Source organism: Nelumbo lutea, chromosome 6 (assembly GCF_056320005.1).
Source record: "Nelumbo lutea isolate HS-2025 chromosome 6, American lotus-T2T, whole genome shotgun sequence".
Classification (NCBI taxonomy): domain Eukaryota; kingdom Viridiplantae; phylum Streptophyta; class Magnoliopsida; order Proteales; family Nelumbonaceae; genus Nelumbo; species Nelumbo lutea.
In genome coordinates this window covers 58,087,045-58,147,803 of record NC_142689.1, presented here as the reverse complement: position 1 = coordinate 58,147,803, position 60,759 = coordinate 58,087,045, and the positions used below count along the sequence as shown (strand labels likewise).

The following is a 60,759-nucleotide window of genomic DNA, read 5'->3' as shown; positions in this document are numbered from 1 at the left end:
TGATTTTGTAGGATGTAATAGCAAAAGGTGGGGTATTGGAGCAATGACGGACTACTGAAGAAAGAAGAGAAGAGAAATTGGGATTGCGATTCAGGTGTAGTCGTCCCAATTTAATCCTGTTTTTTTTTTCAAATTCTTTTTGGTAAAGTAATGTTTTTGAATTCTTAGTTAATTATTTTTTTTCTTGATAATCTGATTTATTTATTTTTGGATTATTTTTTGTTTTGCTCTTAGATCTATTTTTTTTAGGATTGTTAAGTTCTATTTTTTCTTTATTTTCATATTGGAAACTCACTCCATTTTTTTGATTTATATTGCCGCATATTCTTATTTTTTTTCCATTTAATCCTTAGAGTAGCAATCTCCATTGTTAGTATCTATTTTTGTAGTTGTTAATTCTTTTTTTATCATAATTAATCCTTTTATTTTATGTTTGTTGTAATTATTTGTTGCTTTACTTAATTGCCCCTTTAATTAATTAGTTATTTAATTGAGTAATTAATTGTTAATTAGGAAATTATTCAAATTTTCAAATTTGAGTTTAAATTTCAAAATTTGAATCCGAAGTTGAATTTGAATTTGAATTTAAATTCCAAATTTTGAATTTTAAAAAAATTAATATTTTAAATTTTTTTGCATTTGCATTCCAACATTTAGGGTTTGATATGTTCTATAACATGCATCATATTGGCTTATTTAATTGCTGAAATCATCTTGTTAGTTGTTAATGTGTTAGGGTTTTTCATTTTTTTAATTGCTCTCTTTGCTGAATTAATTTATTTTATTATTTTATTGCTGAATTACTTATTAGAGATAACTATTCATGCATTGTAATTAGTTGCACTTATTTTGTTTATTGTGTTTTTCTGTTAATCCATTTAAGGGAAATCCAATTTAAATAAGATAAGGTGGGGATTTCATCACCCGTCCTTGGCCCAAAAACCACCACCCTTTCACGTGCGGTTCACCCTAAACCTTAATTTAAAATTTGAATAGCAAGATCCTTTAGGAGGCCCCACACGTTTGATTCACAAGTATGCTAAATTTTAGGGAAGCTTGTAATTAATTTTCATATCTGGCGGTTGGTGTCTAAGGAAAGATGTTAACCAGCTAAGCCTAAGTGGGTTTTGTGGTTACTTAATTAGGTTTTTGCGAGAGCAAAGGGAGCCTCCCATATCTCCACCTCTTACCTGGCTAACCAAAGGAAGTGGTGTAATTCCAAGTGAACCTAAGAGGATTCATATTGGTTGAACCACTAGTTTAGGAAACCTTAGTTCAGCCCGTAGGTTGTGTGTTTGAATTGCTTGCATTTGAAAAAAAAATTAAAACAAAATAAAATAAAATGAATTCAATAGCTGGAGTTTGGGGAATGAGAAACTACTTTCAACCTAAGCCACAAATAGATTAGAACCATGTGTCTCAACAACTGGATAAGATTAATGGGATGGTCCAAAGACTTGACCAATTCCTTGCATTTTGTCAACAATTTAGCCCATTCCCAACCTTGTCATCCTGCCCAACATGTTCCATCAGTGCATGCCAGCCCATCATGTTAGCCAGTGCCATGTGGCAAGCCCATGTCAATCAGTCATTCTAGAGCAAGTACATGTAGTTAACAGATTTTTCCAACACAATGCTAACCCATCCTTTAGTCCATATAACCCTATGTGGAAAAACCCGCCCAATTTTTCTTATTGGGTGCAAGCCCAAGAAACCACATTGCTAGATGAACACCCTCAATGGCCAGAAGCCCAGATTCATTGTAAGCTCCCCTCAGCCTTATCAAATCGATTCACTTGAAGATATGTTTCTGTAGCTCCAACAACTGATTTTAGCTCAGCAACAGTCAATCCTAAGATTAAAGAGTCAAGTAATTTAGCTCATGGAAGCTAACCTGTAGTGGGAGAATGATTCAATGCTTAGTCAGCCAGTTGTCGACCCCAGTAATGAATCCCTAGGTCTTCCCCAATACCAAGATCTTACAACCTCTAATGTCCCCATACTTAGAAAATGCTGAAGAAATCTTAGCTCTTCAAAGGGAAGGAAAGTTTGAAGAGCTGTGTGAGTCCTGGAGTCTTTCTACACACTCAGAACATAATAGGAATTGTTGTATGATAAATGTAAAGAGAAACCCCAGAGAAAACAATCTTGTCACAATAGATGACCTGACAGAAGAAGGTAATGCCTTCAAAAAGTCTCCTCACCCATTTCAATCTTGGCCTACTATTGAACCTCTACCAGAACTAATGTGTAAACCACCTGTGCCATCTGTTGAATCTCTCCCGCAACTGGAACTAAAGACCTTACTGGACTCCCTTAAGTATGTGTTTTTAGGACATGATCAAACACTGCCAAAGATCATAGATGTGGACTTAACCCCTAGATAGGAAGAGAAACTGATCGAGGTATTAAAGGAGTATAGGGGTGTCATTTGTTGGTCAGTAGTTGATCTGAAGGGGATTAGTCTATCCATTTGTATGCACCATATTTACATAGAGGAGGGTGCCAAACCAAGTAGGGAGATGCAAAGAAGGTTGAACCCAAATATGAGAGAGGTGGTCAAGCAAGAAGTAGTTAAGTGGTTGGATGCAGGTATTATCTACCCAATTTCAGATAGCAGTTGGGTAAGTTATACACAAGTGGTGCCTAAGAAAGCTGGACTCACCGTGGTCACTAATGATCAAGGTGAAGTAATCCTTACCCGACTTACCAAGGGATGGAGAGTGTGCATCGACTTTATGAAACTCAATGCAGTCACGAAAAAAGACCACTTCCCTTTGCCCGTCATTGATCAAATTCTGGAAAAACTTGCCAGGCAAAAATATTTATGCTTCTTAGATGGGTATTCTAGATAAAACCAATAAGCCATTTACCCCGAAGACCAAGAGAAAACTAATTACATGCCCTTATGAAACATTCACCTTCTGACGTATGTCGTTTGGATTATGTAATGCATTGGCAACCTTTTAGAGCTGTATGACGACAATCTTTTCGGAAATGGAGGGTGATTTCCTAGAAATATTTGTGGATGATTTTTCTGTTTTGGGGGATTCTTTCGAAACATGTCTCGAACACTTATGAAAAGTTCTTCAATGATGTATCGAGACAAACTTGGTCCTCAATTGGGAGAAGAGTCATTTTATAGTCAAAGAAGGCATTGTTTTAGGTCACATAGTTTTCGAATAGGGTATTGAGGTTGATAAAGCAAAAATTGACCTAATCTCTAAACTTCCACCCCTCACTTCTATCAAGCAAATCCATTCTTTTCTTGGACATGTCAGTTTCTACCGACGATTTATTAAGGACTACTCCCAGATCTCTAGGCCATTGTGCAACCTTCTAGCAAAAGATGTCACATTCAATTTTGATGAAGCATGTTTTAAGGATTTCGACTACCTGAAAGAGGCATTGACCAAGGCTCCAATTCTGCAACCTCCCGACTGGTCTTTGCCCTTTGAAATCATGTGTGATTACTCCGACTATTCCATCGGATCTGTTTTGGGACAAAGGGTGAATAAACATCCTATGGTAATCTATTATGCAAGCCATACCCTCTCGGAAGCCCAATTGAATTATACCATCACAGTAAAAGAACTGTTAGCTATTGTATTTGCTTTGGAAGAATTCTGCCCTTACCTATTAGGCACTAAGGTTGTTGTATACTCCGATCATAGGGCCCTAAGACATTTGCTGTCAAAGAAAGAGACCAAACCAAAGCTCAACATATGGATCCTTCTATTGCAAGAATTTGACCTTGAGATTTAAGACAAAAAGGGGTTTGAAAATGTGGTAGCTGACCATTTGTCCCGAATTCAAATTGAGAAAAGCGAGCCCGTCCATGACTATTCCTTCCCAAATGAACACCTCTTAACTATCTCTCATAATGCTCCCCCGTGGTACACTCATATTGTCGATTACTTTGTAGTAGGTAAAATTCCCGAGGGGTGGTCTTTGAATGAGAAAAACATATTCTTTTCTCAACACAAATACTACTTCTAGGAAGATCTTGAGCTAATTTGTATCTGTTCGGATCAAGTAATCCGGTGTTGTGTCCCCGAGTTTGAACACCAAAGCATCTTCAACTTTTGTCACACTCTCGCTTGTGGGGGCACTTTTCAGGAAAGAAAGCTACGGCCAAGGTTCTGTAGAGTGGTTTTTACTGGTTGAGTTTATTTAAGGATGCCCATGTCTTTGGCCAAAATTGCCTAAGATGCCAATCTGTCGGGAATATGTCCTGTAGAGACATGATGCCACTTAACCCTATTCTAACTGTAGAAATCTTTGATGTGTGGGGTATTCATTTCATGGGACCATTCCCGCCATCATCTGGTCACAAATACATCTTGGTGGCCATTGACTATGTATCAAAATGGATTGAGGTGGTGGCAACTTGAACCAATGATCACAAAGTCGTCATGAAATTTGTTCAAAATAATATTTTCCCTAGGTTTGGGTGTCCACGGGAAATCATCAGTGATGGGGGATCGCACATTACTAATGCGCAATTCCGTGCTTTGCTCTGCAAATATGGAATCACCCATAAGATAGGAACCCCCTACCATCTCCAAACAAATGGTCAAGTGGAAGTGTCAAATAGGGAAATTAAAAGTATTATGCAAAAGTCCATTAGGCCCGATTGAAAAGATTGGTCCGACAAATTGGACGACGCACTTTGGGCTTATCGGACTACCTACAAAACTCCCATTGGAATGTCTCCTTATAGGCTGGTTTTTGGTAAAGCATGTCACATTTCCGTCGAATTAGAACATCAGGCTTATTGGGCCATCAGAAAGTTCAATCTAGATTTAGGCCAAGTTGGATCCCACCGAGCCCTGCAATTAAGTGAACTAGAGGAATTGCGCAATGAGGTCTACGAAAGCTCGCGCATTTATAAAGCCAAAACAAAAGCCTTCCATGATAAAAACATTTCAAGAAAAAACTTTTGAACCGAATCAAAAGCTTTGGCTTTTTAATTCTACACTGTGTTTGTTCCTTGGTAAATTAAGGTCTAGGTGGGACATACCGTTTATTGTGGAAAAAGTGTTTCCATATGGTATAGTTAAAATTGTTGATCCAAAGAATGGAAGCACATTCAAAGTCCTTTGTCAAAGACTTAAACCAAATGTGGAAGGTGATGAAGGATGATTTGGCCCGACCTAGCAAAAAGGGGACACATGGACATGACCTGACTAAGAGAAGACAGCCCAGCCTGCCAAGCCTAGTTCGCAACAATTGAGCTCGAGTATTCAATCAACTCGGCACAGGGGTCACCTCGGTGTAGAGTTACCTTGGCATCGAGGCACCTCGGCATTCAATCCAGTTCAGAACTAAAAGACTGAAGTATCAGCTCGGGGCTACCAACCAGGACTACCACATAACGATTCCAGAAGTCTCTCCAGCATGCTTCGAACCTCATGGGATTACGCTGCATAACGGCAGGCCAAATATTCTCCCCGCCCGGATCGGGCAGAATTGATAATCTTTATTAATTGATGCATTAACCCCAATTAAAGCGAAAATGATCCCCTCAGGACGAAGATCCCAGAACCGATCCGCAAAACCCGCGAGGGCTCAACTATATAAAGGCACCAACCCCAATGGCACAAGGTATGCATGATTTTTCTACTCTCTAGCTCTCAAAGCTTTCAGCTCGCATCACAGTATACTAACTTAAGCATCGGAGCGATCTTGCTGAGTTAGCCACCCCGGGTTCTCTGATCCGCTGTCTTGCAAATTCGCCTAGCTCGTTGCTCGACTGGAAGCCAGATCATCCTCCGGCAGGGAGTAGTCAGATCGCGCTACATCAATTGGTGTTGTCTGTGGGAAATCGATTGAAAAGTCATCTTCTTCTTTACAGTCATCAACCTTATTCTTACATCAATGGCATCTTCCATTCACGCCAGACAAAGCAGCGAGATGAACGTCTCTGGGGGACAACCCCAACTCCCTTCAGTGTGCATCGGCCAGATCACCATCATGCTTACTACGGCTGGGGTTCCAACGCTGACCATGCTACCAAACACCACATAGGTGAATGCCCCACTTCCCCCAGTGGTAGGCACAACCTTTTCTGAGCCTTCTGTGATTCCTCGGGAGTTGGACAGTCCCAGTTTGACGACTTGGTGCAGTGTGTCCAGGCCATCCAGGTCCAAATGCAGCAAGTTCAACAATTCCAACAGTGCCACCAGTACCTCTTCTACTAGCAGTACCAGCAGTAGTTCCCTCCACTGCGCAAAACCAACAGTCGGTTCCACCTCGTCACCCAGGGGCCCAGCAGAATCAAAATCGACCTCGTGTGAACCAAGATATTATTCGATCTCCCCACTAAGGTGAAGAGACTTCCCAAGTCCCAATTCCTCCCATGAGTCAGGTCTCACCTCGTGGGAGGAGAGACGGTCAGATTACTCCACCTGCCTCGCAAGGGAACCTCGAAAACAGGTCCGGGGATACTCAGCCTAACAGGGTCAATCTTTCTCGACATTTGCAGCAAGAAGACGGGCCACTTGTAGGTAACTAGTTCGGGGTTCGGGGTCCGAACTCAAGACAGGGCCTCTCCGTCCATGATAGCCATCCCCAAAACCCCTTGAGGAACTAGGAGCTACCTCGCGGCAAAATGGTACTGCAGCATACCAAGATCAGCAGCACCAATGCCGAACTGGTAAAGAGGCAACAACAGAGGTGTCGCAAGGCACGTCGTACTTCAGCTCAGAATAGCCAGCCAACGAGACCGAACCATTAAGAAGGATAGGCTAAAGGTAAGGAAGAGGCGAGCTCGGTAGCTACAAAGGCCACTCCTCCCCTACTTTCCAAGTCGTCTCCCCTGTCTCCCGAGCTCTTGGCGACCCTGATGCCCAAAGATTTCAAGATGCCTCCCTTGGACAAGTATGACGGGTCTTTTGATCCTTATGATCATGTGGACTCCTTCTAGTCCCAGATGCACTTAGCTGGGGTTGACGAGTCTTGTATGTCTGTGGCTTTCTCAACCACTTTTAAGGGGGTAGTTCGGACCTGGTACTAGAACCTCACACCGAGATCGATCAAGAGCTGGGTGCAGTTTGCAGATTTGTTTACCTCGCACTTCATCACCAGCAAGAAGTGCCTGAGGTCGCAGGAGAGCCTCTTTAACGTGGTTTAGAGAGAAGGAGAGTCGATTAGAAACTACATCAAGCGCTTCAACGACACCTGCCTGCAGATCCCTGACTTAGACCCGATGGTAAGACTCACGACAGCTAAGAAAGGAATAACTCATAGAGAGTTTAAATGGCATGTGATGCCCAATAAACCAAAACACATCACTAAATTCCACAAGCTAGCTGACCAGTTCATCGGAACCGAAGAGGAAATAAACCAGAAGACTGACAACCCGACAGAAAAAAGAAAAAGAGACAGTGATAACACAAGTAGTGACAGGCACAAAAGAAGAAAGAGCAAGTCCTCGAGCAGGGGAAGAAACAAATCTGGAAATCGATCTCCTTCACTATCTCGCAAGTCAGGTTGGCACTCCAGGACCCCATCTATTGAAAGGACGAACTACACACCTCTCAACGCTAAGCGAGGAGAAATCCTAATGGCCATCAAAGACTCCTCCTTTGTCAAGTGGCCTCCCAGGTTGAGGGGAGATCCTGCAACAAGAAATAGGAACGTCTATTGTGATTTCCATAGAGACCATGGGCACAGCACAAAGAACTGCAAGAACCTTCGCGACGATATTGAGGAGCTCATCCATCGTGGGTACTTCAAAAATTTTGTACAGCGAGAAGAGAGAAGCCAGGCAGATCGGCAAGCAGACTGGCAGGGGTACCAGAGAAGGAATGCCCCCGAGACCAGCAATATTCAAAATGAGCAGCCGCCACGGTAGTTGCCCGAGGAGAGACCGATCCACCGGGTAATCAATATGATTACCAGCGGGTCCATCATCGCGGGGTGTACTTCAACAGTCGAATGAACCTCAGCCCACGAACTAAAAAATGAAGAAGAGAACCCGCCAAAGCGACCTCGACTTGAAGAACCAATTTACTTCACGGAGGACGATGCACACAGGATCTAGTATCCTCATGATGACGCTCTAGTGATAAAATTGAGGTTCAACGACTTCGAAGTCAAGCGCATCCTGGTGGACTCGGGTAACTCGGCCGACATACTGTTCAAGGACACGTTCGACAAGTTGCAGCTCCAGAAAAGCGATTTAAAGCCGACAGACACTCCCTGGTAGGATTTAGTGGTGAGGAGGTCAGAACTCTCGGGTGAGTCTCAGTACCCGTAGAGGCCAGCATGTGGCCGAACATCACAAAGTTCGAGCACACGTTGTTGGTGGTCGCGACTCCCTCTCCATATAATGCCATAGTAGGTCAACCCATTATGCACGTCCTACGTGCGGTAGTATCCACCTACTATTTGGCAATGAAGTTCTCAACAGACTATGGAGTGAGAGTTGTGCAATGTGACCAACTCAAATCTCACAAGTGCTACGTAGCCGCCCTCAAGGGGAAAGCAAAGCTAGCGGTTGACATCGAGCTCGAGCGACCAGCAGAATATGCCGACGAGCGAGCTGCCTCAAAAGAGGAAATGGTCCACATCCCGATCTCAACCGATGACCTAGCCAAGACTCTCCAGATCGGTGCTTCGATCGATGAGCCACTTCTCTCTTAGCTAGTAAGCTTATTACTAAAAGATTTAGATATATTTGCTTGGTCCACGGTAGAAATGCTCGGAATAGATCCCAAGATTCTAATTCATAAATTAAATATCGATCCCTTAGTCAGGCTAGTTAGATAGAAAAAGTGCAACCTTTCCCCAGAATGTTGGAGGGTAGTTGATGAAGAGGACAGTAAGCTCCTAGTGGCAAACTTCATCAGGGAAGTCCATTACCCGAGCTGGGTAGTTAACCCAGTTCTGGTAAAAAAGGCCAACAGCAAGTAGCGCATGTGCATCGATTACACCGAATTGAATAGAGTCTGCCTGAAAGCTGCTTTCCACTGCCCAAGATTGACCGCCTAGTGGACGCAACCTCAGGGCATGAATTGTTGAGCTTCCTCGATGCCTATTCCGGTTACAACCAGATTAGGATGGACCCCGCCGACGAAGAAAAAATTGCCTTTATAACTGAGCTCGGGTTGTATTGCTACAAGGTCATTCCCTTCGGACTAAAAAATGTCAGGGCAACCTTTAAACGCCTTGTAAATAAAATTTTTGAGCTGTTAATCGTTAATAAGATTGAATGCTATATTGATGACATGGTCGTGAAGACCCAGTATTCAAATTTTTTGCTAGATGATTTGCAAAGAGTTTTTCAAATTTTACGAAAATATAATATGAAATTAAATCCCAACAAGTATGTCTTCGAGGTCACATCGGGTAAATTTTTGAGTTATATAGTCAATCGACATGGCATTGAAGCTGATAGCTAAAATTATAAGACTAGCAAGTGCACTAGTTATCAAGTAGTATAAAGATATCGTTCCCACGGGGATTTAACAAAATAAGTATTAGAACTACAGCCTTCCTTAATTATTTGGACAATCGAAATTCAGATCCAATAGTAAGAACTACTGAATAAACAAAGAAAATAGAAGCAAGGGCAATCAATAACTAAATATGCAATGATTAAGTGAAATCTCTAGGACCGTTGGCCTACTTAACCATTCCAATGAATATTAATGGATGCGATTAACCAAGACAATTTGTCATTCCCATAAGCTGTAGTTTTTCCAATTTTATTTAATATTCATTCCCAAGATATATTAAACCTACTTCTATCAAGTAACCCCTCGATCCATCGACTAGAGTTCTCAAGATAAAAATGCATTAAGTGCAAGAAAAACTCATACATTCAGATGAATCATGTGTATATATCCCTATATACCATTCAATTCACACCATGAATTATGTGGTCTAATATATGAATTTCTCTCCCAATTCATTAACATAAACCTAATCAATTAAGAGATGGCCACTCCTAATCGCATTAAGCAAATAACTCATAGACTATATGGAAATCACAATCTTGGATGAATCATAATAAAAATATATTCATTATCATGGTTAGGCTTTCCACAGCCCTAACTATAAATAAATCAGTTCATGATAAAGGAAATAAAGCAAACAAGAGGAAAGAAAGAACTCATGATTTCACCCTTGGAGCGGAGACATTCTCTTCTTGTCGCCACCTCCTTCTTGAAGTTTTCTTGATGATCTTCTTGATTACTTCAGAGGGAACTCCAGTAATTGATTGATTGAGTCATTGATTGATGCTAGGAGATGGTGCACCCAACCCTTGATATAGTTTAGGGGAGGGACTGTGACAATTACTTGGAGTTATCTCTAGAATGGATAATCCAGGTTAGTTCTAAACCGATCCTATCCTATCTTATTTTATCTCTTATCTAATGATCTCAATCTTCTTTAACTTTCTACAATTACATTTAAAATCCAAATGTAAGAAAACTATGGATTCTTGAATTCGAGTGGGCTTCTTTAATAACTTGGGCTGCAACAAGGCGTTTTTGTGAATTGGGCTTCAGTTGTGAGCTGGGCTTTATTACGGATCCACTTCGAATTTGGGCCTGATTTTGACTTCGGTGCAAGCTGAATCTGTCAAAACCCAAAACATGAAAGTTGTAGATCTCGCTCTTATCTTTGCAATGCATCTTGAATCAGCCCAATCGGATCTCGAATATGAGAGTTAGTCCCGGATTACTGAACGGTGCCAAAACTGTAAAAAAACATCCGATTAGCCTTGTTTTCCTTCTTGCGACTTCTTTCCTTGCCCTGAATCAAAATACCAGAGTAATGAGTCCAATTAAATGTAAATTAAGTGTAGAAAGACAGAATATTCATAGATAAGATTATGATAATTTTTATTCGCATCAGAAGCCAACCCGGAAAAAATAAAGGCCATCTTAGATATGAGGCCACCTCACAAACTAAAAGAGGTTCAGAGGCTGAATGGCCGGATAGCCGCCCTGAGCCGTTTTATGTCCAAATCGGTAGATCACTGCCTACCATTTTTTAAAGCCGTAAAAAAGAGTAAAGACTTCGAGTGGACCCCAGTTCTGACCTGACCCGAGCAAGGGGATGTATTAAAGTTGTACTTCTCTGCGAGTGATGAGATGGTCAGCTCGGTACTAATCAAAGAGGTAGATCGGGTCCAACGACCCATCCACTATGTTAGCAAAGTTTTGCAGGACACAGAAACCAGGTACCTGGAGATCGAGAAACTAGCGTATGCGCTAATTATAGCAGCTTGCAAGATTCGTCCATACTTCCAAGCCCACACCATCGCCATCCTCACCAACAAGCCTCTGAGACAGATTCTGCTCAAGCCCGAGGTGTCTAGCAGATTGACGAAGTGGGCTATCGAACTAAGTGAGTATGACATCCGATATGAACCTCAGACGACAATCAAAGCCCAAGCCTTCGCCAATTTTGTGGCAGAAAGTACATTTAATACCGCAACTCCCGAGTTGACCGAGCTCGAACACACGATGGAAGCTTAAACCAGTGCGGCACCGATCCCGGTCAGAGTAGGTCCAACCTAGGACGAGGAGCCCTGAATTCTCCACATTGACGGCTTGTCCAACCAACAAGGAAGCGGTGTAGGAATAATTCTGTACGGCCCAAGCTAGGTGAAGCCCATGACCCCACCATGCAGAGTACGAAGCATTGGTCATCGGGCTCACCCTAGCAAGGGAAATGAAGGCAAAACACCTCATCATATGCAGTGCCTCTCAGCTCATAGTTAACCAAGTCATCGATGAGTATGAAGCCCATGACCCCACCATGGCTGCTTACCTGGCCAAAGTTAGAGAGATCCTGAGCGGCTTCATTTCCTACTTCATCAGACAGATCCTGAGGTTCGAGAATGCTAAGGCCGATGTCTTATCCCGATTAGTCAACACAAGCAGTAACACCATGCGGATCATGTATATAGAAGACTTACCTTGACCTAGCATTCTCGGGGGGGGGGGGGGGGGGGGGGGGCAGGGGAGGTTGCTCCTATAGCACAAGCAGAACAGAGCTATATTGACCCCCTCGTGAGTTACTTGCTTCATGGGACCCTCCCTACAGACGGACGGACAACTATATAGAAGGTCCTTCACGCTCCCCTACTTGCGCTACTTGTGACACTCAGAGGCCGAGTACGTACTCCACGACACCCATGAAGGCTTGTGTGACAGACACTTGGGGGGCAGGGCTCTCGCACAAAAGGTGTTACAGCAAGGCTACTATTGGCCCACGATGAAGGCAGATGCACTCGAACTCGTCAAGAAGTGTGACAAGTGTCAGAGGCACGCCAACATCCACCACCAACCTGCTGCCGATCTGAAATACCTTACTAGTCCATGGCCCTTCACATAGTGGGGAATCGACATCCTTGGTGCATTCCCGCTAGCGACAGGACAGAGGAAGTTTCTGATCACTTCAGACTATGCCAGGTACTCATCTCCGATAACGAGAAGCAATTCGAGGATATTAAGTTTCATAATTGGTGTGCCGAAATGGGAATTCAGCAAAATTTCACCTCAGTGGCACACTCCCAGGCGAACGGGCAAGCGGAAGTCACTAACAAAGCCATACTTAGTGGATTGAAAGCTTGCTTAGCTTGAACCAAGGGGTTGTGGGTAGATGAACTGTGTAGTGTAATCTGGGCCTACCGGACTACCATCAAGACTGCCACAGGTGAGACTCCTTTCAAATGATGACGAGCTCCGTACCGATCTTGACCTAGTAGAAGAGGTACAAGACCTGGCATACATCCGGACTACAGCCTACCAACAAAGAGTAGCTCGGTACTATAACGCCCGAGTCAGAAAGTGACACTTCCGCGTCGGTGACCTATTTCTTTGGAATGTTATGGTACATGAGCCCAGCGTTGGTAAGCTCAGACCAAATTGGGAAGGTCCGTACCGAGTAAGATGACTATTCGGGGAAGGTACGTACGAGCTCGAGACTCTAGAAGGGAAGTAAGTACCTCGAGCATGGAACATTGGCAATCTAAGAAGGTATTACTTGTGATCACCAAACTTGAGAGAGGACTGCGAGTCACTCTTAGAAACCTAAGGGCTATGATGCCGAGCTGACATAGGACCTCAGTACTACGATAAGTCCTAGTCACCTCCTCGGCATAGGCAGGTAAGACCCAATCGCTTCATCGGCATAGGCGGACAAGTCCTAGTTGCCTCTTCGGCATAGGCAGATAAGTCCTAGTCGCCTATTCGGCATAGAAAAACTAGTTCACATGCCAAAGGCATAGCCAGTTCAGGTATAAACCCTACTTTGTCTAACCCACCTTGGCATATAACAACAGGTTGATCCCACTTGAAGTCAGGCCTGATAGCTCGGCACTAACCAACACCTAAGCGAGTAGCCCATGTGCAGACAGGTCGGGTATATATCCTACAGTGTTTGCCCACCTCGGCTTATAATGATTCAAAGTTATCCCTACTCGTAGTCTAGCTCGTTAGCTTGACAGTTTGGGGGAACCAATAAAAAAAAATCTACTCCCTATCAGTAGTCCAGCTCGTTAACTCGATAGCTCGGGATAACTAACACTTAGAAAAAATCTACTCCTACTTTCGGTTTAGTTCGCCAGCTTAGGAGTAATTTACACACAAAAAAGAGAAACTTTCACTATGAACCGAGCTCGGAGACTTGGGGTATACATCATAAAGGACCAAGAAAAGAGGCATCCAGTCACTTCGCGGCTCCTTTCTCTTGTTGGAGGCTTTGGCAAGAGGATCCGTCTCCATTCGACTCTCGCCAGCACCGGTCTCCTCATCATCGGACAGGTTGCCATCACTTTCTGCTTCAGAGTCCGGATCTTGGGCAGATTCGATGACCATCTCCTCTATGATCCTCAAAGTGGTTATGACACTGAGGTCAAGTTGGGGGAAGTCACATCGGGTCAGCCACCTGCTAAGTTTAAAACCTTTGTGGTAGCTCGCTGTCCCCACCTCCACCATCTTTTTCTGGTACTCCGCCGAAGAATTGTACTCCTTGATGGTCTTGACCTTGGCCTCCTCCATTGCCTGAAAAGTATCTCAGTTCGCTCCTTCACGTGAGCCTTGAGGTTCTCCACCTCCCTCTTCAGTGTTGCCTCCCGCTCCGTGAGCTCCCTCTTCAAGGCTGCCTCACACTCTTCGAGCTCCTTCTTCTCTGACATTAGCAACGTGAGCAGCTTCTTCTTAGCCCGTGTGTCCTTCTTCAGCTGGTTATTTTCATTGCGGGCTAAGTTCAGCTTGTATTTCATTGATGTGAAGCTTTGAGTACAAAAAAAAAGAAGAAAAAGAGAAACTTTCATTATGAACCGAGCATGGAGACTCGGGGTATACATCATAAAGGACCAAGAAAAGAGGCATCTAGCCACTTCGTGGCTCCTCACCCTTGTTGGAGGCTTCGGTAGGAGGATCCGTTTCCATGTGGCTCTCGCCAGCACTGGTCTCCTCATCATCATCGAACAGGTCATCATCGCTTTCTACTTCGGAGTCTGGATCTTGGGCAGATTCGATGCCCATCTCCTCTATGATCCTCGAAGTGGTTATGACACTGAGGTCGAGCTGGGAGAACTCACATCGGGTCAGCCACCTGATAAGTTTAAAACCTTTGCGGTATCTCGCCGTCCCCACCTCCACCATCTTTTTCCGGTACTCCGCCGAAGACTTGTACTCCTCGATGGCCTTGAACTTGTCCTCCTCCATTGCCTGAAGAAGTATCTCAGTTCGCTCCTTCACGTGAGCCTCGAGGTTCTCAACCTCCCTCTTCAGTGTTTCCTCCCGCTCCGTGAGCTCCCTCTTCAAGGCCGCCTCACGCTCTTCGATCTCCTTCTTCTCTGACATTAGCAACGTGAGCAGCTCCTTCTTAGTCCATGCGTCCTTCTTCAGTGGGAAGACTCCTCGGCTGCGAGGGCCCGCTTCAAGTTCACCTTAGATTGATTAGCCGAGGCATGGATGGTGGAATTCACCTACCAAGAGAAGAAAACAAGCATCAGCATATAAAAAGTTGAGTACAAGACAGATCGAAGAAGAAAATTCCAAAAACTTACCACCATGTAGTGAGTAGCCGCTAGGGCTCCGAGCTAAGAAATCGGCAGTTTGGCCCAACTAGCAACCTCCTCGACAAACACTGCACCTTTGCTCTTGAGGAGGCCAAATTTCAGAGTCAAAACGCTCTGAGATGCGTCATCGCTGCCTGAAGAAGTAGTAGTTACAGGTGCGGGCTCCGAATACGTGGCCTCCTGGGCATGCGAGGTAGGGAGAGCTTGCCCAATTCCTCCTCATCAGGTCTATCACTGGAGGTTGCTCTACGGTTGATGGTTGCTCGAGCTCTAGAATGACAGCTTGCGGGGACTCAACGTGAGCTCTTTTTGAAGCACTCTTCTTTTTTCCCTTCTTCAAACTCCCGAAGAGTTTGTTGGCGGGGATGTCCATGATAGCTGCAACAAAAATGAACTGTCAGAAATAATATTGAAATAAAACAAAGGAAATACAACAAACAATGACCTACAATGACTCAGACCGGCCTGCACGAGCAGATGTCGAGGTTGAGAGGAAAGTTATAGTCATGGAAAAGAGAAATGGTTCCTACAATGTTGTTGATGGAGTTCGGATGCAACTAGTCTATGGTGATGTTGAATAATTTTATGATTTTGACTATCAAAGGGTGAAGTGGAAGATGAATACCAGCTACGAGCTATTCCTCGAAGATCACAATCTCGTCGTGACCATGTTCCCAAGGGAAATTACCTAAGGGGATACTGTGGACAAGGTTGTTGGGAAGTCTATACCGGGCTACTTGGGATAGGAGCCTGCCCGTCGTCATTGTCGACGGGCCAAAGTTATCTGGCAACAGACCTCGGTGTGTGGTGGAAGCCAGGCTACCAAAGGCCTCTCGCTCCTCCCGAAGTGAGTCCACCTCGGGAGGACTGTGGACCACATCCTGACCCGAAGTAACCTTCTCGATAGGACGAAGATCTACGGCCTGAGCTGAGGTACCCACATTGGCACCAGCGGATTCACCGCTCTCGTCTAAGAGGCTATTGAAACTAAAGCTAGGCATAATGGAAAGACACGGAATCGAAAAAGAGAGATAGGGGAGACTCACCAAAAGAAAGACTGGAGAAAGGAATATGACCTCGAAAAGACACCAAACTGAAGGACTCGAACGCGACCTCAGATTGTGAATTAGCGGACTTGTGGCGAAGAAAGTGAGCCCCTTACCTCCTATTTATAGTCGGTGTGTCCGGGGATCAATGGTCGAGATCATCATGATCTGATGGCTCCTAAGAAAACAGATTGCATGACCCCCGATGTTCAAATCGATTTAGCATGTGTTTTGATGTCCGCGGAGTTTATAAAATGGCGTAACATTCACGCGTACATTAGACGTGACCAGGGTTATTCCTGGCTGAGGCAGGCGGCCGAACAGGTCCGACCAATGATTCGCCCGTCAAGCCGCCTAGACCTCGTGCCAAATCCACCTGGACTTGTCATGAATTCCCCGCACCGGGTTGAGACCCCTGGCTCGGGGAGTGGGGGAAATTAATGAAGGATGATTTGGCCTGACCTAGCGAAAAGGGGACATGTGGACACGACCTAACTAAGAGATGGCATCTCAGCCTGGCAAGCCTAGTTCGCAACAATTAGGCTTGGGTATTCAATCACCTCAGCACAGGGGTCACCTCGGCATTCAATCTAGTTCAGAACTAAAAGACTAAACTATCAGCTCAGGGTACTAACCCGGACTGCCACGTAACGATCCCGGAAGTCTCTCCAACAGACTCCGAACCTCACGGGATCATGTCGCATAACGACAGGCCTAATCTTCTCCTCGCCTGGATCGGGCAGAATTGATAATCTTTATTAATTGATACGTTACCCCCAATTAAAGCGGAAAAGGATCCCCTCAAGACAAAGATCCCGGAACCGATCCGCAAAACCCGCAAGGGCTCAACTATATAAAGGCACCAACCCCAATGGCACAAGGTACGCGTGATTTTTCTACTCTCTAGCTCTTGAAGCTTTCAACTTGCATCACAGTATACTAACTTAAGCATCGGAACGACCTCGCCGGGTTAACCACCCCAGGTTCTCTGATCCACTATCTTGCAGATTCGCCTAGCTAGCTGCTTGAATAGAAGCCAGATCATCCTCCAATAGGGAGCAATCAGATCGTGCTACATCAGAAGGATTCTCCGAGAGCGGAAAGATTGAGAAGATAGGCTTAAGTGATCTAGAGAGAATGGCGTCTAACTGAAGACACTAAACTTAGCACTGGTTGGGAGGCAACCCAACAAAGTTTTCAATTGTTTTTGTTTTTAGGATTAGAGTTTTTGTTTCTTTTCTTGATTCGAGACCAATTGGCAGACCTTCAACCCCTTAGGAAAAGCCTCTTTCCTTATTGGGTGACGTTGGACGATCTTTGACCAAACTAGACTCGGCGATGGAGACTAGCTGCTACTACATCCGTCCATTGAGTCTCTCCTTCATCAGAATCTAGGCAGATCGGTGTGTTCGGCTACGATCATCACATTCTTGGGGCCTGGCCAAGGAGCTGGATCTTCTTTATATCTACTGCTTTTCTTGATCAGGCTACACCCTATCCTTGTCTGATTGGCATGTTTTGGGGTCCTCAGGGCAAGGATTGGCCGTAGTACTCGTCGGGGTAGAAGGGGGGATGGTCTGATGAGGTTGTGTTGTAAATTCCAACAGTTGCATCATCACCAAGATTTGGTCGATCTTCTCTTGCATTTCTTGAAACTGGGCAAGGTCTATCGCGTCTTGCTGTTGAGGTTGCTGAGTTTTGTGGCACGAAGGGCTACAATGAGAGAGGGATCCCCGAGATGGGGATTGGAATGTTGAACGTTTAGAGGCATTTCTTGGCATCTTGATTGGCTCTTGATTACACAGTGAGAGAAAATTAGGAATGCCTTTTTTGTGAATTCCCACAAATGGAACAAGTTTGATGATGCTCGATTCAAGGTGGTTCTTGAACTGAAGTCGTAGTCAAATAATCCTTACCAACTGGACTGAGCCAAGGTGGAAGGGCGAAGCCGATCTCCAAGATCTGAAACAAAAAAAAAATAGTCAAAGGCCCGAGGAGTTATCCTTGGGTAGATACTTCGACACTCAAGTCAGTAGAAAATGGTGGGCAGTCGGGCTGAGCAATTGGAGACCAGTACTGGTCCGAGCAGGGTAACAGTATGAGAGTTTAAGAGTTGAACCCTTTACCTTGAGCAGGAGGTACCTTTATATAGTCGAAGATCTGTGTCCTAACCGAATAAGGCTTCCGGGGTTGTCGGGATGAGGTTAACCGTCGAGGTCTTTGGGATAAGACATGGTTATCCACTTGACGCGGTGCTAACATGGCCGAGGAGATAAGGTATGGCCGTGGAGGTGATGCGGCTCTGTCATGGCCGGGAAGATAAGGGGGCCATGTAAGTGACATGTGACATCCGTGGCCAGCTCAACCATAACCTGAACAGTTGAAGCCCCATGTAGTGCTTAATTGTGTTGAGAAAGCCTATGAAACAAAGCAACAAGCAAGAAGGGCAACAACGATGACACACGAATTAGTCAAGAGGCACTTTATATTGCATTAAATATAGCAAGCACAAGCACACAGGTTTGTGATAGTATCTTCAACAATGGCATGCCTAATAGAAGTGGGGCTGAACTTGTGATAGTATCTTCCTCCATCTTCAAGATGTAAAAGTCAGCTGGAAATATAAGGTCATTAACCTGCACCAAAACATCTTCAACAATCCCTTCAGGGTAAGCGTTATAACGGTCAGCTAACTGAATGACAACCCTAGTTTCTTTTAATGGACCTAAATTCAAAGCACAATAAACTGAGTATTGCATGACATTGATGGATGCACCTAAATCTAGCATGGCATGCTCAATTCTTTTATTGCCAATCACAAAAGGTAAAGTAAACATACCTGGATCAGCATGCTTTTCCAGCAGGGTCCTCTTGATGACAGCTGACACGTTCTCCCCAACCTTTACCTTCTCATCTCCTCTCAGCTTCCTTTTGTTAGTGCACAACTCCTTCAGAAATTTTGTGTATTAGGAGATTTGCTTGATGGAATCTAACAAGGGAATATTTATTTTCACCTTCCTAAAGGTCTCTAAGATTTTTGCTCATACTCTTCTTTCTTAGATTTTTCCAACCAACTAGGAAATGGTGGCATAATGGCATTAGACATCTTAGGTAGAGGGGGGTCAGGTTTTACCTTATGGGAGTTCTCATGTGATACTTGTTCCTCCTCTTCTATCTGCTCTTTATCATCTTTCCTTGGTGAGGTAGGCTATGACTGTAATTCCTTCCCACTTCTCAGCACCATTGCACTCGCATTTTCCTTGGGATTGACTACCGTCTATGATGGTAGCTTTCCAAAATTCTGCGCCTCCAACTTGCTAATAGAAGTAGCAAGTTGACATATTTGGTTCCCTAAGTTCTGGATGCTGGCCCTTGTTTCCTGTTGGAATTGTTGAGTGTTAGTCGATAGAACCTTAACTATCTCATCTAAAGACATACCTGAACTTGAGGGTTGATTTTGAACTTGGGTAGGTGCCAGAACTAGAGTTTGTCTATTGAAAGCTTGGGTCTGGAATCTCTATGGTCCTCCTTGATTTCCGTTGTTTAAATTGGGATGATCCCTCCACCTAGGATTGTAATAGTTAGAATAGGGATCATACTTGCGTTGAGGTTGGCCCGGAAATCCTCCTATGGCACTGACTTGCTGCATCGAACCATCTTGTAATGATGGGCACATATCCGTAGGATGCCCAGGAATCGAGCATATGCCACAAACCCTTGCCGTTTGTAATTGCCCTACATCCAATTGACGAACCAAAGCAGTTAGATCAAATATTTGACTTTCCAAATTAGAATGGCTTACCTCATTAACACGTCTGATAGCACCATCTGTTCTTGCTCCAAATTGTTGGGAATTTTCGGCCATGTTGGAAATCAATTCCCTAGCCGCTTTGGGTGTTTTATTGACCAAGGCTCCTCCACTAGCTGCATCTACCATACTTCATAGAAGTATTGGATTAATAGTTGTTCAGGTATTTGGTGGTGTGGGCAGCTAGCACAAAGTTGTTTAAACCTTTCCCAATACTCGTATAGTGTCTCACCACTAAACTGCCGAACCCCACAAATCTCCTTCCTAATATTTGCAGCTCATGAAACAGGGAAATATTTATCTAAAAACATCATATTCATCTCATCCCATGTACGTATTGAACCAGGAGGAAGAATGTATAACCAGTCATTTGCTTTGTCTCGTAAAGTAAAAGGAAAGCTATCAATTTTACCTGATCCTCAGTCATACCCTGTGGTTTCATGCTCGAACAAACGACATGGAACTCTTTAAGATGCTTATGAGGGTCCTCACCTGGAAAGCCATGAAAGACAAGAAGCAATTGAATCAAACTCGATTAAGTTCAAAAGCTACCTCGAGAGTGGGATAGATTATGCATAATGGTTGCTGATTCACGATTGACGCAACCAACTCTCTTAGCGTTCTTTCTCTATTAGCCATCCTTTCTTCATCTTCGAAAATGGGTCAATCACAAGTTGTCAAATCAATATCAGAATTCACCCTTGGAGGTGAACGGTCATTCCTTTGTTTTGCCTCATTTCTCAATCGACGGGTGGTCTTCTCAATTTCAGGGTTATATTCTAGTTCACTTTGGTGAGAAGCACGAGTCATAAAACAAAGGAGGTTAACACAAACAGAAGATACAAAGCTAAGAAATTAAAGTAGCTCCCTGGCAGCGGCGCCAAAATTTTGACGGGTTGTCGAAGCCCTCAAAATTAATTCTAGTCCCACCTTACTATAAACTTGTAGTAACAGTGGTACCAAGTCGAATCCCACAAGGAGCCAATAATTAATTTCTTAGTCGAACGCGCAATATAAAGAGTGGGAAGTTTGAATAATTAAATATCTAAAATAACAATTAACGCAAAATAGCAAATAACAATTAACAAGGACAATTTAGTCTTACCGAATTCTAATCCAAGGGTTCGGATTGAGTCAATTGGACATCGATCATAGGTAAACTTCAGCAGTCTTGCAATTCAAGTATTTAACCTTAGGATTTATTAGGATAGTCATAATAAACCTCGTGTTTTCCTAATTTAGTTGACCAAACCCAACATTCGATCAACACTTATCATTGATCGACTGGGCACGATAGCGTTCCATATCAATTAATGATAGCAATAACCTTTGTGAAAACAGTTAAAATAAAATAACAATAATTGAGATAATTGCAATTATCGAATCTTGTTCCGTTGATTCCCCTTAGATATGCCAATACATTGGTCAAAAGCTGCCACAAACAATTGACCCAAAAAGATAATAACCTAATTGCTACTTGTACCACTATTCGTGACAATTACGGATCATCGAACCATGGATAACAGTAGGAAGATCAACGTTAATTAATTTGTCAGACTAATTAACATTAACATCCATAAGAACATACACAAAAATCAACAAATACTTGAATTAAAAGCAAGACCCCCTTGAATCAGAAAAGAAAAGCTTAGCCGCTCATGGTTGTTGACTCTTTCTTGCTCTGCTTCCTAGATGGATGGACTGATCTTCTTAATTCATTGAGTGTTGAAGCTAGTCCACCCCCCCTAAATGGATGAGAGATCCATCATATGGACGCCCAAATCTTGCGGAATAAAGGGGGCGAATTTCAAAATGGCACAGAGTATGATGGAGCAGAATCAGCAATGTTCTTCTCCAAGAACTCTGTCCTTCGCAAGAAACAGTAGGATGGCACATGAGCACAAATTCCTTTCAATTCTTTCACAAAGAACTGATGTCAAGATCGAATCTTGACTTCTCCCGCAGAGTTGGAGATCGAAGTGGATGTCTGGCGGCTGCAGGAAGGAGGCGGCAAGAATGATCTTTGTAGGAATTACAAAAATCTTTCTTCTGTGATTTCAGCTCTAAAGATGATGTGAGTATCTCTTCTCTAAAGGCTGTCGCCCCTCCTTATTTTGTAACCTTAAAGGATCAGCTCCTAATCCAATTAGGAGTTGCTGATCCAAATCTTATTTGGATCAAAACATCTCTTTAGGTGATAAGGATAAACCATTGTCTTATCTGCAGATTGGATCAACCTTCTCCTAATCTTATTAGGAGGTTTCCAGATCCAAATCACATTTAGATCTGGACTCTCTGAGTGAATAGGGTTAAGGCCCTATCCTATCTGCTGATCCATCTCAGAATTCGTCTATATTTAATTTATTAAATAAGTCCAGTTCAAAATGGGCTTTAGGCCCATTAAGCTTATGTGCTCACTTAACATTCCTAACTACTGCCCAGTTGGGCTTCCTTGTATGGCGTGGGACCCAAGCATTGATCTACACATCAGCCGCATGGGTTCAGCCCAGCCTTTGTCACAAGACTTAGCCAAATACATTGCTATGGACAGTGCACCCCATGAAATCAAATGGGCTCTATGGGCTCAACACTTACCCTAAGTAGTCCCTGGGCCAAGCCACCTTGTAACACCCAGGGACTGTGGGCAGATGCAAGATTAGTCCATCAGGCATTACCCTCAATAGTCTTACACTTAACCTCTCAGCCCTTAATGATCAAACACTGCCCGACAAGAGAGGACCTCTCCCTCGGCTGCAAGGAACAGTGTTGCACTCTCTGCTTAGCCTTGTTTTCCTCCATTTGCCTTCTTGCTTGCCCTGAATCAAAATATAAGAGTAATGAGTCCAATTAAGTGCTAATTTAATGTAAAAGAATGAATAATTAAGGATAAAAATATGTTACTTTTTATTCCTATCAAATCCCCCCACACTTAAACTTTGCTCGTCCTCAGGCAAGATAGAACTCAAGCAAAAACAATCCAACTACCTACTGATTTTAAAACTCTCTCAACATGACGCTTGACCTCTCGCATTCTTCGATCCAGACTTAATAATATTTTCATTTTCCACTTCTTTCTCCTCTTTAACTTGTCAAAGAGTAACCTTAAACCATCATTCCTCATGAACCCAAGTTAAATCAATAGTCAAGGAAAACAAGTTTTCCATCGTCTGAACATTCTTGGACTAAAATAGGCACTCATTGTTTTAACAATCAAATGCAGCCATATTCAAATATCTCTCTTTGTTTTTGAGGTATCAATAGTTTCCAGGGTTAAAACAGGGTACGTTATCACCATAAGCTTGCTTATGTATTACATCTCCACCACAAAGCATGAATTCTATGCAAAAAATTGAAATGGAGTGTTAGGGGTGAGTGCATTTTATGCTCCATCTCACTCTTTTCGCTTCTAAATGTGAGTGCATTTTATGCTCCATCTCACATTTTTTTTCTTTCACTTCTAAATGTGAGTGCATTTTATGCTCCATCTCACATTAGTCACGAATTATTATTATTATTATTATTATTATTATTATTATTATTATTATTATTATTATTATTATTATTATATTTATTTATTTTTTTTGCACAAGTAGACATCACCATTTCCATTCCGATCCATGAACTCATTCACGTGGTCTCAACATGACTACAAAGCAAGTTCTAAAATAATCAAACCGTGTTTGACAGGCCTTTAGGCAAAAAAAAATGCTCATAAGGGTTACATTTGTATTGAATATTACTTATTCCAAAATAATGAGGTGCTTTACGTAGTCAAAAAGTTCAGTTAGTCATGCATGCATCATGTCTTGTCTATTCAACCTAAGCACATAATTAATGATAGTTTGAAATTATTCAAAGATAAGTTTCTAAGGGGCAAAAACTTCAAAAAGCAAGGTTAAAAAGGGATGATTGAAGCATTTTAGAGTTAACCCAGAATTTATCAAATTCCCTTAATCCCCCCACACTTAAGGTATACATTGTCCCCAATTTATATGACTATGCATAAGATAGAAAGATTTAAGGGAACTTCCCTGCCTTGTTGAGATCCTTCTGGTGTGAAATCAACTACTAAACACGACAATGTTCCTAAAATTGAAAACAAAAAGAATAACTAAACATAATTAAACACATTGGGTTGCCTCCCACAAGCGTAATTATTTAACGTCCTTATGCTCAATGTCCTTCTTGCTTTCTTAATTCAATAAATAATGAGGGAGACCCAACAAGATGTCTACCAAGGAAGAGACATTTGCATCCTCATGGAACAACTTTAATCTATGCCCATTCACTCTGAAAAACTTGTTTGTATCAAAACTTTTGGTCTCCACTACACCATAAGGAAATACATTAGTAACAACAAATGGATCCATCCACTTAGAACGCAACTTACCTGGCATGAGTTGGAGTCGAGAATTATATAATAACACCTTTTGACCAACCATAAATTGTTTCCTTAAAAGCAAATTATCATGGAACAACTTGGTCTTCTCTTTGTAGATTCTCGAATTCTCATATGCTTCTAACCGCAACTCCTCTAATTCTTGCAATTGGAGCTTTCTTGCCTTGCCAGCTTCTTCTATGTCCATATTGCAAGGTTTGATTGCCCAATATGCCTTATGTTCGATTTCAACTGGTAAATGACAAGATTTGCCAAAAACTATCCTATAAGGAGACATTCCCATTGGTGTTTTGTATGCAGTTCGGTATGCCCAAAGTGCGTCATCTAGACGTAGGCTCCAATCCTTTTTACCTGGATTCATCGTCTTCTCTAAAATGGACTTGACTTCTCGATTGCAAACCTCAACTTGTCCATTTGTCTGGCGGTAATAGGCAGTGGCGACTCGGTGATGCACCCCATACTTTTTCAGCAAGGCTTCAACAGCTTTATTGCAGAAGTGGGTCCCTTGATCACTTATGATGGCTCGAGGAATATCAAACCTAATGAAAATGTTAGATTTGATAAAACCGATAATACACTTAGAATCATCAATTTTTGTGGCTTTTGCTTTCACCCATTTTGAGACATAATCAACTGACAGAAGTATGTAAACAAAACCACAAGAGGAAGGAAAGGGTCCCACAAAATCAATACCCCAAACATAAAAAATTTTGCAAATAAGAATGGGGGTTTGGGGCATCTCATTTCTATGAGACAATGTACCTGTTCGTTGGCATCTTTCACAATTTTTACAGAACAAGTATGCATCTTTAAATAAAGTTGCCCAATACAACCCACTATCTAAGACCTTCATAGCGTTCTTTTTGGCCCAAAATGTCTGCCACAAGCATAATTATGACAAAAATTCAAAATCGACATATGTTCACTTTCAGGGACTCCTAATCACTTGATCAGAGCAAAATTTCCACAAATAAGGTTCATCCCAAACATAATATTTTGCCTCATACCTGATTTTATCCTTCATCGACTTGCTAAGATAACTAGGCAAAATTCCAATAACTAAGTAATTCACGATATCAGCATACCAAGGGACCATACCTTTTATTTGGAACAGTTATTCATAAGGAAAAAGCTTAGAAATGGGTGAGGAGTCTTCATCTTTTACAAACCTGCTTAGATGGTCCGCCACCGAATTTTCAGCTCCCCTTCGATCCTTGATTTCTAAATCGAACTCTTGGAGCAAAAGTATCCACCTTATCAGACTCGGCTTTGACTCCTTTTTTGCCAATAAGTATTTCAAAGCTGCATGATCAGAAAACACAATCACTTTAGAGCCAAGCAAATATGATCGAAATTTATCTAAAGCGAAAACAATTGCTAGTAGCTCATTTTCAGTGGTTGTGTAATTGCATTGTGCAGCATTCAGTATCCTCGAAGCATAGTAAATGGCATGACTCTTCCCATCAATCCGTTGACCTAGAACAGCTCCTACCGCATAGTTGCTTGCATCACTCATGATTTCAAAGGGCAAGTTCCAGTCCGGTGGTTGAATAACGGGTGCAATCGTCAGCAAATTCTTGAACTTATCAAATGCTTCCTTGCATTCATCCCCAAAATCGAAAGGCACATCTTTTTTAAGCAATTTGGACAATGGCAGGGCAATTTTTGAAAAGTCCTTGACAAACCTATGATAAAAACCTGCATGTCCAAGAAAAGCACGCACTTCCCTTACATTTGTGGATAAGGTAAGCTCACAATTAAATCCACCTTTGCCTTATTGACCTCTATGCCTCTTGCAGAGATAACATATCCCAACACAATGCCTTCCTTTATCATAAAGTGGCATTTTTCATAATTCAAAACCAATTTAGTTTCAACACATCTATCCAGAATTTTACTCAAATTATCTAAACAATCATCAAACGAATCACCATAGACAGTAAAATCATCCATGAACACTTCAATGCACTTCTCAATAAAGTCAGAAAATATACTAATCATTTAGTTTGTGTTTTGATCTGAGAGGTCTTGGTGGGACCAATTGGTTAGTAAATCCTAGGCTCTTAGCCTGGTTCCAAGATGGTAATTACATCCATAAAACTTAATGTATAGATTTAATGAGTGTTAATGGATTACTCATCAAGTCATCAGTTTATTTCTAAATGTTGATCTCAATTTCTTATTTTGTAATCACAAGAACATGAAGCTCCTGTCATCTCCACTACTCCAACTATACCATATATATTTGAGTACTCCAATGGAAGGTATCTTGTCTGCCAGCCAATAATTTTATTCTCTCCTTGTTGTTAGTTTTAGATTTTTCTTGACTTAAATCAGTATTACTTGGTGTCAACTTTAGCAAAGTTCAAGTTCAAAATCTAGTTGCACTGACCTCAAATCTAGGAAAACATGTAACAGCTTATTGGGTGCCTACTCTAATTGCTACTATTATTATTCCTAGTGAGTAAGCTTTTGTAGTCCCTTTCTATTTGGCATGGTTTTTCTAGACAACATGCAAACCCTTTTCCATTTACTCTTTGTTTCTCATTTGCAGAGATATGTTCGACATGTTATAACTCTTTGTTCTGAACGGAGACGGGAGCAACTGGAGTACTCATTTATTGATAGGTAACTTTTCTCCAAGTTCATATATGTTCCTATATCTCTCATGTATGTCATATAGATTTCCCTACCATAGCAGCCATATCTCATAATTATCAGCAACAAGGATTAAAAGAACATAGATATAGTTCAAGGGTCTACTTATATGTGTCACTCTAGTAGATTGAGACCACTTGATTGTTGATTTGGCTAAAGCATCCATTAGATCTATGCATTTCTTCAGAAAAGGACCATCTCAAGGTAAAAGAACACATGTCATTAGATGCAAGGATCACAGTGTTTATAGCCCTCACTAGAAGAACCTGGAGTGCAATTCTCAAGAGATTTCTTGCTCCTTCAATATCCTTCATATTCAAAGCTTTAATAGTAGGAATTATAGTGTGCTCCACGGTTGCTTTGTCTGGCATAACAACCTCAAACCCTTGCACATTAGATGAATAGAATGAAACTGATAAATATGACAGGGGATAACTTCTATTTCCTCTAAATGAATACCTTGATGAGAATGCCCTTAAGTAGCAGGGTGTTGTAGTGTACACGATTACATCTTCTACTTGGGTGAGGAGATCAGTGGCTGAGGTCTTCGGATGATTTTGTGTTCCTTGGCATGGGTTCTTATTAGTAACATGAGAGTTAAGTGTTCTTCTTCTCTTCAGGGTTTTCATTGGTTGGTACAACCATTAACTCTGGTGCATGATGATTTGCACTACTAATGTAGTCAAGACATCAGGCGAATCCAAAGAACGTCAATGTTCACGTAGCAGTCCAATAGGGCCAACTCAATCAAGAATCATGCATTAGTTTCACATCTCATGATACGGGTTGGGTAATTGATATGGATGCGTCCTACCATGCTACTCCAAAGAAGGATTTCTTCACTTACAAATCTAGTGACTTTGGTGGGGTGAAGATTCAAAATAATAGTACTTCAAAATTTAGAGGGATAGGTAATGTACATGTAAGGACAAATGTTGGTTGCAAATTGATTCTCAAATATGTGGGACATGTTCTAGACCTTTAATTTAATCTAATTTTAGTAGGGACATTAGATGAACAAGGGTACTCTAGTCAATTTAGTAATGGGTGTTGAAAGCTTACTAAGGCTTTCTTGTGGTGGCAAGAGGAAGAAGGTAGTGTACTCTCTACAAGATGCAAGCACATGTTTGCAAGAGTGAGATGAACATAGTTGAGGAGGTGTCTACATATTTATGGATGACAAACGATATAAACTTTCATTTCAAAAGAAAATTTGATGTGTTGGAATTAATTCATTTGATGATGTATAGTCCCTATGAAAGTTAAAACTCTTGGTGGTATACCCTATTTTGTTATTATCATAGATAGTGCACCTAGAAAAGTATGTGCATATGCAATGAAACATAAGGGTGATGCCTTGGAGTTATTCAAACAATTTTATACTAAAGTTGAAATGGAGGCGAGAAAACCTTTCAAATGTATTTCTACTAACAACAGTGGTGAATACATTAGCCCATTTGAGGACTATTGTAGGAACCATGGAATTAGACATGTATTTCATTTCTATGACACCACAACAAAATGGTGTAGCCAAAAGGATGAACCACACTATTATGGAAAAAATTAGATACATGTTGTCACATACACACTATAGGAAATATGACATATACCGATGGATCATGGGTATAATCCGTTGGTGTATCCCCAAATGAGCTACTCCAACGGCCAACTTGTGCGTCCAGTTAGCCATGGTCGGTATAAACCTATACTAATGGATTTTGTCCATTGGTAATAGAGTGTAGATTCCTATACTGACGACTTTCTAAACTGTCGGTTATCAAGGCATCCGTTGGTATACATCATAGATATGGGGTATGGTGTATATTGCTATATATCCATCGGTATAGCTTTTCCGGGTCTAGTATCCTCTTGCATAATTTTAGTAAGATGGAAAGAATGAGAATTGACAAACAGATGTTGTGGCACACTGAGGGTTAATGTAGGACTTGGATTCATATTTTGGGAGCCAACAATTTTAGAGAAATTAAGAATTTTGGTTTGGCTTCATGTCAACCTTAGTTTGGGACCTGTTTGGGAGGGTTAAAACTTTGATTGAAATAAATTTGTTTTTCTCGAGGTGGGCTCTACCTGTTCGGGAGTGCCTAATTTGGTTTTCAGTCAATCATTTACCCCAGTTCTAGATAAAAGACATGCATTATGGGATTCCTGTGCTTTTCACCAAATATGGCTTAAGAATTGTTGGGATGGAGCCCACCTCATAAAGCCATAAGCTACTATCTGAACTTAATAAAAAAACTCCTTGTTTTTGTCTTTTAATTGTTCAAATAATTAAATAATCAAAATTTGAAAGATATAGTGGTCTATCCAACTTCATTGAGCCATGGAGAAATTCAAAGCCTCCTTAAAATGCTATTCACTTAGTCTCCATTTGGATATAAATACAAATACATTCAATGTAAATACAAACAGAACTCATGTGTATGAACCATGAACCATACATATTTGTATTTGCATTCTTCTCAAACATAGCCTTAAAAATAAAATAATAAACTTTTCAGTTCAGCATATTCAGCTGTTATCAAAAGCCCCTTAGTGATAAGCTTTTCAGGGTCTAATATTAGCAAACCATGCAAGACAATTGATTCTCCTTGAACAGTTTACTGTAATCACTCTATTTTAGAGAAAGAGATACGTTTTTTGTACCTATGAAATTGGTAAGAGTTTTTCCCTCATCACTTATTGGCCGGCCCATTTCATCTAGTTGAACAATAATATTCTCCTCAGCTGACATATCCTACACCTCTAACATACGTGTGGGACCTCGAGGCTAGTGTTACATTGAAAACATGAAAGATGTGTAAATTTTATATGGATTATAATAACTCAATAAACAAACTAAGGATTTTTATGTCAAATTAAAGTATACAAAATCATTAAATACATTTAGTAGGATGCCTTTCTGAGTGTTCATCCGTTGGTGCACTATCCTGGGTAGTTTGGCCCTCATTGTTGGGCTCAGCTTAGGTATGCTCCTCGTTATTGGACACACCCCCTTGTGGCTGATCGTCAACTCTTGTGTGAGAACTCATTCAGGCAATATTCAATCTCTTACACTTCCCCATATTAACCTGTAAGGTGTAATGCAAAGATGGGGTGACTAATATGCGAGACACAATTACTATCTTCTTAGTGGAGCATCAAGTGGATTGCAAGACACCAACCACTTTATATATGTAGCTAATGCAAATTCATAATTCAGACTAGAAGCATCTGAGATGATGAAAACATGAATTATGATATCTGCTACTTGTATTAGAAGCAATCAAATCTCTTACTGTCACAATCAAGTGGATTACAAGACACCAACCACTTTATAAATGTAGCTAATGCAAATTCATAATTCAGACTGGAAGCATCTGAGATGATGAAAACATGAATTATGATATTTTCTACTTGTATTAGAAGCAATCAAATCTCTTACTGTCACATGTTAAAACTGCAATGCCAACAGAAAACTAGATTAAATAAGTAGCAAGTTCACCTTTGAAAAATAAAAAACATAACGATTATTTATCCAAAAAAGTGGAGAACAAACATTTCCAGAAGGTGCCAATCACATCAACCAGATCTTTGTGTTCGTGTGGGTCTTTAGGTGGAGATGTAAAATAGGATCTTGTGTTTGTATTGCACAACTCTCATAATATGGATTCAAATATATATAGAGCATATCATATTAGCACAATACTAAGGTCTGCACTACTCATGTGCATCTTAAATTACAAAAATATTTTTAGGGAGAGGCAATGCGTATTTTATGTTATTTGATAAACTTATCTCCATCGGCCTTCTTGAATGGAGATGTGCCTAAAAGGGTGTAGACAGGAAAGGATGTTTCGTATAAACACTTAATAGTGTTTGGAAGAATGACATTTGCATATGTTTCAAAAGAAGATAGATCCAATATTAATGATAAAGCTAAGAATGCATTTTCTTGGGACATGCAAATAAAAAGTTCAATTACATGTTATGGGATCTTGTTGAGAAGAAGATTGTTATAAGTTGAGATGTGTTATTTCTTGAAGACCAAACCATTGAAAATATTGACAAGGTTAAGTAACCTTAATGATCTAATTGAGGTAGATTCATTCCCTCCTTAAGCAATGCATGATGAAGTAAGTGAAGAAAATGAAAATCAAAAAAATGAAGGTGATGGTGATCATATACAAGATGATGAATAGAAGGAGTTGCCCCTTAAGAGCCCTTAAATATGCTACTATTAAAAAGATCCACTAAAGAGAGGCAACCATTAAAGAAGTACCCACTTGAAGAATCTATTATGCTTATTGATGGAGGAACATGAAAAGCTATGAAGATATGCTATCTAGTGAATAGAAAGGTGAGTGGTTGAAAGTTATACATTAAAAATTGAATTCCTTGCATGAGAATCACATATATGGTTTGGTGAAGTTGCCTAAAGGAAAAAAATCACTTAATAACAACTAGTATTTAAATTGAAGATTGAAGACGAGAATTTATAATCAAGATATAAGTCAGGGCTAGTTGTGAAACGTTTTGAAAAGAAAAAGGGTGTTGACTTTGATGAGATCTTTTCTCTTGAATAAGAAATAAATAATTATTTAAAAATTACAAAAAATGTTTCATTAAATGACTATTGATGCATTTTTATGATTTATTAGAGTATTTATAGTGTTTCCATGCATTTTCATGTGTATCTTAATTTTTCGTCTAATTCCATGCATATCCAAGGTGTATTTGATACATCTCCTAAATTTGTCTCTCTGATAGACTTACCGTTTCAAATTTTTTGAACCTTAACTAGAAGGATTCAAAGTAAAAAGAAAAGAGCCCATGGTGTTCAAGCTAAGAAAAAGTATGTATGGGTTAAAACAAGTTGCAAAGAAATGGTATAAGAAATTTGATTCATTGGTGGTGGATCATGGGTACACAAAAACAACTTCAGACCATTACATGTTTCTTAAAAAAATTTTAGATGGCGATTTTATTATCATTTTACTTTATGTTGATTGTTGGAAGGTATTAGAATCCATCATATAGATGGCCGAACCATGCTAGATGGTTGGGCAAATTTTCAAAAAAAAAAAAAAATTCTAACCCTTATGGGAACCGATTTCCTAGTGAATTTGAAAACAGAATTTTCATGATCGACTTTGCACTAAACCGGACCAAATTTGAAACCAAATCAAAAGGGGAAATTATAACTGATATGAATACTACAAGTGCATATCCCAATGTGGAAGTTTACACCCAAATCAGTCTTAAAACTAGCCTCCACTGAAAATGGCGTAGTGTGTAGGTGAAGCCGGTTCAACAACACTATTTTCAACACAACTACAACCCAACTTGGTTGAATTGAATGAGGTAAGTGAGCTTGATTTTCTTCAACGTTTTTCTTGTAAAAAGTAGAAGAAAAATTTATCAAAAATCAGTTATTGAAAGCCTAGGTCATGATAGAGTTTCTTGGGAGACAAAAGGATGCAAACATATACAACTACTGAATTAACAGGAAATTCAACACACAGCAATTAACGATTCAAACTATGCGCTGAGATTTAAGTATTACAATATTTCATCAAACCAAACCGGAACCTGATCTTCAGAGAAGAGGTAGACTAGAATGAGATTAAACACATGAACATATGATCAACAACATTCATCAATTTGTAAAATTGATTTAAAAAAAAAATACTAAGATAACATTATTAGCATTTGGTAATATTCATTAGAGAATGATAGAAAGATTATAGATAGCCTCATCTACAATATTCAACAAATCAGGGGGTGATTTTAGGGGAAAATAAAGAAAACAACGATGATCCAATCTCTAGGACTAACAGGTTTGAATTAAATCTAACACCATTAACACCTAACACGAAACAAAGATCGGATTGGGTTGGGGATGAAAGTTTACAAGAGTGAGTTCGATGGAACCTACTCCATCGACCTTCTCCCCAACCTCAAATCTTCACTGCCAAAGAAAAAAAAATAGAGGAGGCTCAGTTCAAATTACCTAGGTGATGTCCCGACCGATTGTTAGATGATGTGAACTAGAGATTCAGATAAACTTGATTTACTCCATATATACAAATCAAGGACTATGATGCACAATGATGGAATGGTTCGAATCTCCTTCCACCTTCTGTGCACAAAGGACCTGATGAACATTTTTGTGACTTGCCAATATTGGAAGACGGAATACTTAAGGAAGTTTCTAGGAAACAAATGAGAGGAGAGAAATGTTGCTGGACTTTCTCGCCGTGTGATTGCCCTTTCTCGTAGAGCAAGAGATGAATAGTATGATGTAGGAAGAGAATGGTGGGGGAAAAGAATGAAAAACGCTGGGAATGAGAGAAACAGGGAGAATAGTTCTAATGGGAACCAAAATTGAGAGTTGACGCCGTTGTTCAACGAAGAAGATTATGAACAGTGGTGGTCAATAGTAAAAATCTGTCCCTTAACCCTAATCGCTCGATTTTATTTATAACAGGGGGCAAAGACAAATTTGTAATTTTTGGGAAAACCAGGGGCAACTTTGTAAATTTATGAATTCTAGTCAAAACCGGTCCAAGGGGTGTCAAACCAGGGTTCTGGTTCAATTATGGGGGGTTTTGGGTCAATGGTCAAAGGGTTCAGATGGATTCTGGACACATAGAGGGGTTTTGCATGTATAGGCTAATAAGATTGGTTAAAATAGAATCTTTTTTTATGAATGGATAGATAGGGGTATTTTTTGTTGAAATTTCACAAGATGGGTTTTTTGGACTTTTCAGAGTTGATTGGTAGGGTTGGATTGTCCCAAAAGGTCCTACATCAGGCAAATCTGGAAGGGTGATGGTTCGATCAATCTAGAGCTTCAAAATATAATTATTGTGCAATGAAGGAGCAAACAAAGGTATTTTGGATTAAAATTTTATAGGTGGTATTTCACGGTGTCCAGGATCTGGTGGTATTTTGGGCTGAAACTTTATAGGTGGTATTTCAAAGTGTTCGGGATCTGGTGGTAATGTCTAATTGGTTCAGGGGGGTCAAGATCATAGGAATTTGGGTCAACGAGAGGACCTATAATGAAATCTTGGTTTGATGGAGGGGTAAACGGGAGGATCTTGGATTGAAACTTTATGGGTAGGTGTTTTAGTGTGTCTAAGGCTCAATTGTATGGTCTTATTTGCTCAAATGTGTTTGGATCAAGGGGATCTGAGTTATGGGTGTTTTAGGCTACCGAGAAGGGTCAAAATTGAATCTTTGCTTGATGAGAAGGTAAAAAGATGATTTTTTTATTTGATATTTGCTAGGTAGGTATTTTGGGAGGTATTGAGTCTAATGGTGGTGTCTGATATGGGGCTTGATGTGTAAATGGGGGTTGATCGGGGCCATTGGATTGGTATTGGGTAGTTTTAACGATCGATTTGAGGGCTTTTGGGCTAAAAGTTTGTTTGGGTATTTGGGTGCTTCGGAGTGATTGAGGATATGATTGGGCATTCGAAGTGAATTGAGGGTTTAGGTGACAGACTAGACAAAAATTAGGTGCTAATACCAACTTAAAGTGTTCTTTTTGCAATAAGTAATGGACCCCACAGTAAAGTCAACTTCATTTACCTAAGTAATACTTACATATCTCCTAGGTGGCAAGTAACTTTTCCACATAGGAGAAAATTTATAAAACATAATGGATCAAGTTTACCATTTCAACATTGACTTTTTATGGGTAAAAAAGTAATTATATTACTTAATTACTTGGGAATCAAAAGAACATGAGCAAGTGTTACACATGAAACATTTACCCAAGTAAGTAAGAAATTTCTAAACGAACAAGGCCCTAGGCGAAATTAATAAAAGCATGTTAGTAGGGATGGCAATTTTTACTCCAACCCATGTGACCCATTTCATTGGTGGGTCAATATGGGTCGATTAACCCATTAGGGTCAAGGGAAAATGGTGAGGGTGGGCTAAGGGTACCCATTAGAATACCCTATTATCGTAGTCTCAAAACTACTTTGCTTCAAGAAAGACATGAAATAGGACAGAGCTAAGCCAGGTAGTCTTTAAGCAATAAATTAAAAATGGTAGATGTGGAGCAATACAAGCTAGAGAGCATGGTGAATAAGCTAGATGACCTCGACTGATGAAATCTCTTCACACAAAGAAATCGTAGAATTGTAAAGGCTTAGTTTGAAAAGAGTACAAATACAAATAAGTACAATACAAAATACATACAAAATTATGCAAAATATAAGTTTTATTTTGCACTTTACAGATTTGTATTTGTACTCCTTCCAAACTGAGCCAAAAGAGAAGGAACTTTGAGATCAGCAAAGAATTTGTGTTTCATTGGTTAAATAAATTCATCCGAGTCCACTCAATGAATTCACTAAAACAAGATTTGGAGATCAACAAAGAAATTGTGTTCCATCAATTAAAAAAAGCAGTTGGAATTTATGAGAAGCCTTGAACGTCGTGCCTTCTACCAAGATGTTCTCTTGCATACCAAGTTTCTAATGAATGTTATTATGCACGAAAAACGGTGAATCCATAGATTTTTGGTTTCTAAATATCTCAAATCATGTTGTAGAATACATATTAAGGGTTAAAATTTTGATACGATACGTTGATACGCCCCATATCAGACATATCATATAGTATCTTTTGGATGTTTTGGGACCCTTCTTTTTTTAATACAAAATATATACAAAAAGGTATCCAAAAACTATTTTTTGAAAAAAAAAAACTAAAAGCGGATATTTTTTAGTACCATATGCCTTTAGTAATACACAGGGATGTATTGATACTTTAAACCTTGCATGGCCTTATAGAGAATCTTGCATTCAAATTGAAATTATGAATTTTAAGGGTTTCCATAGATAAAATGGGAAGCTCCACTATTTTCCTTTGAATTTTTGAGAAATGTTTTGAGGAAAGTGACCATATTAGAAGCTTAGTTGAAAAGCTCCACTTGGTCAAACCAAATCCAACACTTCTAACAAAATTGTCTTAGTTGATTGCATACTTTTGCCACCCCGTTGTTACTCTCGGCTCCATTGAAAACAGAAACACAACACAAAGGATTCATCTCAAAAAAATCTAATCTATCCTTTAAACAATTCAAGCAACAAAAGAAACGACAACAAGAAAGGAAAATATTTTGACAAATAGAATGGAAACCCATATCAATCCTATATCATGTCATTGGAATTTGGAATCTCTTGAAATGCTGCAAATGAAGAAAACCAATCCCGTAGACATCTTCATTGGCAGAGAGAAACCCTAAATGGGAGAAGATCTCGAATGATATTAAGGGTAAAATTGGTATTTTAAAAAATAAATGCATTAATTTAACATTTTTATTTTTGTTTCGGAAGATAGCGAAGGGAGGTAATTGCACATTTTATCAGAACTAGAAAGGATGTTTTTATTATAATCAAAACACCGGAGATTTTTATGAGGGACATGCTCAATGCAAATTTCTGAATTCCACTATAAAGCTATAAACATTTAAAATGCCAACAACCCCCATTCCATACACCAACTGTGAATTCTAAACACCCACCCCAACTGTACTTTGGGCCTAAAAATTCTGACCCTAGGCTGAATCCTCATTCTCCAAAAAATAAAAAACAAAGAGACATGTTACAATGCTGTTGGTTGCCCGGCCCACATTGTTAACTTCTTGTTAGGAGTGCAAATGGATTGGATCAAGATCCGATCTGATCCGATATATATTTTATACATATATATATGTTATTTATTTATTTATGAATATATATTTTATATTATATTTTTATAACTTTATTATATTATTTATTTATTTTTATAAAAAAACATGTATATATGAAGAAAATAATAAAATATTATTTGTATTTTTGTTTTTATTTTATTTAAATCAGTATAATTTATTTTTCTTTTAATAATTTATTAATTTTTAAAGAAAATAAGTTGAATTGGATTAGATCCAAAGATCCGATTTATTGATAAGATTTGAATTCAAATCGAGTCCTATCAGATCCGATCGGATTGGATAGTGTCAATCGTATTTGAATTCGATCTGATCCATTTGCATCCCTACTTATTGTATTCAGCTCATCTGGGGTGTCCACGGCATATTTTGCAACACCAAACTGGTGCTACACCGAACTATGGGCATATTTTGCAAACCGAACTAGTGGTACTGATTTTTCCATTTCTCCAAATTGAAACCGAACCGATATCACCGGTTAACCTGTTCGTCAATTTTGGTTTTTTGTCGGTTTGATTCTTTGATTTTTTGAATTTTGAATTTATAATATATATTATATAAATATATGTATAATATTATATTATAAATAATAAATGATATATAATATATTTATAAATAGATTATTATAAATATAATATAAGCATATATTTATATATAATATATAGAAAATATATGACATATATTAAAAAAATATAAAAAATATACATATAAATATATATACCAATCGGTTTAATTTATCGGAGATTTTTTTTATAGATCAATTAAAAACCAAACCGATCTTTCGATTTTTCAAAAATTCCAAAACAAAACCGAACCGATAGATTCGGTTAACCGTATTTTGCGGTTCGATTTTCTCGAATCGGTTCGATTTTTCATGGACACCCCTAAGCTCATCCGGACCCTTGGGGAGGTGGTGGATGGGGACCGTGGAGTGGCCGGATGGGGCGGGCGGATCAGGATAATTACAGAGCCCACTTCGGTTAGTTGGTGCACAACTCACAAAAACCCTAAAAGGTTTACGTTCTTGGCAGAACACTAGATTCCAGCCTGCCTCTGGAGGTGTTCGTCTAATCGCCCTGTCATGGAAGAAGCTCCTGGGGAGGTGGAAACGAAAGTTTCGGAGGAAGCACCTTCGTCGAACGGAAGCGAAGTTCATTTAAAACCAGAGGAACTCGTCGCTAAAGCAATAGCTCCAGTGAAGAGAGAATTCCTTCGACCTCCACCTCTTAGGCCTTGCTCTAATGATGCTGTCAATGGAGAACCAGTTGTAAACAAGAAGTTAGTCCCTTCGAACGTGGTAACAGGGAAGAAATCAAGGAGGCAATTGAAGAGGGAACGCCTACAGGTATGCTTACTTCTAATTTATAGCTCCTTTCCGATTCTTGTATATTAGAATTCACTAAAGTTCCTTGTTTTCTTTATCTCAGTTTTATCCTACCAGAAGTCTTCACCGTTTAAAGTACTTACATTGGTTCTCGGTTTATAATTTGTTGGCCGCATTAATTACTGCTTACGAGTTTGTAGCTGTATCACTTAGTTCTTCATTCATTCCTGCTATAAGTGTTTTAGGCGCTATTATGGCCAGTACTTAACGAGCGAATGCTTGTCGTCCTTGAACGTTCTGAAATTTTACTGCTCAATAACAAGATCGGTATACATTGTTTAACTTAACAATGATAATTTGCACTTTGAACAATAGCAGAATAGAAGGTGCGTTTTAGTCGTTTGACTGAAACAAGACATCTTAACGGAGCTTAAGTGTTTAAATCATTCCCTACTGTTATGAAGGCTCTTGCATTCTTCTCCATAAATAGTTGTACTACTCTTTAATTTTCCTTTTTCGTTTCAAATATATAATAGCGGCGGTTTCCCACTCCCATTTCCTTGATTATCTCGCTTTTTTCCTCTCTCCAATAGTTCTTACTCACAAAACTGGTCAAAAAAACTTGCAGGAACGAAAATCTGCATCACATATCTGTCCTGAGGTAGCAAAGACTGGTAATGTGTGCTCATGTCGTTTTGGAGGTAATTGCCGCTTCAGCCACGATATGGAAGCATTCAAAGCTCAGGTATTGTGACGCTTGTATACCATACATTCCACCTTTTGATAAGCCCAAAAATTTCTTATTGAATTAATATTCTCCGAGTGCCAAATAAAAATTAATATTCTCACATGCATTATTCTGCCTTTATGATGGATAAAATGCTCTCAATTGCAGAAGCTGGCTGATCTAGATGGAGATTGCCCTTTCTCTGCCCTTGAAGGGCCATGTCCTTATGGATTGGCCTGTAGATTCTCAAGTACGCATAAGGATGGCTTTCCTGCGGACTCATTGAATGCACAGAAGAAAAGATCTGAAATAAATGGGCTGAACAAAGATCTTCAGAAACTTTTGTGGAAAAACAAAGTCAACTTCCCCATGGCAGATGCACAGCTCAAACTCCTCGGTCTTCTGGTATGAACAAATTGTTTGTCTGTAACAAAGCGGGGCTCCATAATTCATTTCACTTTTGTATCTTATGTATGATAATTGTTCTATTGTAGCATTTCTGAAATAATCTTACTTTGGTTAACCAAAAGGATCTCTTTGGTATTCTTATAACCCTTTACTTGATTTTCTAATTACATCTGTACTTCCTATAATCATTGGCATTAACTTTTAAGTCTTAGTCACTTTTCACCAAGTTTCGTTTTTAATGGCCCATCTTTCTTTTTTATTTGTGTTCCTGCAAGTATTTGTTCTTCAGAATGCTGCTATTTTTAATCTTTATGCATGGAAAACAGTTCCCAAGGTTGTGTTTTGCATGCTTTTGGAAAATTAATTTCAATGAATTCTGTGGTTCTAAGAATCACTTTTGAGTTTGGATTATGGAATTTGCTGGAACTAATTCTTTTTTTGGGCTAAAAACACACTATATGAATTGATTCTTTGGATCTAGGAAGTTAGCTTCAAAAAGAATCATTTTTGGCTCAAAACTCATTCTTTAGATAGTGATTCTTTGGAGCCAAATTTTAACCAAACATAGCCTAGAAGTCTTCACACTATCATTCAAGAGTTTTATAAAAAAAGGCCATATTTCTGGAAGATGAGACATCAATCTCCATAATCAGATGGCCCTTCGATACTTGATTTAGGCTGTGTTTTTTATTTATACTGGTGCATTATAAGTTTTGTCTGAAACACCCTCCTTTTCTAATACCAAAAAAACCCTTTTTCTAGATTGTGATTTCTCACACTGAATTCCTGGAAAGGTCCCAAAATGATTGGTTGGTTTTCACTTTTTTGATAAATGTCAACTGCAGGGGAATGGCAATGCTAAGAAAAAAAATCTGGAACCACATGAGGAGGAAGGTGATCAAGCTGTTCTTAATGGGTCTCGTATTGGTGAAATAGCTTCTGATTCTGTTGAAAAAGGAGATTGCCCTCAAAGAGCTAAGGAGGTGGAGGACCATGTGGGGGATTCAATTGCACTTGATTTGCGGCCATCAAAGAAAGCTAAAACTCCACTCATTGAAAAATCTTGCTCCAGTGAAGTAGAAAGTAGTGGTAATTTGCTTTTCACTGAAATGCTCTTGATAGCTCTTTTTATTAACATTTTGCTGAGTTTTTTAGTGTATCTGATCTTGGTTGTATTGCAACAGGCTTGAATCTCCAGGAAAAAGAAATTGAGAGAAGCTCCATACAGGCCGAATTAGAAACCACACCTTCTGATAATTGTCTTGCAGAAACTGATATGTGCTTGAAAGCACATCCACGTGAAAAGAAACTTATTGATTTCAGAGGAAAGCTGTATCTTGCACCTCTAACCACTGTTGGGAACCTTCCTTTCAGAAGGGTCTGCAAGATGTTAGGGGCAGATATAACATGTGGGGAAATGGCTATGTGTACAAATCTCCTACAGGTTTATTTGTCTGCACTTATCAATTTTACCATCTCAACAGTGCAACTCTTCTTCAAAGTTTTTGGTGAACTTTGTAAAGTTTGAATGAGAACTTCTGCTGAACTTATAGAGACTCTTAATATTATCTAGGATTTACCTTTCTGTATATAGTATGGGTCTTCTGCTGAGCTTTCTCCTTGATTAGTTTAATAATCAATATGAGTCTTTCCAATAAAAAAAAATCAATGAGTCATGATCATGACCAACCTACACTTGATAAAGGGCTTAATCATTTCTTATTACTACTGTTTCCACTACTACTATTTGTGCTGTTGCTAACTTAGTTTCATCTGTGCACAAATTCATTCCTCTTGTAGAATCACAATGAGTTTAGAACTTTTTAAAGTTATTTTATATGCCATGCCCTAGATCAGGGTAGAGTCGGACATCCTTATGAATCCAGGATCCAGTTACTAGCAGTTGGTTATTTTGTCTTATTCTCAAGTTATGTACACAACTGTAGTGTTCAGAGGATAGCTTTGCAGCAACTATGGTTCTAGAATTTAGAATGACAAGTAGATTTTTGTTTGGTTTTAATCTGGACAAGCATATTGCCTTTGTGTATGAATTCCTCAAAATTTGTTATATAACATAGCTCTTACTAGTTATTATTTTTCAAGTTCTTGTATGATTTGGTATGTTGTTCTCTAACATAGAGTAGTGGAAATAGGGTCAAGCTTCAGAATGGGCATTGTTGAGGCGACATTCTTCTGAGGATCTATTTGGTGTACAAATATGTGGGGCATACCCAGACACTGTAGCACGTACTGTTGAACTCATTGATCGTGAATGTACTATTGATTTTATTGACATAAATATGGGGTGCCCTATTGATATTGTTGTTAACAAGGGTGCTGGATCTGCTCTTCTTACAAAACCTTTGAGGATGAAGAATGTTATACAAGCTACTTCTGGCACAGTGAACAAACCTATAACTGTAAAGGTGCTTCTTTCCCTTTGATTTGTTAATCTAAACAAAACATCATCTGCATATCATGCCTCATTCTCTTAAGCACTAATCCACATCTCTCCAAACACCAACAGAATGCCTGTTCTTCCTGTATCTATTGTTATTTGAAAATGGACTATGCTCAGTTTTTGTTCTTGTTGTGGTTTGAATATATACTTCATTAACTGTGTTTTATTACTCTCAAGTTTTTCTTATCATCATTCCTGTTTTCTTTTTAATCCTTTGTCATCATGGTTCAAATGGAATTTTACTGCTTTAGGTCCGGACAGGTTATTTTGAAGGGAGAAATCGCATTGATTCACTAATAGCAGATATTGGCAATTGGGGTGCCGCTGCAATAACAATTCATGGTCGGTCACGTCAGCAACGCTATAGCAAGCTTGCTGATTGGGATTATATATACCAATGTGCAAGAAAGGCCCCTGATGTTTTGCATGTTTTGGGAAATGGAGATGTATTTTCATACTTGGACTGGAACAAGCACATATCCGATTGTGCTGAACTTTCAACATGTATTGTTGCTCGAGGATCACTTATTAAGGTTTGTATGCCTCGATTTATTTATATCATAATGCTAAAGAAATTTTATTATTATTATTATTACTTTTTGGTGTGTTTGTGGTGTTAGATGCGTGTGTAATCTGTCATCATCATCATAATCATCTAAGCCTTATCCCTACTATATGGGGCCAGCTATATGATTCCTGTTTTGCCGTTTCTGTTCTGTTCAGTGCCATATCCATTGTTAAATTATGAGCATCATTTAAATCACTTCTTACTACTTAAGTCCATATCCTTTTTGGTCCGCCCCTTGTCCTTCTAGTCCCTTCAACCTTCAACTGATCACATCTTACAGGTTCTGTAGATGATCTTCTATGCCCATGAGCAAACCATCTTAGTCTACTTTCTCATTTTATCACCTATTGGAGCTACTCCTAAGTTTCTTCAAATGACTTTATTTCTGACGCTATCCTTTCTAGTTTTTCCACTCTTCCATTGTTGGCATTCACATATGCATTTATGTCACTTATTTTTTGGAGATGTTCTTGACTATCCAACACTTTGCTTCATACAACAATACTAGCCTTACAACTGTCTTATAGAACCTTCCTTTTAACCTAAGTGGTATTTGCTTATAATATAAGACTCCAGATGTGCCCATCCATTCTGCCTATCCTATAATTCTATGGGCAACATTCTCATCAATTTCTCCCTTGTTATGGATTATGGTATCCTGCATATGTATTTGTTTGTCTTGGAAGTTTCTTCTTGTTTCATTGTAAAATGGTTTAATGACCTTGCAATAATAAGCTTTCTGCTATGCAGCCCTGGATATTTACTGAAATCAAGGAACAGAGACATTGGGACATCAGTTCTGGTGAGCGATTGGATATTTTAAGGGATTTTGTACATTTTGGTCTGGAGCATTGGGGTTCTGACACCAAAGGTATGTCCTGATTACCTTCTAACATTTTGGCCATTTCTAGCAGTTTAGTCAGAGCTGTCAGGTGAAGCTCTAGGGCTTGGATTAGTCTTTAACAAGTTGACCAACTGAGAAATTATCGTACCTCAATAATAGGTTATTGAAAGCTTCTATCAATAAAGAAAGTGGCTTCTATCAACGATGGTCTTTTAGCCATCACCATAAGGTGATCTATCATCTATCACTATTGGCCAAGTTAAGATCCTTTAGATTCAATAGTGGCTGTGACCTATCAAAATAAAAAAAGTGATGTGGATCTGGTGGTGGGCATTGTGTGGTGAATGAGGGGCTGTGGGTGATTAGAGATGAATAATATGGCTGGAAAAGAAAATTGAGTGCTTGCTGTTCACCAAAGAATGAACAAGAAATTAGAAGGGAGAGGTGAACTCTTGCTGTTGTGGTAAACAGCAAAGAGACAGATCACTTAGAAGAAATAATAGAGAGAGGGGAAAAAGAACCAGATTTCACTTAACCAATATTTATTTAATCAAATCACTCTCTTGTACTCCAATTACAATGACTCTATTTATAGACTCAATTTATCAACTCGGATGCCCCTTTATAAACTCCAATTTGGACTAGGAAATTGACCCAAGACAACTAATTATTTTAAAACTATCCATAAGTAACCCAGAAAGGGCAAACTCTCTTATGCTGCATTTTTTTAAGGACGTATATCCTTTTTTTTTATCAGAAACAGTAACTTTCATTAGACATATTAAGAGAATACATTGTCACCACCCAGTCAAGGGTGTTTACCCCAAGAAAAGTACTTTCTGATTACAAAATAGCCCAAAACAAGTTTTCCCTGAAAGTTCCTTGCTTTGCAAGGGTGTCGGCTAGTCCATTTGCTGACCTCCTTGTCCACTTGAACAGTGCCCCAACCTCCCTTGCTAAGCAGTTTATTTTCCTCATGAATTGTCGATGTACCCAGGCCCCCAAGTTATGTGACTGCAACCACCCAATTAATAGTTTAGAGTCCCCTTCTACCTCAATCTGGTGTAAGCCCCAATATTTAGCCAGTCTTAGACCTTGTAGCAAGGCCATAATCTCTGCTCTCAAAGAGTTTTCATCACCTATTGGACCTGAATATAGTGCAACCAGTCTGCCCTCCTTGTCTCTGAAAGCTCCTCCCACCCCAGAGGGGCCCGGGTTTCCTAAGGAACTCCCATCGAAGTTCAGCTTCACCCGTTGATGTGCAGGAGGGATCCATTGCCCCTTTAACACAGACCTCAATGAGGAAGAGTTTGCCACAGTGTACCATCCTCTAAACAAATCATCAGCTGAATAATTTTTAAATAAAGGGGATGCTTTAAGCCAATGAATGACTGCAAAAAGGAGATAAAAAGGACGTATTTCTTTTTTGCAGTTAAAAACTCAATGTTCATAGGGGCCTTTTAACTGCAAAAAGGAGATAAGTCCTTAAAATATGTAATGCCAAATGCAGCCTTAACCCAAAAAAAACCTTTTGACACCTTGGAAAGCATTACAGGTTAAAGCCCATCTTATAATCAGCTTCTCAACTTTCCCACATAGGTTATCAAGTATCAACAGAAGATGCCTTGTTTTCAAACGTCCTATCATTCCTCTCCTTCCACACACTCCAGCAAACAGCTGTAGCCATCTTCCAAAGGATTCTGCCTCTCCTACTGAAAGCACCAAATTTCTAAGCCAAGACCAGGCTGCTTACATTTGTAGGAACCACCCACAACAGACCAAACAACCGTAGAACAGCAATGAAGTCTTTGACTTGGTTGAATTTCCATTTTAATAGATTGATGATATTTTTGGGAGTTGTGCTTTAGATAACGGCATGTAGACTCTTTGTTACATTGTTAAATGACAACAATAAAGGAGCAATAAAGGTGGCTGCTTCTCTTTGTTGCAGTCAGTGTTAGGCCGGAAGAGGGGTAGGTCCATTGGAATCTTGATTTATGAGTCCATTAAATTGAAAGAAAATTCAAATGGCAAATCATTCTCTGCCAGTTGATGATAGGATGGTTAATTAGTTTCTTCCGTTTTGTCTTTTAACTTTTTCTAGATGACTATCGAAGTTAGAGTCTCTTTAAATGCCTTTTGAATTTGGCTGGTAATAAACCTAAGGATTGGAAGCTAATTCTGACAAATGTCTGCAGGTGTGGAGACGACAAGGCATTTCTTGCTAGAATGGCTTAGCTACACATGTAGATACATTCCTGTTGGTCTGTTAGATATTATTCCTCAGCGACTAAACTGGAGGCCTCCCAGCTACTTTGGTCGCAATGACCTCGAGACCTTAATGGCCTCTGATTCTGCAGCTGACTGGGTATATTATTATTATATTCATGCTGACCATGGATGAGTATTTTGCTGGAAGGAGATCCTATTTTAGTTTTTAATAAATGTGTCAATGTGTTTCTTTTAAATACAGGCTGTTGATAAAAAATGGTTTTCTTTTTATTCCTGGTGCAGATTCGGATCTCTGAGATGTTGCTCGGCAAGGTTCCATCTGGCTTCACATTCGCTCCAAAACATAAATCTAATGCTTATGACCGAGCAGAAAATGGTTAATTATGCAAATTCGCCAAGTAAACAAGTGGATTTGAAAATGTTGTTTAGGTGCACCTCACTTGTCATTTCCCTAGCTTACGGCTTTGTGCCAGTCTGGTCTTTTTAGCTTCAGGCGTTTCAGCTACATTTATGGTTGTGATGCTTGAAAAAGATGAATGCCTGCTGCCCAGTATGGTGCTAAGCTGATACGTATTATGCGGGATGAGAAAATGAAAATACAATACTGATGGAATATGTTGTCATTGTATTTTAAAATGTTTAAGCAGTCTAGGGATTCTACCTTAGAACAATAGTAGTAGTAAACTAATTGAGAAAAATAATGCAGAAAATAGATCAACCTATTTATGAATATTCAACTGTTACTTGTCCATTCTCAAATAAGTGCTAGTCTTGTATATTATCTTCCAGCACGAGTGCTTGTGATCTCTTATATTTTGATTAACATGTGCTAATGCTTAAACCTGATTTTTTTGTCTGAATTAATGTTAATTCATTATGATCCCAATGCTGGTTGTAATGTCAATTCCATTTATGCATTGATTTTCCTTTTCATGTAGATAAATTAACTTTTATGGTTCCTAACCAGTTTTCTTAATACATAATTTAGTTTTTTACTGGAATCCTTGTCTCAAGAGTTGATACTAGATCCAGACCCATAAATAAAATCATTTAATTTAACAATTAATAAATAAATTAGAATAAACAAATAATAATCAATAATTAATTTAATAATTAATTATTTTTAGAATAAAAAAATAACATTATAATTAAGTCATAAGTATTAACAAAATAAAATATTAATAATAAAAGAGAAATTAACAAAAATTATAATATTAGTTAAATTTATTAATTAATTAAACAAACTAATAATTTACAATAAAATACTAAATCATAAAAGTATTATTAATTATATTAACAATTAGCAATAAAATATTTAATAACTAATTAGTTTAATAATAAATCAATAATTTAATTAAAAGAAATAATTTATCATTGAAAAATAATTTGACAATTTATGAATAATTAATTTTAAAATATTAAAATTATTAATTAAGTCATGTGTATTAATAAAATGTAATATCATTAATAACTTGTAGACTAATAAAATGTAAAATATTAATTAATTAAAATAATTAACTATTTATGGATTTAATTAGTTATTATCTAATTAATAATAAAATATTGAATAAGAAAAAGTATTATTAACTAATTAATAATTAACGAAGAATAGTTAACAATTAATTAGCTAAGTAATTAATAATTGAATAAAAATGATTTTATAATATTGTTATTTTTATTAATTCATAGTAAATATTAATAAAATAAATTTTAAATATTAATTCTTAATTAATAATTAATTAGATAATTACCAATATTAATTAATTATAAACTTATTTCCTTAAAGTGTTAATAATTAATAATAGTAAAATATAAAATAATAGAAGTATTACTAATCAATTAATTAATAATCGTTACTAGCATAGATTTTCACACTATTTTCCCTTTTGCAACCAAACAATGGAACATGAAAAATTTCCACCCGTTTTCCCTTTTCCATCCCATCCCATCCCACCAAAATCTTCCCACAAACCAAATTTTGTCTTTATGAAGAGGACACCAAGTGAAGGGTTTCAGTGCCCTTCATTCATTACCAGGACAATTATGGCACTTCCAATCTGCTATAAACAAGACATGTAACAATGGCCAATGGGCAATGAAAGCCCAATCATCAGTGCTCCATACTGTTACCAGATGCATCGGGACTCATTGCACATGTCTAGTTTGTAGCAAATCATCGGACTCTTCTACTCTTCGTTGGACGTTGGGGGTTCTGATCTAACATCAGTTCGTGATTTAGTTGATTTAGTTTCTAATAGGGTAGTCGGTTTGTTATGATGGGAAACTCTTGTTAAATTTTGCTTGTATACGTGGGGCTGAGTGATGATTGTGTTGGTAGGTGGAACTGGATCCATCCAAGGTAAAATTCTTTGGTACAATAAAATGGTTGATCTAAACTTTGGGGGTTTGGAAGAAGAATTGAAGGTGAGACGAATTTGCATCGACATCCCACAAAGCGTGTCCCATGCGCATCCCACAGCACATTCCAATAGTGTATCGGAGAACATATCCCCATGACAAGAGTATGGGAGAGGTTTCCAATGCATGGTGAGATTGTGCATGTGGAGCACCAATCTGAACTCAAGAGAGACAGACCATAGAGGCACAAAAAGTTATCATGCAAATAGGGGTGGATTTGAGCTGAGCCGAGTTGAATACTTGGTTATTTGAGCTCAGCTTGCAAGAATAGTATCAGGCTCGAGCTTGAATTCAACTCGACTCGAACTCGACTATAAGCCAAGTTTTTTTTTGAAAAATAAAAATTATATGTATGTATTATTTATTTAATACATACATATTATATATACAATAAAAATAAAAATTATATATAATAAAAATTATTTATATAATACTAGGCTCACAAACCTCACGAGTCGAGCTTCACTGAGCTCAAGCTTGTCTCAATTAGTAAACAAGCCTATATATTGGGCTCGAAGCTCGGTTTAAATCGAGTCGAGACGAGCTTTTCACAAGCCAAGCTCGAATAACTCATGAAAGGCTTGACTCGTGGCCACCCCTACATACAAGGGTTTTATAGAGATGACGATGGGGTAAATTAATTGGGTATACTCTATTTCAGGTGGATTCATTTTTTTAGAGTTTGGATCATTTGCCTATAAAACACGTTCCAACACCCTTCCAACATGATCTGGCCCAACATGATTTGGCACTGCATATTTCATACATGGTAAGTCCCACTTTTATGGTAGGTTCCAATCTCATGATAAAATGTACAGTGTTAGTGAAGCAAGGCGGAATCCATCATATGGATGGCCAAACCATGCTAGATGGTTGGGCGAAATTTTGAAAATTTTTTTGCAACCTTTTGGGAATCATATTCCTAGTTTTAGAAAATCTGCATTTTTCAATTGTCGTTTTTGCACTGAAGCCAGACCAGATCTAAAACCAAAAGGAAGGGAGAAGTATACCTGATATGAATTCCACAAGTGTAGCTCCCAAAGTGGTAGTTCATGCCCAAACTGAATCCCAAAACCAGCTTCCACTAAAGATGGCACAGTTTGAATTGAAGTCCGTTCAACAATGCAGTTTTCAGCAAAACTGCAATCTAACACTTTGGATCGTACAAGGGAGGTGAGCATGAATTTTCTCTCTATTTTTCTTGCAAAAATCAAAGGTGAAACTGATCAAGATCAATCCAAGAAGTGGAGGTCGAATTAGGGTTTCTGGGGTGGCAAGAATAGAGAGAGAGAGAGAACTGAGGACAACGTCAACTGGAGCAGATTCGATATCCTCTTTTCTTAGCCTTAAGGATCACTACTACTCAAATTAGGAGGTTCCTAATCCAAATCTTTATTTGGATTTGGACTCTCTAAGTGGATAAGACTTATCATCTTATACTAATGGTTGATTCAGACCCATATCAAAGCTCATATTCGCCCAAATCACATGACTGCTTAAGTCATCATGTGACACCTTGATTAATCCAATTAATCATGGGTTTTAGGCCCAATAAGCAAGTGGCTCACGTCCCTAGGTGGTTGCTAGCTCATTTAGGTTCACTTTGTATGGTGTGGGACCCCAATAATGACCTTACATAAGCATATATGGGTTCGGCTCAGCCTTTGTGAAAAGGCCGGGCCGAATTCACTATTAAGTATAGTGAACCCCTAAGTCTATCAGTATAGGCTCTTAATGGGCCCGACATTTACAATAACTGATCATTGATTCCGTCCATCCTATGAAGGCCCAATGACAATGGATTTAAGTAAGATATAGTTTATAAGGTAAACAACCCTTAATGGTCTCTTACACTTAACCTCTCAGCCCATATTAATCAAACATTACCCAACTGGGAAGGACCTCTCCATTGGTTACAAGGTGCAATGTTGCACTCTCTGCTCGGATGAGTCCTGGGAATTAAAACATTTTCTTAAAACATAATATATATATATATATATATATATATATATATATATATATATATTATCATATAAATATATTTTGCAAAATAAATCTAAAACACGGTTGAAATCAACTGTCGATAGTTTTGGTTTCCATAAGAGAGAGTGCAGTCCCGATCATTTACTTTGTCCAACAAAGGGGATAATCCTATCACTATGATCGCCCAGTTGAGTGAATTCTCAGACTGCCCCAACATACATAGGCTTTTACCCCAAAGGATCTCACTGATTGGCATATCAAAGACAACCCGATCCAATACCCAATGTAGTATCATAATCGAGTCTAGGGGATAGGTGCAACTTTCCAGTTTTGTCCATCAGTCTCCAAGGTTATGGACATAACTAGAAAATGGTTCGAGTTCAATGTTTCAAACAAACACATGCTACATGTGCTTTGGGTCCAACCCTGATAGCTGAGACTGGCTGCCCCAACCTTTTTGGCAGTACATTAGTGTCAGCATTGATAGGATAAACTCCCAAAGTCTATCCAACGGTTGAGAATATTCTAAACTAATACAAGTTTCATAAGTGTTCAATTAAGGACGTACACTATCTAACATTTATATCATGTTGGGAGGGTATTAAAACGTATTTTGTTAGCGTGTGATCTCAACTTGTTTTTTCTATTTGAGGTTTTGTAACTTTTGTTTGTTTGTTGTTATTGGGTTCAGGTCAGATTTATCTTGGCCAAAGTAATTTATAACAATTTGGGTTAGGAGTAATAGGTAGGTATCTGCTACCAAGAAAATGCTCCCAAGGCTGTCCCAACAGTCGACTATCCCTATTGAGGAGTAACTTGTGCCACTCTATAAATAGTGACCCACCTAATTGTATATTCAGGGAAGTACACTGCAGGCACCGCAAAATTCTGAAATTAGAGAGGTGGTTTGATCCACGGTCAGGATTCACCTGTGGGCCTAAAAATTCTGAGGTGGGTTGAATTCACCCTTGTATATTTGGTCAGGCCTCCACCAACCCTTACACCTCAACTGTAGAGCATCGGAAATTCCCCTTATACCCTATACCGTCTATGTGATCCTCTTTTAAGAAGAAGAGGCTATTATGAAAAGATGATTCCACCGCCATCAAAATATTCTTGCATAGTTCAATGGGAGAGTAAGTACTCAACCCGTTTACTTTCAGTGGACCCATTGTTCACCCCACCCCCTTGTCATTTTTGGTCTCTAATAAATGATAACCCTTTATTGCAGTGAGGAGTCTGTATGGAGTAATGGCGATATGTGGTTCAGTGCACGGTGCCTGCGGTGCCTCTTTGAGACAGATGCTTAGGTATACATTGAGTTATGTTTTTGTTGTGAATGCATAGTTTACTGTTGAAAATAGCTTAAATGCGATCAGTGTAGCCTGTTTGCCTTCATACCTTGACTCTGCTCTTGTATGGGTGATAGATGCGTACGGATTCTTGGTGGTTGCACGATCGACAAATTTGGTGAAAGTGTGCTATGTGTCGTCGGTGGCCCCGGTAAGTCTTACAGACTCATTGGTGGTTAAAGTCTCATTGATTGTCATTGCACCATTGTTCAATATTCCGTCTTTCATTTATTACTGTAGCTATACTTCTCTGGTGATCGTGATGAAGAGCTATACAAATGGCTCCAGTCCGATTCGATATTGGTAGTCGATAAGGTCTTCAAACCAATAACGGATCGATACTTTCAATGGAAATTACTTGTGGTTGATATGAAAGCAACGGGAACTCCAATCGTACAACTCAATCAATACCACTTGCCACCGCGTGCATGCCAGACCCGTTGTGTCTCCCTCATGACTAGTTCACTAGTAAATTGCTTGCTCAAGTGTTTATCGGCCGCTTTACTTGTGCATCCATGTCCTTTTGTTCATCCTAAGGCAGCAAACGAAACTAAGGGATAAGATGGCGCCTATCATTCTTGGGGTATTCGGGTGGGCATATGAATTTGTTGACTCTGTTGAAATATTTACTAAGTCTGTTAGTGTACTCGTTAATAGGAATTTTTTAAGTGGTTATAGTTTATTTTTCTGTTAAATTGTCGTTATCAATAGGAATTTGTTTAAGTGGTTTAGTTTGTTTTTCTGTTACTAGGTCTATAGGAGAATACGTAATTCTAAGAGCAAATTGGATGTTTTTTAAGAGCTGATGGTTGCACTTCCTTAGTTTCAAGCACTTATCCTTAGCTCTATAAATAAAGCAACTTCTTGTTATAAAAACATCAGATTTTTTGAAAAATAACAAAGTTCAGTCATTCTCTCTATTATTGTATCATTTTTCTCCCAAGATATTTATTTATCAGACTCAATCCCAAAGCAGCTCGGGTCCGTCGTAATGAGAACATGAGACCACCACAGTGTCATAGGGTAACGGTCCCCGATGTCACAACTCGAATCGCAGCCCAATCAAAGTTTCGGGAGCAAATAAACCACTATTTCAATCCATCGGCCGAGGTCGTTGGTAATTAGGCATCCCGGGCGGGTTCGATGTGTCCTTAGGGATTTTGTGGATTCCCTCGTCCCGGTTTTGCTGCCAACACACCCTGTTCGGTCCACATGCCACTTAGGGGCAACTTAGGGGATTTGGACACATGTGGTGCACTGGGGGTTAGGGATGGGGACACGATGACATCATAGGGTAATGCCCCCAGTGACACAGGTAAATCGTGGCCCGATCGGAGTTATGTGTAGGCTTAACGGAGTGAAACGAAGGTTTACCTTCCCTCCATCGGCCAAGGTTGTTGGTAATTAGGCATCCTGGGCCGGCTGCCTGTGTCCATAGGGGTATTTTGGACTCCCTCATCCTGGTTTGGTGGCCAACACAACCCCTGTCTAGTACACGTGCCACAAATGGGCAACTCAGGGGATTTGGTCATGTGTGGTGCATTGGGGGTTATGATTGGGGATGGGTCATGGAACAGCCAGGGTGTTGTAGGGTATTATCACCCGATGAAATGGGGGAAATCGTGGCTTGATCGGAGTTACGTGTAGGCATAAATTTCGCTCCGTTGGCCAAGGCCATTCACAATTAGGCGACTCGAGCGGGCTGGCTGTGTCCCTACTAACTTTGTGACTCCTTCATTCCGTTTTGTCAACGAACACACCCCTCGTCCCATCAATGTGCCACTTAGGGGCAATTGAGGGGATTTGGGCACATGTGGTGCAATGGGGGTTAAGGTTGGGGATGTGCCCGGAGATGGTGTTGTAGACTATTGTCCCAAGGTGGCACGATTCTAATCGCAACCCGATCAAAGTTACATGTAGGCTCGATAGAGCAAAACGAATGTTTACCCCAAATCACTATTTGACTTCGTCGGCCAAGGTCGTTGGTAATTAGGCGTCTCGGGTGGGCCAAATGTATGACTAGGGACTTTGTGGACTCTTCCATCACAGTTTGGCGGCCAATACACCCCCTCGGTCCACGTGCCACTTAGGGGCTTCTTAGGGGATTTGGCAACATCTGGCGCACTGGGGATAGCATCATAGGGTAATGTCCTCCGGTCACAAGAGTCAAATCGCAGCCCGATCAGAGTTATGGGTTGGCTCAATGTAGCGAGAAGTTTACCTCCGTCAGCTAAGGTCATTGGTAATTAGGCGTCTCTTGCGTATTGGCTGTGTCCTTAGTGACTTTGTGGAATCCCCCATCCTGGTTTGGTGGCCAAACACCCCTCGTCCAACCCACATACCACGGAGGGGCAACTTAGGGATTTGGCCACGTGTGTTGCACTGGGTTAAGATTGGGGATGGGCGGCAGTACCGCTAGGGTGTCATAGTGTCACGGGGCTAATCGACGGGGCCCCGTGCGGAACTCGATTGGGGTCGAGAAAGCCTACAAATGCGAGCAACAACACACAAAAGGAAACAACAGTGTACACAAATTAGACAAAAGGCAACTTGTATTGCATTAATCAGTGGTAAGCACAAGCACACAGTACAGTGTCGAGGGGATCACGTGCTTAACCTTTACACGCTTATGAGCTCACTCGACTACCTACCTCCCCTCCAAGAGTACGTTAAGCTTTTGGGGGAGTGACAAAAGGATACATCAGAATACTGTACATTCGTACTACTATTTACATAATTGCCATGGGCATACCCCCCTTACAAAAGAGTACAAGGACCCAACCCAAGACACTTAGATGGCGTGCTGATGGCGCTGAAAGAGGTTGAACCGTCACAGTCTCCCCCACTCAATTCAATCTTCGTCCTCGAAGATTCTTCCTCAGGTACTCGTCCAGCTTCACTGCGAACGGAAGGAGGTCTTCTGCATGCTCCCAGGTGTCTTCTTCTACAGGTCCCTTCCACTTCACCAGGTACTCCCATTCTGATGTTTGGGAGGATTGGGACAACCTATGGTTGAGGATGGAGTCAAGGGATCGGTTCTTGGGTGGTCGGTATGATGGGTGTGGGCGTTGACTTTGGTTTCGGGAGGTGTCTTGGTTGTCGGCATGGTAGGGTTTAAGTTGGCTTACGTGAAAGACAGGGTGTACTTTTAGCCATGGAGGTAGTTTGATTCTGTAGGCTGAAGCTCCTACTTTGGCTAGGATTTCGCAGGGTCCCTCATATTTTCTCACAAGCCCGGGATGAACTCTTCGAAAGAACCTAAGGCAGTGGGTATGGAGTTTTACTAAGGCCAGGTCACCTACTTGGAAGTTCTCGGGTCGTCTACCCAAATCGGCCCATTTCTTCATTCTTTTAGAGGCTTTCTCTAGGGAGGCTCGAGTGATGTCAAGGCATTCTTTCCATTCCCTGGTGAAAGTGAAGGCTCGAGGGCTTCTTCCATGATGGTCGTCGACGATGCTGTGCGGACATCTTGGTAGTTGGCCGGTGATGACTTCAAAAGGACTTTGATTGGTGGAGGAGTTCTTCTGTGTGTTGACGGAAAACTGCGCAATGTCCAGCAATCGAACCCAATTCTTCTGTGTGGCTGATACAAAATGGCGGAGGTACTCTTCAAGGAGGGAGTTCATTCTCTCTGTCTGCCCATCTGACTCTGGATGACTGCTGCTGGAGAAGTTCAAGTTCGAGCCAAGAAGCTTGAATAGCTCTGTCCAGAAAGCACTAGTGAATCGGGGATCCCGATCACTAACAATGTTCCGTGGGACTCCCCAATACTTCACCACGTGCTTGAAGAAAAGGTATGCCATGTCTTCTGCTGAAAGGTGCTTTAGTGCTGGGGTGAAAGTGGCATACTTGGAAAATCTATCAACAACAACAACAATGGATGTATAGTCTCCCACTTTAGGAAGACTGCTGATGAAGTCCATGGAAACACTCTCCCAAGGTTGTGAGGGAGTTGGAAGAGGTTGTAGGAGTCCCAGAGGTTTGGCACGTTCGGGCTTGTCTTGTTGGCAAATCAGGCATGTCCGTGTGTATTCTCGAACATCTTGCTCCATATGAGGCCAATAGTAGGCATGTTGTAGAAGTGCCAAGGTACGCTGCCACCCAGGATGTCCTGCCCATAAGCTGTCATGACATTCTCGTAGGAGAGTCTTCCTCAAGTCTTCAACTCTCGGCACAAATATCCGCCTTCCCTTGGTCAAAAGAAGGTCTTCTTCAACACAAAACCGCCTAGTCTTCCCTTCGCGAGCCGCTGTCAATAGGCTCTGAGCAATGGGGTCCTTCTGGAGTCCTTCCTTGATGAGCTTGATGAGGCCTAGTCTGATCTGGCTTTGAGAGGGACCTTCACCTGTGGATAGTGCTGCAAGCTCGGCCTTCCTGCTAAGTGCATCAGCAACCCTATTCGTCGGCCCTGGCTTGTACTCTAGAGTCATGTCAAACTCCGCTAAGAAATCTTGCCATCGCGCTTGCTTAGGGCTCAGCTTCTTCTGAGACTGAAAGTAACTAGTAGCTATGTTGTCAGTCTTGACCACGAACTTGGAGCCAAGCAGGTAGTGTCGCCATGTGCGGAGGCAGTGGACGATGGCTGTCATCTCCTTCTCTTGTATAGTGTACCTCCTCTCTGTATCATTCAATTTGCGGCTTTCAAAGGCGATGGGATGTCCTTCTTGCATCAAGACCCCGCCAATAGCAAAATCAGAAGCATCTGTGTGCAGCTCATACGGCTTGTTTGGGTCAGGCAAGTCGAGGACTGGTTTTGCTGAGACAGCTCTCTTCAAATCATCAAAAGCTGTTTGGCAACATTCACTCCAGGTCCACATACTAGTCTTCTTTAGTAAGTTGGTGAGGGCAGTGGCTCGTGCTGAGAATCCAGAGATGAATCTTCTATAGTAGTTCAAGAGGCCGAGGAATGAGCGAAGCTCGGTGACCCTGGTGGGCGGTACCCAATCTTGAATGGCCTTGACTTTAGCTGGATCCATACTGATTGTGCCGGCTCGGATTATATGACCGAGGAAGGACACCTCTTCTGTGGCGAAAGAACATTTCTCCTTCTTAACAAATAGGTTGTTGTCCTGCAAGACCTGTAAAACAGTGCGGAGGTGGTCAACATGTTCCTCCAGGGTTCTACTGTAGATCACAATATCATCAATATACACAACAACAAATTGGTCCAGGTAGGGGTGAAATATTCTGTTCATCAATGTACAAAAGGTGGCTGGAGCATTGGTAAGCCCAAAGGGCATGACACGAAATTCAAAGGACCCATAACGGGTAACACAGGCTGTTTTGTGTTCGTCTCCTTCGGCTATACGCACTTGATAGTACCCCGACCTCAGGTCTAGCTTGGTGAAGTACTTGGCCCTGCTAAGTTGGTCAAAGAGGTCGGCCACCAATGGTATGGGATACTTGTTCTTGATGGTGAGCTTGTTGAGAGCTCGGTAGTCAATACAGAGCCGAAGAGATCCATCGTGTTTCTTCTGAAACAGGACTGGTGCTCCAAAAGGGGCCTTGGAAGGCTGAATCAATCCAGCTTCCAACAACTCATTCAACTGTCTGCGTAGCTCGGCCAGCTCAGGAGGAGACATTCTATATGGCGGACGTGCCGGTGGTTTGGTTCCAGGCTCCAGCTCAATCTTGTGATCAACTTCTCTCCTTGGGGGAAGCTTCTTCGGCAATGTGGGAGGCATGACGTCCTGAAATTCCTCTAGTGCCATTGTAATCGCTGGCGGGATATGCTCGGTTGGTGGATCAGGCAGGTCGGAGTTCACCAATGTGGCTAGGTAAGTGGTCTCTCCTTTCCGCACTCCATCCTTGAGTTGCAATGTTGAGAGCATCTTGGGGGTGGACGTGGTATCTGGCACAACTGGAACCATGCAAGGAGCCTGGTCTTCAAATATGCACACTTTGTTGAGGAAGGGCATGGGCACCGCCTTTACTTGAGTTAAGAAGCCCATGCCGAGAACAACCTGGAAATCATCCATGGGCACGACTGAGAGGTCTATCATCCCTTCCCAGTCACCAAGTTGCAAGACCACCCCATGAGCTACACCTTGTATGGGTTTGGCATTAGAGTTCACAGCCTTCAACCATCCGGCTTCCTTGGTAGGTGCAAGTTCTACTCGGGATGCCTCCTCCATAGAGATAAAGTTGTGGGTAGCACCGGTATCCACCATGGCTATTGTGGTCTTACCATTCAAGCGAATGTCTACATACATCAGTCCCTTCGGCTTGAACTTCGATAATCCTTGTGGGCTCGTCTTTTTCTTCATTGCGTTGAGTCTTCGTAGAGCCCCATTCTTGTCTCCCCCGGTTCCTTCTCCTCCTTGCTATGCTCATCATCACAAAGCTTTGCAAGCAAGGCATTGAGCTTCCCCCGACTAGGACAATCCTTAGTCCAATGCTTTCCCTCACAGATGAAGCAAGGTGCCGGAGGTGTTCTCTTCACAAACTGGCCACCCCTGTATCCAGTGTCTCCTTCGGGTCTCCTGTAGAACTTGTAAGTGTTGGGTTTACTTGGCCCAGAGTCTCCCTTGGGCACGTAGTAAGGTTTCCTGTCACCTCCCATCTTGCCTACGCCCTGATATGAGTTGGGTTTGGGGCCGTCTTTGCTTGGTCGCCTGTTGTCTACCAGTTGTTCAGCAATGGCCATGGCTGTGGCGAGGTCCTTTACACCTCGTCTCTGGAGTTCGAGCTCGGCCCATTGTTGTAGGCCGTCCATAAAGTTGAAGAGGAGGTCTTTGTCTGACATGTCCATGATCTCGAGCGATAGTGCGGAGAACTCCTTCACGTACTCATGCAATGAGCCCGTGTGTTTTAGGTTCTTGAGCTTCCGACGGGCTTGGTACTCCACGTTCTCTGGATAGAACTGGCGCTTTATCTCGCTCTTGAACATGGACCACGTATTAATGGAGCATAATCCTCGCTCCACATCGGCACATCTCCTGCGCCACCATAACATAGCAACATCAGTAAGATACATAACAACAGTACGCACCTTGGCTGCCTCCTCGACGAGTTCGGCGGCAGTGAAATATTGTTCCATCTGCCAAAGGAAATTGTCAAGCTCCCGGGCATCGCGGGTCCCTGCATATGAGGTAGGCTCGCGGACTTTGATCTTTGGAGGGGCTGGAGCAGCAGGTGTGCTGGTTGTACTGGCCATCAGCCTCTTCAGAAGGGTCACTTCGCCCTTCAAGTCTTCAAGCTGGATCTGTAGGCACTTCACCAGGTCTTCTAGTGGGTTATCTGGTCTGTTGGAACCATCACCGGACTGGTCCTCCAATCTTTCCACGACCGATGCTACGGTCTCAAGGTTGATTTGAAGCTCGTCCACACGGTCACGAGTTTTGCCAACCACTGCTTCACAGCGCATGATGCGCTTGTCCATGGTCGCAAGCCTGTCAACTGACTTGTCACGCTTGCTATGCTTTGAGCTGACGCCTTTGTCCTTGGGAGAGCTACCTCTAGGCTCGTCCTCATCATAAACCCGTGAGACCCCTTCCTGGATCTCCTCTCGCGTGTCACGATTCTTCATCCGACTGGTGTTGTTGCAGGGCACGAAAGGAACTCGTTGCGCTTGACAACCGCTAGTGTCAACGTGCTCTGATACCAACTGTCACGGGGCTAATCGACGGGGCCCCGTGCGGCACTCGATTGGGGTCGAGAAAGCCTACAAATGCGAGCAACAACACACAAAAGGAAACAACAGTGTACACAAATTAGACAAAAGGCAACTTGTATTGCATTAATCAGTGGTAAGCACAAGCACACAGTACAGTGTCGAGGGGATCTCGTGCTTAACCTTTACACGCTTATGAGCTCACTCGACTACCTACCTCCCCTCCAAGAGTACGTTAAGCTTTTGGGGGAGTGACAAAAGGATACATCAGAATACTATACATTCGTACTACTATTTACATAATTGCCATGGGCATACCCCCCTTACAAAAGAGTACAAGGACCCAACCCAAGACACTTAGATGGCGTGCTGATGGCGTGCTGATGGCGCTGAAAGAGGTTGAACCGTCACAATAGGGTACTAGAGGCACAGGGGAAGTTGTGGCCCGATTGGAGTTATGTGTAGGCTCGACATAGCGAAATACAGGTTTAGGGGACTTTTGTGGCCTGGGCAACCAAAGCCATTGTGGTTCGGGCTGCGATTTTCATTTCACTCCATCAACCCAAGCTGTTGGAAATTAAGTAGCCCGGGCAGGCCGATTGTGTCCCTAAAGACTTTTGTGGACTCCCTTGTCTCGTTTTGGTGGCCAGCACACCCTACGTCCAGTCCACATGCCACTCGGGGGAACTTAGGGGATTTGGGCACATGTAGCACACTAGGGGTTAGGGTTGGGGATGGGCAGCGGAACTGGCACCATGTCGTAGGGTATTGTCCCCTAATGGCACGGTTCTAATCACGACCATATCGAAGTTACATGTAGGCTCAACGGGGTAAACCTCCGTTTAGCTCCGTTGGCCAAGGTCATTGGTAAGTAGGCGTCCTGGTGCGAGTCTGCTGTATCCCTAGGGACTTTGTGGATTCCCTTATCCTAATTTGGTGGCCAACAAATCCCCTGTCCGGTCCAAGTGTCATTTAGGGGCAACTTAGGGGATTTGGCGACATGTGGCATACTAGGTTAGGGTTAGAGATAGGCCGTAGGACCGTGACGATGTCGTAGGGTAATCTCCCCCGGTGGAATGGGTCAAATCGTAGCTCGTTTGGAGTTACAAGTAGGCTTGATGGAACCATTGGCCAAGGCCGTTTGGCAATTAGGTGGCCCGAGCAGGCCGACTAAGTCCCTAGGGACCTTATGAATTCCCCCGTCCTATTTTGGTGGCCAACACACTCCTCGTCCTGTCCACATACCACTCAGGGGAAACTTAGGGGATTTGGCCACATGTGGCACACTAAGGGTTAGGTTGGGGATGGACCACAGGACTGTCATGGTGTCATAGTGTCACGGGGCCAATCGACGGGGCCCCGTGCGACGCTCGATTGGGGTCGGTAAAGCCTACAAATGCAAGCAACAACACACAAAAGGAAACAAGAGTACACACAAATTAGACAAAAGACAACTTGTATTGCATTAATCAGTGGTAAGCACAAGCACACAATACAATGTCGAGGGGATCTCGTGCTTAACCTTTACACGCTTATGAGCTCACTTGACTACATACCTCCCCTCAAAGAGTACGTTAAGCTTTTGGGAGAGTGATAGAATGATACTGTACATGCATACTACTATTTACACAATTGCCATTGGCATACCCCCCTTACAAAAAGAGTACATGGACCCAACCCAAAACACTTAGATGGCGTGCTGAAGGCGTGCTGGTGGTGCTAATGGTGGCTGAACCGTTACAGTCTCCCCCACTCAATTCAATCTTCGTCCTCGAAGATTCTTCCTCAGGTACTTGTCCAGCTTCACTACGAACGGAAGGAGGTCTTCTGCAAGCTCCAGGTGTCTTCTTCTGCAGGTCCCTTCCACTTCACCAGGTACTCCCATTCTGATGTTTGGGAGGATTGGGACAACCTATGGTTGATGATGGAGTCGAGGGATCGGTTCTTGGGTGGTTGGTAGGATGGGTGTGGGCGTTGACTTTGGTTTCAGGAGGTATCTTGGCTGTCGGCATGATAGGGTTTAAGTTGGCTTACATGAAAGACATGGTGTACTTTTAGCCAGGAAGGTAGTTTGAGTCTATAGGCTGAAGCTCCTACTTTGGCTAGGATTTCATAGGGTCCCTCATATTTTCTCACA

At 40.8% G+C, this 60,759-nt stretch overlaps 1 protein-coding gene and 2 long non-coding RNA genes across 3 annotated transcripts; 2 read left to right on the top strand and 1 right to left on the bottom strand.

Annotated features, from left to right (window-relative positions):
- Positions 1 to 29,778: 29,778 nt before the first annotated feature.
- Positions 29,779 to 33,420, bottom strand: LOC148849058 (uncharacterized). The gene is made up of 2 exons (XR_016100253.1): positions 32,974 to 33,420; positions 29,779 to 30,052 (listed from the first exon to the last, which is right to left on the bottom strand). It is a non-coding gene; the product is annotated as an uncharacterized LOC148849058 (long non-coding RNA).
- Positions 33,421 to 37,579: 4,159 nt separating this feature from the next.
- On the top strand, positions 37,580 to 46,045 carry LOC148849057 (FMN-linked oxidoreductases superfamily protein). Its single transcript, XM_088949676.1, has 10 exons — positions 37,580 to 38,038; positions 38,646 to 38,762; positions 38,913 to 39,149; positions 39,998 to 40,241; positions 40,337 to 40,596; positions 41,306 to 41,578; positions 41,865 to 42,146; positions 42,932 to 43,052; positions 45,224 to 45,393; positions 45,540 to 46,045. The coding sequence occupies exons 1-10, from the start codon at positions 37,775 to 37,777 to the stop codon at positions 45,636 to 45,638; spliced, it is 2,067 nt and encodes a 688-aa protein (XP_088805802.1). The 5' UTR covers positions 37,580 to 37,774; the 3' UTR covers positions 45,639 to 46,045.
- A 4,844-nt stretch (positions 46,046 to 50,889) lies between these two features.
- On the top strand, positions 50,890 to 51,745 carry LOC148849056 (uncharacterized). The gene is made up of 3 exons (XR_016100487.1): positions 50,890 to 50,968; positions 51,088 to 51,161; positions 51,251 to 51,745. It is a non-coding gene; the product is annotated as an uncharacterized LOC148849056 (long non-coding RNA).
- Positions 51,746 to 60,759: the final 9,014 nt, after the last annotated feature.

Coding starts and splice junctions, on each gene's coding strand:
- LOC148849057 (XM_088949676.1), top strand. CDS start 37,775: ATGGAAGAAGCTCCTGGGGAGGTGGAAACGAAAGTTTCGGAGGAAGCA. Junction 38,763..38,912: donor TGGAAGCATTCAAAGCTCAG/GTATTGTGACGC, acceptor TCTCAATTGCAG/AAGCTGGCTGATCTAGATGG. Junction 43,053..45,223: donor TTGGGGTTCTGACACCAAAG/GTATGTCCTGAT, acceptor AAATGTCTGCAG/GTGTGGAGACGACAAGGCAT.